This window comes from Myotis nattereri (assembly GCF_964212035.1).
Source record: "Myotis nattereri genome assembly, chromosome: 9".
Lineage (NCBI taxonomy): Eukaryota > Metazoa > Chordata > Mammalia > Chiroptera > Vespertilionidae > Myotis > Myotis nattereri.
In genome coordinates, this window is record NC_138084.1 from 61,198,001 (window position 1) to 61,251,918 (window position 53,918).

At 46.6% G+C, this 53,918-nt stretch overlaps 1 protein-coding gene across 1 annotated transcript; it reads left to right on the top strand.

Moving 5' to 3' along the window:
* The first annotated feature begins 17,469 nt into the window (after positions 1-17,469).
* Positions 17,470-53,604, top strand: ENDOD1 (endonuclease domain containing 1). The gene is made up of 2 exons (XM_081100142.1): positions 17,470-17,883; positions 49,429-53,604. The coding sequence occupies exons 1-2, from the start codon at positions 17,584-17,586 to the stop codon at positions 50,629-50,631; spliced, it is 1,503 nt and encodes a 500-aa protein (XP_080956268.1). The 5' UTR covers positions 17,470-17,583; the 3' UTR covers positions 50,632-53,604.
* The last annotated feature ends 314 nt before the right edge of the window (positions 53,605-53,918 follow it).

Below are 53,918 nucleotides of genomic sequence, written 5' to 3' on the forward strand. Positions count from 1 at the left end.
CATATACTCAGAGTTCAGTTAGCGGTCATGACCATTTTATCTTCATTGCCTCTTCAGAGGCCACCTGGGAATATGAGTTCTGCGTGACCCCTGCAAAAGTCTGGGTCAGAATAAAGAGGGCTCAGCCGGGGTTGCTCAGTGGTTGAGAATCGACCGATGAACCAGGAGGTCACAGTTCGACTCTCCCATCAGAGCACATGTCCAGGTTGCAGGCTTGGTCCCTAGTGGGGGGTGTGCAGGAGGCAGCCAACGGATCAATGATTCTCTCTCATCATTGATGTTTCTATCTCTCCCTTCCTCTCTGAAATCAATAAAAACATATTTTAAAAAGGAATGAGGAGGATTTCTTTAGCTGAGCACCTTAGGAGCATAAACAGAGAGGTGCAAAGTCCAGAGGGGACCTGTGATTACCGTCGGGGAAGGGAGCTGGAACGTTGTCAGGTGCACGTGTGCGTGTGTGTGTCGCCTCCTTCTGTTCTCCTGCAGCGCTAAGCAGTGAGGCCTTTGTTCTCTTCTTGGAGCAACAAGGGAGTGGGGAGAGGGGGAGTTTTTACCTTGGAGATAGAAGGATAAGAAGGGTGAGCCCATGAAGAGGGAGGAAGATGGGCACTAGAGAGGAGGAAGGAGACGCGGGTGGCCTGCTGGGCGACTTAGCTACCACGAGGGTTTGGTGCTATTCCTCACCCAGTGCTGACAGGGGGACTTCTCCTTTCTCTCAACAGTACAACCAGGACTGTGGAGTGAGATTCTGGCTCTGGAAGTGCCCATGGCTGTGTGGCAGGGGCTCTGCCTGCCTCCTACTAGGGCTTCTGCTGTAAGATGGGCCTCAGGACAGTGGGCTGCTAATATCTCTGGGGATCTGAGACTTGCTGTTGGCCCAGGAAGACAATCGGTCCTGTGGGTGGAGAAACCTCTGTCATCAGAGGAATTGCGATAAAGAGTTTGAAAGGTTGACGTCACTGCAGTGCCAGGCACGGTGAAGGGAGTTCGCGCCCTCAGCCGGGTCCTCAGATTGGCTGCCCTAAAACAGAAGCAGTGGATGAAGCCCTAGTCCTGGGCGGGCTGAAGCTTTCTACTTGGAGTTGTCCCCCCCGCTTCTGTCACTGCATTGCTGCACCTTCTTGTCACGTCAGTCCTCCCATCAGTGAACCCAGTGCCACAGCCTGCTCCAGAGTGGTGGACAGTGGTGGACAGTGGTGGCAACTGAGCCAGATGTCCCGGGCTGAGCTGCTCCCTGCGTGGTCACCGGCTGTCAGGCAATCATCCCTGACCTGGCTCCAAAGAATCCTTCCTCACCATCTACGAGAGGGTGGCTCCAGGAAAGCCTGACCCTGCCTGTCCATTACAAATGGCCTTTTGTCCTTGGCATGGGCAAGTCCAGAAAGGCTATTCCTCTGGAAAGTGATAATAATTCTCTGTTTGTTATTCCTTCCCTATGGCCTCCCCTGCAGCCTCTTACTTTTCTTTTAATGGTGAAATGAATAAATGATGCTGCTGTTGATGCAGCTTTATGTTTTCCCTCCACCCACAAATTCAGTCTGTTGACATTACCACTCTGTACGCATCTGTGCGAAGTTGATTCTGAATTGTGATTGTGTTTAAAGCAAACCTTTCCCTGCCCAGCTGGCATGGCTCAGTGGTTGAGTGTGGACCTATGAACCAGGAGGTCACGGCTCGATTCCAGGTCGGGCCCCATGCCGGGGTTGCAGGTTCGATTCCCAATAGGGGTTATGAAGAGGCAGCAGATCAATGATTCTCTCTCATCATTGATGTTTCTCTCTTTCTCTTCCTCTCCCTTCCTCTCTGAAATCAATAAAAATATAGTTTAAAAAAATACAACAAAAACCTTTCCCTAGTCACTGTTTTACCTTTCTGGCAGCTAGTTTGATGGCAGAACGGCACTTGAACCTGTGCTTTGCCACTGTCTAGTCATGTGACCTTCAGCAAAAGATCATGGATATTCTCAGAGCCAAAATTACAGAGCAAGCGTTTTGTGGGATGTAAATGTGGTGGGATGCAGGAGGTGCTGGATTAATTTGGATGTGCACTCATTCACTCTCCCTAGCACAAGATTAAGGACATACTTTGATCTTTTCTCTTTCCATGATGCGAAGGCATACTGTTGCTCCTACCACCACCTCATAGGCTTACCCATTACTTTTGAAATTTTAATTAATAGACTTTATTTTTGAGAGCACCTCACAGCAAAATTAAGCTGAAAGTACAGACAATTCCCACATACCACTGCTTCCTTCACTAGAATCCACACCAATTTTGTACATTTGTTACAACTGATGAGCCTACATTGACACACGATTGTCCTCCAAAGTCTACATTATCCTCCATATCCTAAAAATCCTCTGTCTATTATTTCCCTCCCAAACCCCAGGCAACGACTCATCTTTTCACTGGCCCCATAATGATGTTTTTTCCAGGATGTCATATAATTGGGATCATGCAGTATGTTGTCTTTTCAGATGGACTTATTCCACTTAGTAGTAAAATGCATTTAAGTTTCTTCCACGTCTTGTAGCTCTGTAGCTCATTTCTTTATCTTGCTGAATAACATTCTATTGTATGGATGTACCACAGCTTATCCATTCACCTACGGAAGGACATTTGGTTGTTTCCAAGTTTCGGCAATTATGAATAAAACTATTACAAATACTCATGTGCAGGTTTTTGTGTGGAAGTAACTTTTCAACGAATTTGCACTTGCTGTATCATATGGTAGGACTATATTTAGTTTTGTAAGAAAATGCCAAACTGTCTTCTACCCATTATTTTTACTGGTACAAAACTGTTATTTTTTCTCATGATCTACCACATAGTATTTGTACAAAAGGTCACACATGCTCATTTGCAGATTCCACTCCTTGTCGTGTTTGGCTGGGTTGCAATGTTACGAAGGCAAGGTCAAGATTTCATAAACAGGAGCCAGAAGACCCAACCTTTATTCAGACTCCTACACTGACTTGTTGAGTCATCTTTCAATAAATCAGCTCTTTCCTTTCATCTTCACTTCCCCATTTAGTCAAAGGGAGTCCTTAGCCGCTCTGCACCTGTGCTGGAGTTTGCCCGCCAGTTCAGACCAGCGCTAACATAATTTGTGCTAATTTTAGCTATTATCATCATTACTTATAAGCCAAAACTCATAAGAGCGACATTAGAAGTTGTACTTGAATGCAATTTGGAGAGTTGGTGTTTGGGTCGTGGGACTCCTGTAAGATTTATAAACAGTTTTAGTTATGGATTTGTCTGACCACACCGAGTCATTCATAAAGATTAACCAATACATCAACCTCGTTCCTGTGTGTGTAAGGAGTCCTTTTCAGATATTTAAAAATAACCTTGTGATATTTATTTCCCTGGATTGTGGTTATATGTGAGTTCAAAGTTGTTTCTCTGCCCCGCCCCCGCCCCCAATGTCGGTGTTACCTTTCATCCCTTTAAATAGGAAACCACAAACAGTTGCTAGGAATTGGCTGCAGAGATAAGTGGAAAGAAAACCCGATCTGAGCGGATCAGAGCCCTGGGGAGGAACCGTCCCGCTCCAGCTGCCTTGCCCGCCCCCGCTCTGCGCACCCGCCTCTCAAACTGAAATTCCTCACATGCTCCTGTTGCCCCTCCTCGCCACTGACTCTGGGTAACTGCGGTCCAACAGTGAGACCCCCTGTTATTATTCTAGTATTATTTTGGTGGATCTTTCGGAGAGAAGCCATTTCAGGGAGAAACTAAGAGGGACAGAGCTGAGCACTGTGGGGGAGGCAGTCATGGTTGGGAGTGCCACCTTACCCCCCACCCCCCAAAAAGTAACATTTGTGTTGCTGGGTTTCTGCGTTTTCTTTTTTGGCTAAGCCTCACCCGAGGATATTTTTCCATTGATTTTTAGAGAGAGTGGAAGGGAAAAGGAGAGACAGAGAGAAACATCGATGTAAAAGAGACACATCGACTGGTTGCCTCATACACCCCAACCAGGGCCAGGGAACCTGCAACCAAGGTAAGTTTCTTTGACCGGAATCAAACCCGGGACCCTTCAGTCCGTGGGCCAATGCTCTATCCACTGAACCAAACTGGCTAGGGCAGTTTCTGCATTTTCTTATCTCACCTCTAGAATGCTGGCTTCCGGTGCCCTTGTGCTCTAGTTGTTCATCCTTCTCGCCTTTCCCCAAAAGGCCTGCATCCAGGCCTGTAGACCTCAGAGAGCATCCTTTCTTGTCCTATCCCTCAGAGCCTTTTCTCAAAAGGTTCACATGGTGCCTATGCATCCCAGGCCCATTCATTCATTCATTCATTCATTCATTCATTCAGCACATGTTTGCTAAGCACCTACTGTGGACCAGGCACTATTCTTCTAATTGGGGATACAACAGTGAAAAAGACAAAGTTTCAACTTCCCTGGAGCATTATACAGAGCGTCACATAATAACATGTCAAGTAGTCATAAGGGCTATCTGATAGGGTGGATCTTTGGGGGATGTGGTCTTTGATTGAGAAGGCCTCTTGGGATGTGGTCTTTGCGTGTGCCATGTGAACATGGGTGGGGTGGGCATCATTATAGGCAGAGGGACAACATGTGCAAATGCCCTGAGGTGGGCACATCCTTAATGTGCTCACAGATTAGCAAAGTAGGTGAAGAGCAGGAAGGAGGGACTGGGAGCTGGGGCAGGGATCTTGTTGGCGGATGGGCACAAACCATATGACCTCAGTGCATGCACACTCCTCCAGAAAACCCCTGAGTGATGGGAGCAGTCGGTGCTGTAGGTGAGCTGGGATGGAGGAATCCAGGGACCACAGAGCCTCGGAGAGCATTAATAATTCACAGCCATGCCTGAGAATGGCTCTGTCCTTCCTAGCAGATGCCAGTCGTGAGAGCAGGGGCTCTCTCTGTTTGGGTTCCCTGTGGCATCAGCGAACAAGGCATGTGCCTGACTCAGTAGGCACTTCGGACTTGTGTTGGATTAGATAGGACTCTGGCTGACACAGCTGGGCCCTGGCTCTCACTAAGTGGACAACAGCAGCAGAATAAACTATGTTTCGCATATTTCAATACAAGACATCCAGTCAACAGATATTATGAATTCCCTTACGCAGTGGTCGGCAAACTGCGGCTCGGCAAACTGCAGCCTGCGAGCCACATGCGGCTCTTCGGTTCCTTGAGTGTGGCTCTTCCATACCAACTTCTGCGCATGGGCCACGAAGTTTCGATTGCACTGTACGTGTGCGCCCGCACGTCGTATTTTGTGGAAGAGCCACACTCAAGGGGCCAAAGAGCCTCATGTGGCTCGTGAGCTGCGGTTTGCCGACCACAGCCGTAGTGTGCCAGGCACTGTACTAGATGCTAAGGATACAACGTAAAATGGAGTTCACAGTCTGCTTGGAGAGACAGACAAGCAATTAGGCCATTTCACCAGGCCACAGCTTCTCAGCGACCATGGCAATAGCCAGGCCCTCCCCATGCTGATGGTTTTAAGCCGGAAAGAGATGTGTCTTGTAAGTTCAGGGCCGAAGCCCCATGGGGCTCAGAGGAGTTTCAGTCTGTTCCCGGACCCATGGCAGTCCTCTGGTCGCTTTCTCTCAATCTTGCCTGACAAATGGACACATGCCCCATTTCATCTTGGAAAACATGCAGAGGCTCAGACTCCCGCCCAGACCTGTGACTCAGAATCTGCATATTAACGAGCTCCCAGGTGGGTCAGGGGCAAGGCTAAGGTTGGGAAGCTCTGTTATAGAACAGTGGCTCTCAGGTTCTCAACTCACTGGAATCACATTGAAACATGTGGATGCCTGAACGCCCACCACCCTTTGCCTCCAAATTCCCATTTTAATTGCCTGGAGGACATAATGCTAACAGCTCCCTGGGGGAGGCCCTGTGCAGTCCAGTTGAGAACCGCCCATCTAGCAACTGGTCCAGGGGAGTGAGGCTGCAGGGGCGGATGGGAGTTTAGTTTCCTCAGCAACAGCCAATGAAAGCTCTGTTTTTTTTCTTTCTCCTCAGGCCCAGTTCGCAGGGACATGGAGAAGACACATTCTTCTCTCCGCCCCCGCCACCCCGTCTCCATTCCAGCCAATGGGACGTGTGACAAGGCTCTGAAGCTTCTTGGCAGCTGCTGTTTCTCTTTGTTTGGGGTCACAGTGTCCAGGCTGCGCTGGGCTGGCACTGTTCCGCCCACTCACTCCTGTGCAGATGGGGCTGAGCTTTTCTGCGGTGGGAGTTTGTAGTTTCTTGAAATGGGGTCTTTCTCCTTCCTTCATCCCCTGCCCACTTCTCTCAGCACCCGGAGGCTGCTTGGTTGGAGGAAATCCAGCCAGATCTCATCTCTCCTGTGTGCCCTTGACCCCCGGGGGAAATTCACATTCCCACCCGGCTCAGGCGAGTCATCTAAGTGAGCATTGCTGTCAGGAAGATGTCTCATGCCCCATCCTGAGGTCAAGGACTCTCTGCAGGGCTGCCTACTATTTTGTGGGAATGAGAGAAAGGGAGTTGGCAGTTCCTGGATTTTCAAGAGAAGTTGCAAACTTGAAATTTTATGAAACAAACAAACAAACATCAGATTTTAAAAGGTTGGCAGCTAGTTTCAGAAATTTGAAAGCCCTGTTGGGTGCCTGGCCGGTGTTCTCAGTGGTTAGAGCATTGGCCTGCATACGGAAGTGTGGTGGGTTCAATTCCTGCTCAAGAGCACTTACCTCAGGCCTGGGCACATGTGGGAGGCAACCAGTAGATGTGTCTCTCTCACATCCATGTTTCTCTCTCTCTTTCTTCCCCATCCCTCTCTTCCCCTCTCTCTGAGAAGCAAAGGAAAAAATAATTCTCAGGTGAGAATTAGCAACAACAACAACAGAAATAAAAACCATTTTTAAAAAAGCCCTGTTGGCTAAAGAAAATATTTCCAGAGGCCAGAGTTGGCTCATTAACCTCAGGGACATGCCCCCTATTGTAAACTTCATCTGGGTTGCAAAGGTTTCATGAGCCCATGGCAGCTAACCTAAATGATCTTGCTGTACATCTGGAACTTGTCAAGAAGGCAAGACATCTTTTTAAAAAATATATATTTTATTGATTTTTTTATAGAGAGGAAGGGAGAGGGATAGAGAGCCAGAAACATCGATGAGAGAGAAACAGCGATCAGCTGCCTCCTGCACACCCCCTTTTGGGGATGTGCCAGCATCCAAGGTACATGCCCTTGACTGGAATCGAACCTGGGACCCTTCAGTCCACAGGCCGACACTCTATCCACTGAGCCATACCGGTTAGGGCAGGTGAGACATCTTGAGTCCTCCCTAAGTCATGTGGCCAAAGGTTTGTAATTCAAGTAGCTTGCTGTTAGGTAGACCCTCTGCCAAAGGCACGCCTGACCTATGCCTTGGCCTAAGCATGGCTGTTTCTGACTCTCGCCGTTCACTGCATGCCCTTCTATGGTGACAGCAGACCTCTGCCTGACCTGGGCCAGATATCGTCGGAGTCGTGCAGAGTTTGTCGTATCTCCCCAGGACAGCAGATCAGAAGGAAAGAAGGAAGGATTACACTCCCAGTCTTCTCCCTCTCTACCCTCCCCCCCGCACCCCCCAAATAACAGACAGCCCAGCATTGACAGAACTCCTTGTTCCCTGCTGCCACATCTGTCCCAGTGACCGAGTGTTTCTCCCTCAATGCCCTCTTTATACAAGATGATGTGACTTGTGTTTGTTGCTAATATTAGACTTGCAACAGATGCCCTGACTGTTGGGTCCTGGGTGCATGAGGAGCAGATGAAAAAAGCAAAGGCAAAGCTTGCAAATGCCCAGTGACTTTAATAAAAGAACTTGCTGCAAGGGGCAGGGGACTCCCACTGTTAGGCAAGGTGACAGCAACAGGCCCGTGAGAGACGCAGGAACTGAGTCCACAGTCTAGGTAACCTTGGCAATGTAGGGAGAGCTCTAGGGGGAAGCCGGTAGGGGACTAAAACATCAAGATATGGCATCTTCCCATGGAGACAAACAGTAATACCAAGGTCTGTGGTGAAAATGACAAGTCATTAAGACACCACTGGTGGCCAAAGTAGGACTCAGAAGAACCTGATAGCAAGTCTAGAGAGACAGTAGATCATTCAATGAATGTGGCTAATGTCATGGCTCTTTCTGGTCCTTTCCATTCTTCTCAGTAAAGCCCTTTTTTAGACAAATTAGAGGAGGGTGGTTACATACCACAAACCTCTTGGGTTTTAGTGTGAACCCCTGAGACTTGGCCCCTCTCTTGTTTTCGGAATGCTTTCAGCTCACTTCTGCAAGGTATTTTAAGAGTTTCTAAACATCTATGTGTGTTCCCCCTCAAATTTTTATTTAGTTTCCTGAATCCTGTGGAAGTTCACATGTCTGACTCTGTTGCCTCCTACACGTGCCATGTTCTAACAGACGTTGTCAAAATGAGCATTTTCTGCCCACAGTGATTCAAGGCTAGCTGAGACTTGGTCAAAGCCAATGAATCAAGGGCCTTCTGGTCTCAGGAGGTTGTGCTGAAAAGGTTCTGTGATCTGAAGGCTCTATCTTGATTTGGATAGAACTGTCATTATCCCCATTTTGCAGATGAGGGATTTAAGACTCAGAGAGCTGAAGCAACTCATAAGTGGCAAAGCTCAGGTCAAACCAAAGTTTCCTGATACTCAAACCTCGGCTTTTTCCATTTATCTGCACTTTTGGAGCTTTTATACAATTCCCAGATGCTGTTACAAGCTCACCGAGACAGATACACACAAACCAAGACAGAACTGTTTGCCTTAAAATTTTTCTAGTGATAAAAATAAACAGAAATGGCTTTAAATTCATAAGTAATTACAATGACATGAATACTTAGGGAGATGAACTTCTGAATAAATGTTTACAGTTCTCTGTTGAAAATAGAGTTAACCTGGTAGCTTGGCCTGTGAGTTCCAGGACCGCTGAGGTCATATTTTATTTGCTCTGTGTCCCCAGCAATTAGCCCTGAGCTTGGCCCAGAAGGGGCACTCACCATTTGTTGAATGAATGAATGAATGAATAAGTTTCTCCTCTATCCACATCAGTATTTGGAAGAAAGAGACCATCTACTTAAATACAACAATAAAATCAGGTTTCCAAACTTGACCTGGATTTAATATTTTTTGCTTGAAAAAAGTATTTTGGCAGGAAGAGATTAGCCAAAGAACTTATATTCATACTAGAGGCCCAGTGCACAAAATTTGTGCATGGGTAGGGTTCCTAGGCCTGGCTGGCAATCAAGCCAATCAGGGCCTTCCGGCTGCTGGCTGGGGCCTTCCTTCATTCTGTGCTGCCCCCTGGTGATCAGTGCACATCATAGCGAGCGGTCAAACTCCCGGTTGGTTGAACTCCTGAGGGGACAATTTGCATATTAGCCTTTTATTATATAGGATATGCATTGCCCATAAACACAGACAATAAAGTGGTGAAGGCCTTGGGGGAGGAAGGAGAATGGGGGAGGTGGAGGGCAAGAGGGGAAAAAAAGGTGGGGGGACATCTGTAATACACTCAACAATAAAAATTTTAAAAGTATTTTGTTTTTTTCTTTTGTAAGATAGTTTCTCTATATAAAAATATAAATATATGAAAATAGAATAAAACAATTTTACTTATCTTATTATGCAAAGATAGTTATTGAACTCTTAGTCTTTTATTATTCTTTGCATACATTCACACAGTGTGATCATACCATGCATATAATTTTTTATTCTACTTTTCCAATTTTCTTTCTATTGCAAACATGTTAATAGCACTTCAGTTTTTACCTCCTGGGAAGTTTGGTGTTTTTTTTTTTTTAACTTTGTTAATACAAAGGCAACATATATTCTAGATAAATAAAAATATACAGATTAAAAAATAAAAAATTACTCAAAATAAAGAAAATTAAAAATATGGACGTTAAATAAAACAGAGTGTTCTGCCTTCTCACATTGATGTTTTAAAAATGAACATGCAATTAGCAAGGCAAATACCCTGGGAAGCTCTTTTTGATCCCCTTTCTAAATACACAACGTCCACTCCTGTCTGTGTGTCTGTTACCTGAATAAACTCCTTTTGGGGCCCAGAGTGGAGCTGAAGTACGGTTGGTGGGAAGATGCTTGGGAGTCGCTCATAGAACCAGTTTCCAAGGTTCACCAAAGCATTACTGAAAATATGAGGAAATTTTAATAAATATATTTATTGAAACTTCTCTTAGGGAGAGTGCTGTATATGATTAGAAAATAATACTTAGATTATGTATTTGGGGAAGGGTGTAAAATCTCTTGAGTAGCCAACAATTTATGGAAGATCACACAGCCAGTAAGAGGAGCTGGCATTGGAACCCAGACAGTCTAACTTTAAAGCTCAAGCTCATAACCACTACGCTCTTCTCTTTATTAATATGGAAAAAAAAGCTTCAGAAAAATATTTTTTAATTTTTATTTATCAACTAGAGGCCCAGTGCATGAAATTCATGCATGGGGGAGGGGGGTTCCTTCAGCCTGGCCTGCACCTTCTCCAATCTGGGACCCCTCGGAGGATGTCCAAATGTCTGACTGCCAGTTTAAACCGGCAGTCGGACATCCCTTTCGCAATCTGGGACGGCTGTCTCCTAACCGCTTGCCTGCCTACCGGCTTGATTGCCACCTAACCACTCCCCTGCTGGCCTGATGGCCCCCAACTGCCCTCCCCTGACGGCCTCATGGCCCCTAACTGCCTCTGTCTCAGCCCCCACCACCATGGCTTTGTCCGGATGGAAGTTGGATGGTCAGAAGATGTCCAATCTCCCAGTCTAATTAGCATATTACCCTTTTATTAGTATAGATTTATTTTTTATTGACGTATATCAGAAAAATTACTTTAAATATGCCTCTCGCCGAAACCGGTTTGGCTCAGTGGATAGAGCGTCGGCCTGCGGACTGAAAGGACCCGGGTTCGATTCCGGTCAAGGGCATGTACCATGGTTGCGGGCACATCCCCAATGGGAGATGTGCAAGAGGCAGCTGGTTGATGTTTCTCTCTCATCGATGTTTCTAACTCTCTATCTCTCTCTCTTCCTCTCTGTGAAAAATCAATAAAATATATTTAAAAAAAAATAAAAATAAAATAAATATTCCTCTACATGAAGGGAAGTTATTCCTGCCTGAAGTAATCCTCTAACATCTGGACAAATATGCAAAGACAGTTGAACAACCTGAAGTGCTCCGTAGTTCTATGGGCCAGGTGTCTGTTTTAGTGCAGGCTAACCAGGAGAGTGTGTATGTGTACACATGTGTGCTTCTAGGGGAACTGAAGTTGTCTAATACTACTGTAAAGTAGTATTAGAGTATAGGTTTTGCCCTAGTCAGTGGTTCTCAACCTTCTGGCCCTTTAAATACAGTTCCTCATGTTGTGACCCAACCATAAAATTATTTTTGTTGTTACTTCATAACGGTAATGTTGCTACTGTTATGAATCGTCATGTAAATATCTGATATGTAGGATGGTCTTAGACGACCGCTGTGAAAGGGTCGTTCGACCGCCAAAGGCGTCGCGACCCACAGGTTGAGAACCGCTGCCCTAGATGGTTTTTTTCAGTGGTTAGAGCATTGACCTGCAGCCTGAAGGGTCTCAGATTCGATTCCAGTCAAGGGCACATACCTCAGTTGCAGGCTCAATTCATGTGAAGAAGGCAACCAGTTGATGTGTCTCTCTCACCTCGATGTTTCTCTGTCTCTCCCCTTCCTTCCATTCTCTCTAAAAAAACCAATGGAAAAAATATCTTCAGGTAAGGATTAACAAAACAAAACAAACAAAAAAGTAGCTTTTCTAGAAAGAAGATAGCTCTGCCCACAATTTCAGTTGAGCATGACTCAGCCTCCGGTGGGCTTGGCAGTCAGCATCCCTTTTGACTCAGAGGCCTTCAGACTCTCACTAGAGGATATGAGCCAGGCCTGCTTTCTTAGGTTTAGTCATTATTAGAAAAATAAACCAGGCATTCTAACCCAAATAGGAGCTACTTCTCAGCCTCCCCTCCCCCTCCTAATAATGCAAATGGGGTTAATTTCCTTATTATTGGTCAATTTCATATAAGTGCTAGACAATCTATGAGAGGAGAGCCAAAGAAGTACCTTCAAGTGCTTAGAAATTATTATTCTAGTTTGTGAGCCATTGTTTCAAGTATCTTATCACCAAGTGTGACTTTCTACTATTCCCATTGTCTTTCCAGAGCTACTTCGCCCCAGATTAGCCTCGTTGACCCTTCTCTGCCCTCATAACACATGTATTGTAATTGCTTGTCTGTCTTCCCTCCCTCCTTTAAGTTCTGTGGTGCAAAGGTCTGTGCCAGGTTTGCACTGAAAAAGAGCTGGGTACAACATGAAGCCAAAGCTACGGAACTCACTGGCTGCATGAAAGCTCCCAGCGCTGCCCTTCCCTGGCCTAAATGAGCAGTTTGCAGAGGTTACCCACAGGCATCACAAGCGCAGTGGCAGGGTTTCACTTTGCTCCCCTGGAATAACCAGCATCCAGCACAATGTAGCTCAAGGTAGATGTTAAAAAAAAAAAAAAATCTTGAAAACCTGGACAGTGTGGCTCAATGGTTGAACATTGACCTATGAACCAGGAAGTCACCGTCGGATGCCTGATCAGGGTATATGCCCAGGTTTCAGGCTTCGTCTCCAGTAGGGGGCATGCAGGAAGCAGCCAAAGATTCTCTCTCTTCCTCTCTGAAATCAATAACAATATACTTAAAAAAACATTTTGAAAGTAAATGAATTAAAGCATGAGACTCCAAATGAAGTTACATAGAGAAGGGTTTTCTTCTTTTATTCATTCATTTACTCACTTACTATATTGAATACACTATGTTTATGTCTAAGGGAGAAGGTAGCAATTAGATACAGGGGAAATAATGGCGTAACACAATTAGAAGAGACATTTAACCTCACAGAGGGCAGGAGGGGGCAAAGGGTGAGGGCACACTTGTCAGGAAGGTGGGTGACCTGAGGAGCTAATGTTTATCTGGATTGTGTAAAAAGGAAAAACAAAAACCTAACAGTAAATGAAAGAGGTGACGGGATGAAAGTGTGTGGTGAGAATTCCAGGCCACAGAAGTAGTTTAAGGTGCAAAGGCTCACAGAGAGCCTGTACATTCAAGAAACTACAAGAGCCCGGCCAGTGTGGCTCAGTGGTTGAGCGTTGACCTGTGAACCAGGAGGTTACAGTTCAATTCCTGGTCGGGAAACATACCCGGGGTTGCAGGCTTGATGCCCAGTAGGGGGCATGCAGGAGGCAGCCAATCAATGATTGTCTCTCATCATTGATGTTTCTCTCTCCCTCTCCCTTCCTCTCTGAACTCAATCAAACTATTTACAAAAAGAATATAAAAGAAACTACAAGAGCACAGAGGGCGAGGTGGGAGTGGCAGGGAATGAGGCCCGAGAGGGAGGGGCCAGATTTCAGTGGAGAGTAGCTTCATCCTAAAATGAATGGAGAGTAATGGAAGGGATGTAAAAGTAGGATGACATCATTGGATTTATTTTAGGAAGTCACTCCAGCTGGAAAATGGATTGGAGGCGATGAAAGGATATAGCCTCGGTGTGAGAGATGAGGATGGCTTGGTCTCAGGTGCTGGTGGGGGGACGCACTCGTCATCAGCGCACTGAGGCAGTGAGGGGGTGGGGTTGGAGAAGTATCTACTTGTTTTCAAACAGCTTGAAATAGAAACAACCAAACCCCAGAAGTACAAGTAGGATGCCATTTTATTCCACATCGGCCATTACTTTTCCTCTTCAGGCCTTTGCTGAAGGCTATTGACAGACACTGACTGGCATGGGTGTGAGCGCAGAGGCCCAAGAGGCTCTGGTTTGAAACCTTCTCCCCTGTGAGAACAGTGAATGGAAAGGGACTAGAGGCAAGAGATGGCAGTGAACTATCAATGGGCTGTATGTTATGCATAAAGATGCAGCTAAAGACAGTCTTCCCCTGGAATGAGCAGTCAGCAAAAACTAAAATTAGATCAAGGCTCTCCCACCCTGTAGTGTGTTCTAGATCCTTGGGGTGAGGACATTTGTAGTTTGCAAAAGCATGTTCAGTATTATAATCATTTTATATTTGGAAGGCAAGCAAACAAAAAGAACCTGTATTATTTTGTGCTATAAATGAAAGGAGATTATGCAGACAAAACCATCTGGGCTGTGGGATGTGCACATGCTCTGTGTGTATATGTGTCAGGGGCCTGGAGGAAAACTGGAATCTGTGTGGGGCTGGGGATGTGTGGCAGAGACGTTATGCTTATCCAAGGGGAGAAGGACCCAGAAAGTGTGAGAAACAGTGAATTAAAGTCATATAAATACTTTGGTTATAAAGACCAAGAATTTATTTCATTATGTTTTCTGCATTTGTTAAAATGTAACATAAGCATCACATTTGACATCTATTCCTGCAGACTCTGTGGTAGACCCGGCATCTAGAGTCTAAGAAGACATCACCCTGTCCCCAGGAGTACAGGGTCTAGTAGAGAAGACAGACACAGGAATTACTAATACCTCAACATTACAGGCATCATAATAGAAGCACTTACAAAGAACGCAGGGTGAAGGAGGATTGGTTTATAGCTGCTTATACAGTTCCTTATAGTTGTCAACATGAATTGACATTGGGGAACATGTATATCCCCATATAATAATATAAAAAATCCTATAAAATCTAGAATCCTCACAGCTTCCCAGGAGAGGCACCATACCCAAGAGAGGATATGACTGAGGTCTACAAGGTTGAGATATAACTTGGCTGAGATACAAGTACTAGATGATCAAGGTCAGCAACCCCAGATCAAAAGGGACTCTAAGTTTAGCCTTTTTTGTGACATCATATTAAATGTACTTATCGTTGTTTTTTCTGTTGTTTTGTTTTTGTTAATCCACTCCCAAGAATATTTTTTCCATAGATTTTTAGAGAGAGTGGAAGGGAGGGGGAAAGACAGAGAGAGAGAAACATCAATGTGAGAGAGACACATTGATTGGTTGCCCCCCTCTCCCCCCTCCCCATCCGCCCCCCGCGCCCGCCACATGCCCTGACCAGGGCTGTGGATCGAGCTTGCAACCAAGGTACGTGCTTTTGATCAGACTCGAACCTGCGACTCTTCAGTCTGAAGGCTGATGCTCTATACCAGTGGTTCTCAACCTTCTAGCCCTTTAAATACAGTTCCTCATGTTGTGACCCAACCATAAAATTATTTTCGTTGCTACTTCATAACTGTAATGTTGCTACTGTTATGAATCGTAATGTAAATATCTGATATACAGGATGGTCTTAGACGACCGCTGTGAAAGGGTCGTTCGACTGCCAAAGGCGTCGCGACCCACAGGTTGAGAACCGCTGCTCTATACACTGAGCCAAACCAGCTAGGGCTGGTTTTTTTCTTAATAAAAAAATAAGATACAAGTTTAGGTTTCATTTTAGTCAACATTTTCAGGAATTGAAGCCTGCATAAATTTGTTCTTAAGCTCCAAAATATGTTCTTCTGACAATCCGTCTTCTACTTCATAGGTTCACCTTATAGATTTGCTATGACTCAGAGGAAAGGCCAGGCTTGGGAATCAGACAAACCTGGTTCAGATCTGGTTCAGGACTCGCTGGCTATGCCATCTTAGACAAGCATCAACATACTCTAGTCCTCAGTCTCCCATGTGGCACACTGGGGAAATAAGATAAAATACAAGGGCACCTGGCCCTGAGTAGGTGCTCTGGCTCTACCTCTACCACCACCACCATCTGAACTACCATCGTCACCTGAATTATTGGAAATGTTTTTCTTCGTTCATTCTGGACCACTCTGATCTGTTCATTTCTGCAGAGAGAGCAAATGTGATTGCAACACCACATCCTATATAATCCTATATAATAAAACGCTAACATGCAAATCAACCAAAAGGTGGAATGACCGGTCTCTACGACCAGCACTGACCACCAGGTGGAAGACTCTCAACACAGGAGCTGCCCCCTGGTGGGGTCAGTGTGCTCCTATAGGGGGAGTGCTGCTCAGCCAGAATCTGGGCTCCCTGCTGGCAAGAGCAGTGGTGATGGCGGGAGCCTTTCCCACCTCCATGGCAGCGCTAAGGACCCCTTGGGGGATGTCTGACTGCCTGCTTAGGCCCGCTCCCCAGGGGGTCTAAGCCAGCAGTCAGACATCCCCTGAGGGGTCCTGGATTGCCAGAGGGCACAGGCCGGGCTGAGGGGACCCCCCCCCCCCCCAGTGCACAAATGTTGTGCACCAGGCCTCTAGTTGAGAGATGAAAATCCTCAATATGATTTATAATTTTTTTTCCAAACTGTAGCTCACGAGCCATTAGTGAGTCATAGAAACAATTTTGTGAATCACCAATGGCATTTTTAAAAAGCAGAATAAAATAGAACAGAATAGAAATACCAGCTTGCAATGCCATGAGCATAAGTATTATTACATGAAAGTTGTTTTCTCATTATGGGTCCTGTCAAAAATGTTTGAAGGCCTCTAGCCAATGATGCCCTGAATGATATGACCCTGCCTCCTTCTTTAGCCTCATTTCTCCTACTCTCCCAGTTCTCTGCTCTAGGCCCACACCGGCCTTCCTTAAATTCCACCAACACATGCTGTTTCACTCTTAGTCCAGTTAATGTCATCTACTAGGTCTCAGCTCAGACTTCACTTCTTCAGGCAAACCCCTGATTTTATACCCTGAGTCCCTGTGAGGGTCAGGTTCTCACATAGATCCATGGTCGGTGTTTAATTACTCCGTTAATAGAATGATTCTGTGATGAATGAAAAGCTTCGCTGCTAGGCTGTCCTCCTCACGCCTGTCCTTGCCTATCACCTGACCCAGGCGCTGCGTGGGATGAATGAAGCAATGAATCCACCAACCTAACAACCCATGCTCTTGCCTGGCCTCCTTGTTTTCTTGGTATTGGTTTAGTTTCTAAGCTTTGCACCAGGTAAACTCCAAAGGCTGTGCTGTCTGCCATTTTAGGAACTTCTTAGAGCTCCAGGCTTCTGATCTGCCAAGGATACAGGGACGTGGTGTTCCTGTGCAGGCGGCTGAGCATTCGCTGGGCGGGGCAGGCTAATTTTCACCGGATTTTAGAGGGTCTCTGCCCACCTGCCCCAAGGAGATACAGTTCTTTGAGCATCTCACACCGCCCCTTCACCTCCCTAGGGGTCCCTGCGGCCGTTCGCGCCGGACTCCGCTCAGCGCCCAGCCCAGGGGACGGTCCCTTCCCAGCGCCTCCGGTTAGGGCGACTGCTCAGCTCTCTCCGGAGCGCGCGTTCCAGCAGACTGCGGAGGCGAGCCGGAGCGGCGGCAGGTGCCGGCGTCTCCGAGCCCGGGTGCAGCCCAGGGGCGCTGTCCGCAACCCCCAGCCCCGGCCGCAGGCCTCTGCAGCCACCATCACCGGGAGGGAGGGTGCGCGGGAGGCGCGGCCTCAGGACGCGGACCCGCCCCCGCCGCCGGGGCCGCCCAGCCCGGCCCCCGCAGTGCGATCGCCCAGCCGCGCCGCGCCCGGTTCCGACTTCCCCTCCAGCCCGGCTCGCGCCTCGCTCCCCGCCGGCCACCCGTACAGCCCGCGCCGCGCGCCGCGCTCGCAGAGGCCGCCATGGGCCCCGCGCGCTGGCTGGCGCTGGGCAGCCTCCTCGCCCTGGGCGCGCCGCTGGAAGGCCGGCTGGTGGGCGAGGGGGACGCCGGCTTCGGCGAATGCGACCAGTTCTTCTACGCCGGGACCCCGCCCGAAGGGCTGGCGGCCGAGGGCCACGTGAAGATCTGCCAGCGCTCCGCGGGCACCGAGCGCTTCGCCACCCTGTACAGCACCGGGGACCGCATCCCCGTGTACTCGGCGTTCCGCGCCCCGCGCCCCGCGCCCGCCGGCGCAGAGCCGCGCTGGCTGGTGGAGCCGCAGGTAAGGGAGGTGGATCCCCAGCCCCGCGCTGGGCGGGGGCGGGGGGGGGGCGGCCCTGGGGCGCCTTGCCGCCACCGTGAGGGTTGGGACCGGGAAAAGCAGCCCCCACGCCCTCAGTGCCCGGGTCAGGAAGCCCGGGTTTCGGATCCACCCACTGCGCCCCTGTAGTCACAGCCTATCTCGCCCCTGTCATCGCCACCGCAGGAGCTCGGCGACATTCGAGCCCTCGCTGGAGCCGCAGGGGCCGGAGGTGGCTCTCTCTGTTTCGCGTAGACGCCTGCAGTGCTTCATTCATTTCCTGAGCAGCGAGGGGCGTGAGAGCCAGGCCGCCGACACCCTTCAGATGAGCGGGCAGCCTAGGCTGGGAGCTCACAGGCCTTGGTGCAGGGCATGGTCACAGTTTGGAGGCAGGGGGTGGGCCTTTTCATGCCCATTTTGCAAAAGAGGAGATCCAGGCTCAGGAGGAAGAAGAGGCCTGGGGAAGGGAAGACCGCCTGACTGGGAAGCTGGGCAGGTCTCTTGGCTAGAAGATCACTGCCCTTTCTACTAGGGAAAGCTGACTTCTGCAGAGGCCGCCTGAGCCTGAAAGCCCTTCCCTTATGCACAGACATCCAGTAAATTCTATCTGAAGTTGTGTTGAGCTAGGACAATAAAAGTATAGGCTTTTAGGAATGCAATGGGATAGTTACAAATAACATGGAAACATTGACTACCTCCAATTAATGCAAAGGACAAACCAGTTTTTCCTGACCCTTTATATCTGTATTACTTGGAAACCATGCCAACTCCCAGGGTGTTCTGTCACGTTTGGGGAGGGTAACCAAACACTCCAAGAGGCCCCCAGAGGCCCTGCTGAACCCGAGAGCACATGCTGCCCCACCTCAGCTCAGCCAGCCTCTCTCTCTTTTCTCAATATATTTTTATTGATTTCAGAGAGGAAGGGAGAGGGAGGGAGAGCTAGAAACATCAATGATGAGAGAGAATCATTGATCAGCTGCCTCCTGCACGACCCCCGCACCCAGGTGTGCTCTGACTAGGAATTGAACTGACCTCCTGGTTCATAGGTAGACGTTCAACCACTGAGCCACACCGCCTGGCTAGCCAGCCTCCCTTTTGGCCAGTTCTCCACCTCTCACCAGCCTCCCACCTACCTCTGCCCCAGCTGCCAAGGCCACCCTAGCTGACTAAGGAATTGAGCCACTCAGCCCGCCCATTCACGATGGCCTCAGCTGTGCAGGGAGGGCCACATGGGTGGACCGGAGACCTGATTTCAGGTGCTTCATTCAGAAGCCTGGATTGTAATCTCTGTAATCGCATTCAGATATTTCTAACTCTGAGGTTTTCCCAGGTCTCAAGCAATCTGCACCTGTCTCCTTACCTTCTCCACCTCCCTCCCACCTTCCTCCCCTGCTGATGTCAGAACCTCTGAGATCAGGCATGTGCAAACGCCTTTGTAAGTTGGGCACACTTTAGACATACAGTATCTAAAGTTATCTTGCCCCCCACTGCCCCCCCCCCCAACCCCCTGTGCTCGCTCCGTATCCTCCAGCTCATTGTGCATTGTGATTGTGGGCCTGTGAAGAAAAGAGAAGATCTGGTCTTTACTCCTCGAGGATCTCATGGATGCCTTGGGAAGACAGAACATACATGCGGGGGTGGCATAGGAATGCATGCTAAACACATTTCAGCTTAATTCAGAACACATTTAGTGATCCCCTATTGTGGGCCAGGCACTTAGGGTACCAGGAGAATAGAGTGAAGCTCTTGAACTCAAAGGCTTCTTGGTCTCCAGGTGAAGCATGCTGGGTGGATTAGTCCTTCCATGGACTAGCTGTAAACTTGGCGATAATTATAGGGTGGTTCTGAGAACTTAATGAGTTACTATATACAATGTTCTCTGAGAGGTGCTGGCACCTGAGTGCTAGGTTATTATGACATAAGCAAACCCCATAATGTAATAAAGCTAAACAAAATCCTATTATGTTTAATCTGCCTTGGAGGTGATGGGGAAAGCCTGGGGGTCAGGATGACATTCGTGCTGTGCTTCCCAGGATGAAGCAGAATTCAGAAGGGAGGTCGCAGCAGGAAGGCATTCCAGAGCAGATTCAAGGATTAGTGATGAGCGTGGGGAGTGGTTGGAGCAGCTGTAAAGTGAGTGGATTACAGTCTACTCATGTGTCCAGGGGAATCATGGGAGGGAGGGGTCAGGTGTGAAGGAGTAATCAAGGAGGGCTTAGGGAGGCAGCAGTTATTGACGGAGTCACAAAGGAGCAGGGGTGGCAGAGAGGAAGTGGACAGAGCCTCACCCAAGCCTGGGCCTTTGGGGGTAGGGCTGGGTGATGAGGAATGGGACTAAGGAGGTAAAAGAGATTGGGGAAGGAGGGGAAATAGTTCAAATGGCGGCTCTGGAGGTGAGCCATACAGCGTGTTGGAGAAGTACAGGAGCCAGAGTTCTTAGCTGGGGAGGTCTGAATGGTCACAGGGCTGATGCCTCCCCCTGCGAGATGGGCTGTGGCCCCCCTCCCTCCTTTCCCACTACAACGACAGGTCCACAGGAAGTCAGGAGGGAGGGGGAGGAGGTGCGAGATGAGATGCGGGCAGCTCTGGAGCACACTGCAGCAAACCTGACCGCCCTCCCTGTGGCCAGCTCCCCAGGCCTGCCTCACTGCCCAGGTCCCCACTGCAGAAGGATGCCCCCCGCTCCGTGTGGACTTCTGGCTGCCTCATAGCTATCTGAATACTGAGTCACCTGTGCCCACATCACCTTTGAATGAGGTCAGCATTGCAGAGAGGCTGAGCAGACAGGGGAGGAAGAGGCAGAGACCCAGGGAGCTGCAGGCTGGCCATTGGTAATGAGTCAGGCAGGGCTGCCCTGGCCCTGGGGCTCCTGAAGCCCATTCAGTAGCTCTTACCGCTGTCCTGCAGTTTCCCTTTGAAAAAACAACTCCTAAGTCAAAAACTGAGTCACTCTTGTGCTTTAAACCTTTAAAGAATCGGCTGCCCCGCACCTAAGGACAGAGTTCACAAGGCCCCCATGCCCTGTCTCCAGCCCCAGGCTTGTTTCTCACTCCTCCCCCTTCTCACTGGCTAGGTTCTAGCATTGTCCAGCTGCCTCGAGTGCCTCTCAGAAACCGTATTGTTTACTGCATTGGCTTCTTTGCTCATGGTCATTCCTTTTGCCCCAAATGCCCTTTCCACACTGCCCCCATCTTGCTTCTGACTTCTCCCTCCCCTACTCCATCCTTTAAAACCGCCAAGGTGTCACCTCTTCCAAAAAGAATTGCCCACCTGACTTAGGTCCGCCTCTCAATGCTCCTATGACTTCTCTATTGTTGTGCTTACCACATCATTTTATTTTATTTTTTATATTTTTTTATTGATCTCAGAGAGGAAGGGAGAGGGAGAGGGAGATAGAAACATCAATGATGACAGAGAATCATTGATCAGCTGCCTCCTGCACGCCCCATACTGGGGATCAAGCCGCAACCTGGGCATGTGCCCTTGACTGGAATTGAACCCGGAACCCTTGAGTCTGCAGGCTGATGCTCTATCCACTGAGCCAAACCAGCCAGGGCGACATCGTTTTAGAATTACCTGCTTACGTGTCTGTCTCCCCCGTGTAAGCCCCTGAGGACTGCATTTTACTCATGCTTGTATTCCGAGTGCCTAGAATGTACAAAGCACTCAGTAACTATTGAATAACAATTTGATATTAGGGTCAATCAGGCAGCGAGTGAGAGGTTCAGCTGGAGCTTTTTGGGGGGAGCTTACTGCTTCAGAAGCTTGTCCTGTCACTGTCCAGCAGCCACTGTTACAAACACATTCCATGTGTGAAGCTGGAACCTTCCTCCGTTTATCCATCATTCCTAGCGCTACCCCAAATGATCTGGGTCTCTGCTCTGGATGACACCTCTTTAGTGTCAGACAGAGGAGCCCGTGTCTGCCCATGTTGGAGGAATTTAAATGGGATCTCTGAGGAACAGAATGAGAACTTTAAAATGAAGCAGAGAGCCCTAGCCAGTTTGGCTCAGTGGATAGAGCGTTGGCCTGCGGACTGAAGGGTCCCAGGTTTGATTCCGGTCGAGGGCACATGCCCAGGTTGCAGGCTTGATCCTCAGTGGGGGACATGCAGAAGGTGGCCGATCAATGATTCATCGTTGATGTTTCTGACTCTCTGCCTTCCTCTCTGAAATCAATTATATATATATATATATATTTATTTATTTAAAATGAAGCAGAGAAAACAGCTGCCTTAGGTTTTATGGTCACCTTTAAATTGAGAATGGGGAGAAGGAGAGAGGGAGAGAGAGAGAGAAGATGAGGAGAAAATGCGTTCCTGTTAGCTTGATGCCAGTGGTGTGGAGGTGTCCAGTCAAGATTCGAAGACTCCAGAGACCTGAGACCTGGGTCTGGTTTAGTACAGGGAGCCTCAAACCATTTAGTTCTCAACTCCTTTCCGTTTAGTGAGAGACTTTGTGGATGAGGTGCCAGTGATGCCTTTCTAAAGTACATTGTCAGTTCATGCCAACATATAAGACTATCGTTTTATAAACACGAATACCAGAAGTATCTGGCTTTATATCCCACTTACAATTACTTCAACTTACAAAAATACTGTGAGGTAGATAACATTTTCTTCATAGTAGAGGTGAGGCCCAGTGAGGTCATTTCAAATCGTAGTAAATTTATGTGAATCGTTGTCACAGCTTAGTTCTTGACCTTAAGTTCTTGACCTTTAATTTCCAGCAGTGGCTTCTTGCTTACACACCCTGAAACTGTTAGACACACTGTCTAATTTATTCCAACATCAGGCCTCTTCTGATTGTGTCAGAGAACAAACAGATAGAAGACATCATACACTTAATTTTCTGTGTAGGGAATGCAGCAAATAGGATGATTCTGATTCTTCCTATTTAAGAGACTCGGGTTGAGGTCCCTGCTCTGCCCGTTACAGGCCACGTGACCTTAAATTCTTCCAGCCCTATTTTTCTGACCTGCTCATTGAAGGTAATAACAAGTGTTAATTCCATAAAGTGGTTGTGACAAATAAACAAGATAATACATAAGCATGTAGCATAGTACCTGGAAAATGATATGGTCTTAGTAAATATTCACACGCATACTTTCTTAAGGTCTTACTTTAAAAGGTGTTAGACATACACAAATGCGCGCATATACACGCACACACAAATGAATGTTGGAATAGTGGCTCCAGCAATTCTATAAATCTTTCCTACAATGTAAAATAGTCATCTGTGGATCTTCTCAAATGCAAGGCGTGTGTCCCAGATTTGTATAACAGGTGCTCAGAAAGTGCAAGGTGGAGATTGACGGAATGGAAGATTGAGTGGATGGATTTAGGTAACTGAAAAAACAAAAACAAAACAGGTGCCAGAAATACCTCCACCCTCCCTGTCCTGATCAACCAAGAGGTGTGTTGTTACAAAACAAGCAGTGAGCAATTACATTCCAATCTATTATGATGAGCCTGGGTCAGGCTGAGCACCTGACAGAGGAATCCCTGTCAGCCGCTCACAATTTCTTCTTTACCTGAGTGCAAATAGCAAAAACTAACAAACGCACACACACAAAAACACCCCAAAAACAAAACAGGAGGCACTTGGGCTATTCTTCATTGCATTTTTCTCCCTTTCTGACTTTTTATTTATCTCTGATTTCAGTGTTTCCATTTGATTTGCGATTATTTTCAGGAGCAAGTTAAGGTACTTGCCCTATATTGGCAGATCATTGTAGGACATTTTGTCCTGAAACAGTCCAAGGGTGGCAGATCTGTACACCATTCTTTCAGTTCAGGCTTAAATTTGAACAGTCCAGGAAAGGAACTATTGTTTATTGATCCCTACGAGGTGCAAAGGTCTTCACAAATTAACTCATTCATACAACTCCACGTTTTATAGTTACTGTGCTCCATGTTTTATAGTTTCGGAAACTGAGCTTCAGAGCGGTTACATAACTTACCAAGGTCAGACACTGCTGGATGGCAAAGCCTGGACTGAGGCTCATGGCTGCCCAGCCGCAAAGTTCTTAGCCCTCTTTCTCCTCTGTCCTTCTGCTTTCCAATCACAAGGCCAGTGTTTTCTCCAGCTTCCAAATTGACTGACTAGATTTGTTAGTTTATTTTTTATTTGGCTGAATTAATCCAGTTCTTTGGATGATTTGTGGCTTTCCTTCTAACATACCATTCTGAAAATCCCACCTTCGGATTGCCGCTAGCTCGTTATTAGCTGATGGTGATTGAATGGTGCTTTCCTTGAGACATAAGGATTTTGTTCTTTGGGTTTCAGATTTCTCTTTCTCTTACACTGTCGGCTTGACAAGTGAAAATTGGAAAAAATAAGTCCTCCCACTTGCCAGTAGCTGTCACTTCCTGTGGTCTGGTCTTGCTCCTAGAATTACTGTTAGCTCGAGAATGTTTTCTCCTTCAAGTTGCACATCATGTCTCCTTGCTTGGTCACATGCCCTTTTGTTCCATAGAACCTGACATCTATGGCAGCGATAATTGGTTGCCTGCTGATATATCTATGCGGCCACTGAAAGGAAGGGGGAATAAAGAAGAAACCACCTCATAGGGTGAACCAAATAGGGAAGCATCACTTAGTATTCCAGTCATGCATTTACTTCCGTGCCTGACGGAAGAGTGGTTCAATCAAGAGTCTAGCCGAGGGCATTTTATATTTTTAATCAAAACTGAAAATAAGGGCACATTTTGTTTTGCTGAGTAAACAGATAGCTGAATAGTGTTCGGAAATGTAAATTAAATGACATGTTCCCATTGGCTTGCACCTTAACTGTGAGGATTATGGTCTTGAGTTTTGACTGACCTTCAGTTGGCAGGACTACCTAATGCCCTGGAGCCTCCATTGGTTAATTCATCAACAAATGTCTATTCCAGGACCTGCTATGTGCCAGGCACTGTTCTGGGCCCTGGGAATAGATCATCAGTGACTCGGACAAAAATCCCTACTTTCATGGAGCTTAATATCTAATAGAGGACATAAGCGATAGGATAAATAAAAGGCATAGCTTAGTAAATAGTAGGAAGTACGAAGGAGAAAAATAAAGCACGGTAGAAGGATATGAGTTACCCAGGAAAAGGTGACTCTGTGTACAGACCCAAAGCAAGTGATAAAACCAGACATGCAGGTATCTGGGGGAAGGTTGTTCCCCCAGAGGGGAACAGCAAGTGCAAAGGCCCTGGGGCCTGAGTGTTCCTCCGTATTTGAAGAGGCCAGTGCAGCTAGAGAAGGATAAATGAGGTGAATGGCAGGGGATGAGGTCAGACAGGTGGGGTGGGAAATGGTAGATCTCGCCTCTGCGTTATATGTAGGAAATTTGGCTTTTACCTCGTGTGAATCAGGAAGCCACTGTACCAGCTTTGAGCAGAGAGTTTTGATGTGACCTGACTAACATTTGACTATCATCATTTTGGTTGCCACATTGAGAGCAGACTGTATGGGTTTCAGGACAGAAGCAGAGACCAGATAGGAGATTTCAATAATCTGGCAAGAGGCAGTGGTGGCTTGGACCAGGGTAATGGCAGTCTAGTTCTGGATTTATTTTTGAAGAAAGAACCAAGAGTCTTTGGGGTGAGAGAAAGGAAGGAGTCACAGATGACTCAAGGACTTTGGCCGGACGACTGGAAGAATGGCATGGCCATGAATAAGATGAGGATCCTAAAGGGAAGGCCGGGGTGAGAGGAGCTAAAGTGTGAGATGCTTTCAGGCGTTCAATGGAGCTTCTAGGGCTCGCTGGGTACTTACCACATACTGGGCCCTGTCCTAGGCATTTCCCCCCACATGTAATCTCAGTCTTCACAACAACTGTAGGAAATAGGTGCTATTATTATTATTCTCCTCAGGCAGAGGAGGAAACGGAGGCACAAAGAGGTTCAGTTATTTCATTTTTTATGGAGCTAGGGAGCGGCGGAACTGGGGTTTGAACTCAAGTTGCCTGACACTAGAGAACATAAGCAACTGCCTCTGTTTGTTGTAATGTACCCCGCGAATCACAGAAGGACGCCTCAAGAAGTCGAATGAAAGAGTCACATTTATTGCAATCCGGGACTATGAGGGGTCATTCCCAAATCTCATAGTAACAAGATGGTCGCAGCTCCAGGGTTATATAGGCAAAAAATCACAAAGGTATTGATTACATCTCAAGGTTTGGAATGAGGAACCTGGTTTGCAAAAAAGCAGTTTACAGAAGCAGAAGCAGCATGTGAATTATAGTTTTGGGTCTCGGGGTCACTGAATTGACAGAAACACATTATCTAGAGCCCTCGGGTCTGGAATGAGGAACCTGGGTTAAACTTAGGCATGTTATCTAAATTACGGTTTTGGGTCTCTGGCACACTGAGTCAGCAAGGATACGTTAACTGGAGCCTCTGACCTTGGGATAACTGTGCTGTCCTTCCCAGGTAAAGGAAAGTGTGCTTTCTAAGACTAGTATAACCACAACCCGTGGGATATTCACATTACAATCAATAAGGCATTTAATCGAATGGGATGACTTATATAATTCAGAAAGTCAAAATAACCTGTCCATTGTTAAACAAAGCAAATAGGTACCATACTTCATGTTACCAAACCCATTACTGTAATAGGAGAACTCCTCTTTAGCTCTCCTGAATGAAGTTCCTCTTTCGAAAGGTCACACATCCATTTTCTAGGATTTTATAGAGCATCATAGCTCCATGCCCACGAGTGCCAGGTGCTCACAGCCGCAGGTGTACCTTCGTGCTGCATTGGCTGAGGGTGCTGTTGCCGCCCTCTGCAGTGTTGCTCTATTCTCGCCTGTGGTGAGCATGTCCTATGGTGGTTGTGCTCTCAGACATTCTCCTTAAGGCACCAGCTTGGGGTGGAGGGGAATGGATCATCTAAAAACTCTGTCAAACAAGTATTGTCCCCTGGGTCACAGTGAGTGTGGTGGGATTAAGGAGGTGCTTGCACCTGTGGGGGCGTAGGCCTATTGCTGCTGGAGGTGGGTTGGGTACAGTACCTGAGCCCCAGGTGAGCCCAGCTCCTGACCAGATGCCAGTTGCCCGAGGGGAAGGAGCGGGCAAACCACACCCTACACAGACCCTCCTCTGGAGCAGAGATGGAGACCCACTCACCCAGCCTTCAGCCCAGTCCGTTCAGGAGCCCCTCCCATGCACCCAGCCCGTGTCCCCAGGGAAGTTAAGTCAGCTGACAGCACATTCTGAAACTTAGCCCAGTAAAGAAGGAAGCCCCACTTTGGGCCAGAAGAGGGCCTTTGCTCCCACTCAGACCTCCCGGCCTCCTGAAAGTGCGGACATTCCCTTTCCCTTTATGACTGGTAGCAACCCGAAGTCCCTCCCCTGTGCGAGTCCTTATGTTGGAGGCGGTGGGAGTAGCACCAGGTGTCTGACCAGTGGGGTCAGACCAAACCCAGGTTCAGAACCTTGGAGCTTGGGTTCTGGCTGGGAAAGAATTCAGAGCAAGACCCAACTGTAAGAGAACATGTATTGGGTAAATTACAGTTAGATAAAGCAATTCCTGGAAGAAATGGGCTTAGCAAACAAATTCCAGAGGTAAAGGAAGGGCCCTTGGAGCTTGGGAGTGAGGAAGCTAATGGTAACTCGCCAGGGGGAGGGGAGGAAAGGCAGTAGCTTGCTCCCAGGAGGTCCTCTGCCCTAAGGGTTTTAGGGGTATAGATTTTAGGGGAGGTCCCAGGGAAGATCTCAATAGAATATTCAGTAGTTTTCCAAGTGTGTGCTTTCAGGGTTGTGATCTCCACTGTTTGATTGATGGGGGTCAGTATTCAATGCAGCTGGTCCTGATGTCACCTGTGGCAGGTTTTGTTGCTTATCTGGGCCTGGAACTGAAATACAACTGGGGCCTAGATGTTATCTCTTTGGAGGAAAGGCCAGGGAGGGGGTCCAAACCGAATGATCAGCTGATCAGCAATATGCTAGGGGAGGGAAAGTTACCCTGGGGAGAGTTCCCACCCTGCAATTGATTGTCCATTGTTAAGCACCTGGAAATTTCCACCCTGATGACCTTCTGTACCTGGCCCATCGTTCTTGCTCTGTTTCTGTCTGTCTAACTGCCTACAACACTGACATCTGTCATAGTCCCAGGTCACCTGGCTTCCACCCAGCATGGTAAATGAGCCTTTGCTACGTGTTTGGGAGATGGCAATGTTGGTTTCAGGAAATCTCCTGGCCATTATCTTAGTGTTTATAACTTCTTAGTGCAGAAGTTGACCCACACACATCACTTTGTTGAACCAACTGACCACGATGCATGATTGAACAGGGACCTTGTGAGGAAATGGCCACTATTTATGTTTCTGAAAGATTGGGCATCCACCATGGTCTCAGTGTTACAGAATACTGGAGAAAAACCAAGCAACATTTAGAGAAATGGAGTTACACTTTATTATTATTATGCACGGGCCCAGAGAAAAATGTCTTTCAAATTCTGTGCAAAAAGCATGGAGGAAGCTTTCCCTTTTTATACTTTTTTCAGTCCTTTGTCTCCCAAATATGGGGTTTTCCGGTTCCCTTTGCAAGTTCTTAAAGAGCCCTATGTGCTGGGGCTTTGAGACCTCAACCAAAGGCCTGGCCTGGCACCAGCACTGATAACTTTGTCTGGGGAAGGCCTCTCTAAAGTGGGAGTAAACAGGTCTTGCAGGACCAGACAATTAAAGGAGCAGTGACTAGATTCAGATTGCTAGCCCCCCAAAATGTCTCTTTTCCCCCATCATCAGGACACACGGAGACGTGGGGGAAGGAAAGCAGAGTTTATGAGTCATGAAAGGCCTTTCCTCATTCTTGGCTGTCTCTACCACATCTGAACCCTGGTACCTATGATAACATCGGACAATTCCTTCACGTCTGAGTGGTCCGTTTGGCATGATTGATGACCTTGCTTCTGCACCTCAGCTGGACGGACTTCACCCCTGCAACCCCTACCATCTGCATTCTGAGGTCCCAGCTCCCATCATCTTCATCCAGCCCTCTCTGCAAAAGAGCTTCCTGCCTGGTTAGCCTCTGGGTCTCCCCTAGCCTTTCTCCACTGGGAGCCAGAGAAATCCTCTCCAAGCACTAATCCCATCAATGTCTCCCAACAGTCTCACTGGAAACGCTTGGAGACTCCCCACTTTCCTTCAGATAAAGATAAGCCCTTATCGTGGTCTCCGGAGTCCTTCCTGCTCTGCCTCCCTTCCCCCTCCTTGCCTTATCTGGTGTCACAGACCTTGTCAGGCTTTTACCTCTAGCCACTTTGGCTTATTTCTGAGTTTGTTTAAAAAAAAATTTTCTTTTTTGGTTTAAATTTCCATCATAAGGACTTTGTACCTGCTATTTTTGTTTTTGTTTTATTGTCTTCCATGGTATTCCCAACCAGGTCAACCACTGGGAACACTCTCTGGCAGCACCAAACATACCTTTTTGTTGCTAGCATGTTGCAATTATACATTTATTTGTGTGACTAATTGACTTCCACCCAACTAGACTCCAAGGACCATGAGGGCAGGGCCCAGGGCTCTTGTTGCTCCCTATTGAACCCTCGTTGTCTAACTCAGGGGCCAATAAACTTTTTCTCTAAAGGGCCAAATAGTACATATTTTAGGCTTTGCAGGCCACATGGTCTCTGTTGTAACTATTCAGCTGGGCTGTTTGAGCACAGAAACAGCCACAGACAACACATAAACGAATAAGTGTGGCTGTGCTCCGAGGGACCCCTGTGAAAACAGGTGGTGGGTTGGATTTGGCTCACCGGCTGTGGTTTTGCCAGCCCCTGGTCTCACATGATGCCATCGCGTAGTAAGTGGTTAATGTTTAGTGTTGAGCACTGAGCAAATATGGATTGAACAGTGACTGGGGAATTTGAAGGCTGTATCATCCTATTCCTATTATGGCATGGCAGCCCTAGATCTAGACCTATAATTTTCAACTAACCTTTTTGATGTGGTTGCGGTTGTCATTATTTATAACATTTAGGTTTTTTTGGATTATACAAGTAATGTACGCTTATGATAAAAAATATTTTGAGTATTTTGGAAGTATATAAAGAAAAAGATCTAACTTCTTACAGATCGTTTATGAGTGTGTGTGTATGTGTGTGCTAACATTCCAGGAATTTCCATCATTCAGAGACACATATATGTTTGCATACCCTTTATTCTAGTCAACAAGTTTCAGCACACGCCTTTGGACTCTGTGCAGCCACATATAACAAGCTCAGAAACAACCAACACACCCATGGAGTCGGAGAGTTTATTTCATTTAGAAATAGAAGACCTAGGGATCTCGAATGCAAAGTCCAGTTCATCACATTTTCTTTCAAGTTTGTATCACATATTGCTCATGGGTGGCTTGAGATCATCCCGCCTCCTTTCCCCTTCCTGTGCTCCTGAGCAGAGGTCTTCTTTTCCTCTTACAGGAGACAGAGGCCAGGCAGTCACTGTCTGCCCAAAGTCACAAGGCCAGTAAGAGGCAGGGCCAACAGGTGCCTCGTTTCTAATCTGGTGTTCGATTTCCAATTCCAAGCCCTGCTGTTGTGTAGTCCATGTTTAGAGGAACTTGAAGAGGAGCCACATTCCAAACACCCAGGAGAAAAGTTAAGAAATGGAAATGATTTTGTCTGAGGGCAGACTTACTAGCCTCTGTTATGCCCAGATTTCAAGATCCCCAAAAGCCCACCAGGGAGCCAGCCGAGTCCGATGCAAAAGCAAAGAGTCTTTATTCGAACTAGTTCAGCTCTCCAACCACACTCACCAACACAATGGCAAGCCAAGTGGCAGAGAGAGAGAACTCTGTGTGGAGAGGGGTTTTATAGGGGGGTTGGAGTAAGGGGAGGAGAAAGGACTGTTGGCCCTGCCGATTGGCCAGGCGCAAGTCGGTGTCTCGTTACACAGGATGTGGTCATATCTATGGCGACTTCCCTTGATTGTCATTGGTTAGTTTAAAGAAGTCCTGGGTGTGGCTAGCAGAGGCTTGGGCTTCTGGGAAGAAGCCTTGCCAAGCACATGGCCAAGGTAAGATGGAGGGCGTAGCCCTTACCCTGGGGCAAGATGGAGGGTGTAGCCCTTACCCTGGGGCAAGATGGAGGGTGTAGCCCTTACCCTGGGGCAAGATGGAGGGTGTAGCCCTTACCCTGGGGCAAGATGGAGGGGGTAGCCCTTACCCTGGGGCAAGATGGAGGGTGTAGCCCTTACCCTGGGGCAAGATGGAGGGCGTAGTCCTCGCCCTTTCAGCCTCAAACGAAATTTGCTGCACAACATGGAGCAGATGCTGTCTCTTTTTTGCTTAAGAAGATATAAACTTTAACACTTATGAAGGGTTTAGGTTGGAAGCAAAGAAACCATTTCCTATAGAGAGAGTTATTATGCTATGGAAAAGGGTCTGAGGGCTAAGGCCCCTTCTCAAGTGATCTTTTTTTTTTAAATCTTTATTGTTGAAAGTATTACTTGTGTCCTCCCTTTCCCCCGCACTGACCCCCTCCAGCCCGCTCCTATAGTAATCTTTATAGCGAAGGGTAAATTTTGGAAAAAGGCGGTCTGTATAGGTGTAATCTTGTGTGGAGACAGGCTAGGAGCCCTTCCCAGTTTTCAGGTAGAGGTGAGTCCATAATCGAGATGACAGTGGTGTCTCGCAGGCTGCAGTTCCGTGCCCAGGTAGCTCACTGACTAGGTTTGTTACTGCTGTTGCTTTTGCTGCTGTTAATATTGGGTACCATTCTGTTCCTCCAGTCCGGACACAGGCCAGTGCCCGCGTGTTTCCTCTCATTCATTTACATAATAAATGTGGTCATAACAAATCAGAGACAAGAGTTTATCATAAATGTGTTCTCTTTTCTATTAATAAATTGGGTTTAAGAGGTAGACATAGAATTACAGGGATCTTCAGTGACAAGAACAAGCTGCCCCTGTTTATTATCTGTTCATTCATTTATTCATTCCTGATCAGCAGGTCTAGACAGTTAGCATAGCAAAGGATGAGTAGTCAGACGTCTAGGTGCTGATTGATACTCTTATCAATATTGTCATTATCATCAGCAGCAAAACCATTTATTGAGTTCTCAGGACTAAGCCAAGAAATAGAATCTAAGACGTGGTCCTGGAGCAAGGCCCCGCCCCTGACGGTGGGTGTCCTGTTTCTTACTTGGGAAGGCAGATCATGACCAGGAGTGGTTTACTTACCTCTCTCTCCTTAGACTATTAGCTCTGAAGGGGCAAAGACAGAAACAGAGAGGTTAAGAAATGGGTTTTGTAGAGAGGCAACATGGGGTTGCGTCCCAGCTCTGTCACTTAACCAGCTGTGTGACCTTGGAAATATTACTGAATCCCGTGGTGCTTAGTTCCCCATCTGTGGTGTGGAGCTAATAGATTGTCCCTATTCTGCAGAGGAGTTAGGACGATACAGTATGGCAGAGTGTTCAAGAGGCACTCTGCATTGTGTCTGAGCACACAATACAAATTCATTAAGTATGTTGAGTAAACAAGTAACCTTTGCTATACCTGCCTTGGAGGTCACCAGAATGAAGGTTACCAGGCTTCTAGGTCTGACCCTATATTATTTCTGAAATGGGTCCTTGGTCCATCTGGGAAAGAGAGAGGTCAGACTCCCTCAGTGGCCAAATAGGAGAAGAAAAAGGCCTCACCAAGCGACAGATGTAGTACATCCGGTGCTTTGCCAATGTTGTGCCCACCTTTAGCAAAAAGAAGGGTCCCAGAGCCAGCTCTGAAGACTTTTGTGATCCTGGCTTTTCTCTAACAAAACCCCTTAGCCTTGTCAGAACAACAAAAGTCCCCGTTCCTGCTCCATTGCCACCTTCCCTGTGATTGGTCTCAGCTTTTTCTCTACGTTCAGTTGCTCCTGAACTATTCTCTATGTTACTTTTTTCCCCTGATACATTCTCTGAATGTGGTAGAAGTTCTTTCTCTCTGTCCCATGGGGCATCCCTCTGATCTTTACCCAGACTTCTTGGACCACGTCAGCCTTGTATCTTCATTTGTTCCGAGATTTAATCCAGGTGTCTAGAAGGTTCCATGCCTACAAGGTCCCTGCCCCAATTCCCACAGCGGGCTTAGTGAGTTCTCATAAGAACAGGACTGTTGTTTCAGGCTTGTTGGTGCATGAATCATAAGCTTACCCAACCTTATTCGGGTGAAGGGCAGGGCAGTGTAGGAACAGGCACAGGAACAGATACAGAAAGGCCTCAGAGGAGCCAGAGCTGGGAATCGTCTACAAACCAAATGGTCCCACTTAGTCTCTAGGGTCCTTCTCCCACCCTCTGTCTTTTTTATTTTTATTTTTTAATTTAACGTATTTTTATTGATTTCAGAGAGGAAGGGAAGGAAGAGAGAGAGAGAAACATCAATGATGAGAGGGAATCATTGGTTGGCTGCCTCCTGCACTCCCCCTACTGGGGACTGAGCCTGCAACCCAGGCATGTGCCCTTGACTGGAATCGAACCCCGGACCCTTGAGTCCGCAGGCCAACGCTCTATCCGCTGAGCCAAACCGGTGAGAGCATCACCTTCTGTCTTCTGCCTGCTTTCTCATGTACCATCCTGGCCGTCAACCCTAAACTGCATCGAGCAACTCTCACACCCTGACTTGTCAGTCGCTGAGTTTCTTAGATAGAAAACCTGAGAGAGTCATCTGGTTGGTTGCTGGCTGGATTGGCTGTCCCTTGGTTGTGACTGGCAAGGCAAGGAGTGCTTAGGGAGGGTCATGCAGTAACAAGTGCTGCTCTTTCAGAAGTAGTGTCAGAACTGCTCAGTTAAGTCAGAAGTAAAAGTTGACTGGCACATTGATTGACAGGGGCTGGTATACCTGGCGGTTGGCTGGGAGAGCCCAGAGTGGGCAGCCAGATTAGACTACTTGAGGGACCCTTTCTGTGTACCGTCCATGCACGTAATCCTTGCTACCCATGCCCTGAGGCAGCTGTGACTGACCTCTCAGGATTGGGTGAGTTGGGTTCTTGGGAAAGATCTCACTGTAGCTGTATCCTGGCAGGAAATAGATGGAACTCTCAAAGAGTTGGATCAACAGAATTGAATGAAAAAATGATTTCTAGAGAATTAAGGGAGTCAGCAAGATATGGTGAAGCACCTAGGGCCTAGCCATCACACGAAGCTGTCGCTATCCCTGGTCTGTGCGGTGAGGGGAAGCCTGGTGGGAGCCATGACGCCAGAGAAACTCAGCCAGAGCCAGAACTGCAGCAACCAGATGGGGAGAGAGCAAGGGAATAAGTACTCTGACCTCTTCTTCCCACCCTCTTGTTGGCTATTCCAGTTAGAAGCCAGAGGGCAAGAGAGCTCAGACCATGTGGTCCCTCAAAGTCACCCTCCTGGGATACAGAGGAGGGAGGGCAGAGAAGAGTGGAGAATGGATCTGGGAGGCCAAAGGAGACTGCCCAGCACAAGAGCTGTGAGGTTGAGGCCCAGCCTTGGCATCCAAGTAGAATGCAAGCAGCAGAGAGGAATGGTGAAGGCATCCCCAGCCGCTGATGACGTGGGTGGCAGTACAGCGAGAAGCAGGGAAGCATTTACATTATAGCCATGTAACTGACATGGTTGGGACAGGCATTGGCCTGTTTTGTTGAAGATGAAGGAATATTTGAGAGAAGAGGTGGGGAGAGTGTGGGGGGGACCCCATTTACATGCCAGTTGATCATTAACCAGGATGTTATTGAAGATGTTAGAGTAGTGAGATACTCTCAAAAGAGTATAAATAGCCAAAAATAGACTTTTCATACCACATGAGAATAAGGCAGGAAATCCATGTTTACACTTTTATGATCAGAATACTAGCTGCTCTGATAGATGGAGGACCCAGTTGGCTCTATATTTTGTTCTCTCCATTATCATTATCACAGCACTTGCAATTTGGGGATAATACCTCTCACAAAATATGGATCGTTTGACTAAACTAAGCCCAGCTGGGGTACTATCAAAGATGATTTGCACATTTGTTTTTCAGTGTGGGGTTCCTGGACCCCCTGCATCAGTATCACTTGGGGGGTGGAGTTGAAAATGCATTTCTGAACCCCACTCCAAACCTAGTGAATAGACCTTGTTTAAGGACACATAACTGATTCCTTCTAGTGGCTGTCTAGGCAGGGGCCGAACTCCAGCAGAACGATAAATAAAAATCTGATAAAGATCTAGCCCAGCCGGTTCTTAATTTAGAATCATCTGGAGAACTTTAAAAACATCCTGATTCCCAGCCCTGCTCCTACCCCAGAGGTTCTGACTTAACTGGTCCGAGGTAAGGCCCGGAGGTATTTTTGTTTTTAAGCTTCCAGGTGATTCTGATGGGCAGCCAGGTCGAAGAACCTCTACGCTTGTCTGAACTCCGAAGGTGGAAAAAATGAGAAATGGAGACAGCCCCACTGAACCAACCGGCTTTTCTGAGTTCTGCCCCACGCAGTTCAAGGCTGAGAGTAATTGCGCTGGAAAAGAAAGTAGCGTCCAGAGTGGAAAAAGAAAGTGGAGGCCTCAGTGAGTAAGGAGGAAGGAAACCAGAGAAGACCAGGGATGATGTAACCTGAGAAGGTGCCGCAGGTCTGCAAAGGCCTTAAAGGAGCCCGCACCTCTCTGAGGCTCCCAGGAGTTGGAAACTTGGAGCTTTGTGTGAGAAGAGCAGTCTGAGGTGTCTCATGGGAGGGTGTTGGCCTCAAGGCTGCCCACTGCCCTCCTTCCAGCTTCCCTTGTATTGCTAGTGTAGGTTTGGTGCATTTTTTTAATCCCTCCACCCCCTTTTATTTATTTTTTTAATTTTCAAGAAAAAAAAAAACAAGCCCACAACAGTCTGAAATGGAAATGGAATAAATGGGCTTTCATTCTCTCTCCTGTTCCATCATCTTCCAACGTAGGAGGACCCAGCCATTCGTCTTTGCATCTCTGCGGTTCACCCAACTTGCTGAGACCTAAGGCAGCGAGCAGTTCTCAACCTGTGGGTCACGATCCCTTTGGGGGTCGAACGACCCTTTCACAGGGGTCGCCTAAGACCATCGGAAAACACATATATAATTACATATTGTTTACAGTAGCAAAATTACAGTTATGAAGTAGCAACGAAAATAATTTTATGGTTGGGGGTCACCACAACATGAAGAACTGTATTAAAGGGTCGAGGTATTAGGAAGATTGAGAACCACTGACCTAAGGCGTGAACATCCCAAGGAGAGCTGCAGTGCCCGTTCTCCCAAAGGCAGGAGGTGCGAGTGGCCTGGGGGCCCAGAGGGAAGCTGATTCACGGGGCGAGGGGGTGGGAGGGGGGGGGGCGGTGGCGGGCAGGGTCCGCCTGAGTGCTGAAGGGCTGGTTGGGAAAGGGAAGAAGCCTGCACTTCTCTTTAGAAAAAGAAAAAATCCTTCTAATTCTTCTATAGCCATTTCTATCCTCAAGAGGATAAGGAATATTTTGGATGCCAAGCAGGGAGGATTTATTTTTTTCTTAAATGGGTGGGTCAGAACTCTGTTTATCCCTTCTCTGAGAGCTCCAAGGTCTCCTGGTTTATTCCTCACAATGTCCTTCCCCCGCTCTGTGGCCCCAGCGGCCTCCCGCTGCTTTTCGGAAAGGCGGCTCTTCCCTGGTGCTGGGTGTTTTCTGTGGTGAGTGGATTCTCTTAGGACTCACCCAAGGCCTCGGATCTAGCTCATTCTAATGCGTGCCTCTGTGCAGAGGGCCTGTTTGCACCATCCAGCTCCAGCCCTGCTAGGATTGTCTGATGATCTGATTATCAGCTACTCTCCCCGTGTCTTGTAAGGTGGTGGGCAGTGGAAGATAGCATCTCTGTAATGTTCCTGTGTGGATCGTAGTTCAGAAAACTGTGAACAGGAACAAAATTGGAACATCCACTGTTCGGCTCATCTGATTATTTAACTCTTGTTGAAAATAAAACAGACCCCAAGGCACATAGCTTCTCTCTCCCGCAGGGTTACAGGAGTTCACTAGGTTGTCTCCTGATGTCAGGATCTGGTCTGAATCATCCTGCATATGCTTGTCTAGCCTCAGCCTAAGATTCTCCAGGGAAGGAAACGCCGCCCTTCCTGAATCATTGCAGTTTCATAAGCATTTTGATGGTTTTTCTTGATGACCACCTTTTCCTGGGGCAGGTCCTGGAGCAGGTCTAGAGGACAGCCCAGCTCATTCCCTGTGGAGCCTTTCTGTCTTTGCACATCTGCACACCAGAGGAAATGAGATGTGCATCAGGAGATTGTTGTGGAGGTCAAATGGGATCATTCAACAAGTACTTCCTGGTTGAGGGCCATCATACAGGTACAGGGAGCAGAGATAATAGGTACTGGCCCCGATCTGATCCTTCATTCAGGGGGACAGACAGGTGGACAAATGTAGTTTCTCTGCCTGGCAGACTTCTCCCCACGTTGGTGGTCAGCCTGCCTTTGGTGTCCACACTCAGCCGCCCCTCAGCAGCAGGGTCACACCTGGCCCCTCCACCTGCCAGCTGCTGACCTGCCACTCCTCTCCAGCCTCCCCCTCCCCACGTCCCCTGAGCCTGTCTCGCGTCTCACCTGCACTTGCACCCGCTCAGTCTCTTTGCACTAGCAGTGCCATTAGCTGTCACCTGCAACCCCTTCCCTTGCCCACCTGGACGCTGAGGCCAGGCACTTCAGCTCTTTGCGGTGACAAGTTTGTCCTCTGCACCTGTCCCGGGACTACCAGTCATTGTTGTGGGTAAATTAAATACCAAACTGCAACCCTGGTCTCAGCAGAGCTGGCCGGCCCCATTAATCCTGCTGGGTCTTTGTGGGGCCTTTCTTTCTTTCTTGTGAATTCCCTGGCACAGTGACCTCCGGAGGCTGGCACACCATCCCTGTTCTTCGTACGCTCTGCCCACCATGTCCCCACTTACAGCAGAGAAGCTGACCACCGCTGCCCTGAGGACTCAAAGCTGCCCTGAGTCCCCCAGGCACCCTCTCTGGCCTTCTCCGAATCTCCTCCCCTTTGTCACTGCTGCGGTCACAGCTTAGCAATCAGCAAACGCCTACCAAGAACCTACCACATGTGATTTAGGCAGACGGAAGTACAAGAGGTGATCTGGCCAATAGTTGAGCCTCGGTCTATGAACCAGGAGGTCACGGTTTGATTCCCAGTCAGGGCACATGCCCAGGTTGCAGCTCCATCCCTAGTGTGGGGCGTGCAGGAGGCAGCCAATCAATGATTATCTCTCATCATTGATGTTTCTATCTCTCTCTCCCTCTCCCTTCCTCTCTCTCTAAAATCAATAAAAGCATGAGAGAGAGAGAGAGAGAGAGAGAGAGCCCTGACCGGTTTGGCTCAATGGATAGAGCTTTGGCCTGTGGACTGAAAGGTCTCAGGTTCGATTCCAGTCAAGGGCATGTACCTTGGTTGCGGGCACATCCCCAGTAGGAGGTGTGCAGGAGGCAGCTGATCGATGTTTCTCTCTCATCGATGTTTCTAGCTCTCTATCCCTCTCCTTCCTCTCTGTAAAAAATCAATACAATATATATTTAAAAAAAGAGAGAGAGAAAGATGATCCCAATGCCTGAGGTACACACAGTCTGTAAAATGGAAGGAGCAAATGCACAGGAACCTGATCTCCGACACACAGGTTCCCCTGGTAACTCTTCTTGACTTTTAAACCCCGTCGGGTCCACTGTTACTGCTCTTTGGTAACTAATGGTAAGCTTCTCCCTATTCCTGTCTTCCCCACCCAGCCCTCTGTAAAACCTCCTCTGCTCCTGTGTGTTCTGGAACATTCTGTGACCCTCCACCCCTGCTCAGGGCTGCCCCACTCCCTGGCTCCACGTGCAACCCCTGACTGGCCTTGGAGGTCTTAGCGGGGACCCCTGCTGAGTTCCCACTCTCCTGGGCCTGTGGGGTTGGTCACATGGAAACACTTGTGCAGGCTTGATGCTGGGAAGGGAGGTAAGGGGACTCCTCCACGCCTGTCATGTCTCTGATCTGTTTCACAGAAAGCTTGTGCCGTCAGTGTGACTGTCCCTGGAGGAGTTGAGGGGAGATAGGGAGGCGGACAGAAGTGGAGCAGAGGAGAGAGTGCGGGGTGGGCAGGGGATGGCTGACAGGGGCTGCAGCCCTATGCTTGTGTCGTACAATCACTGTCACCTCCAACAAGCAGCTCCTCCTACCTCCTCAGTGACAGTTCACTGGGCCACTGTGGTCCCTGAGGTTTGCATGGATTTCACAGCTCAGACACCCGCAGGGACCAGGCTCTGCTCAGTGGCTCACTGCTGCTCTAGACTGTCACCTTCTCATCGTCCCCTTGGGCCGCTCCCTGGTACAGAGACCCAAGTGGCCCCGTCCTCCCAGTGCCCCCTCTGCCTGGGGCTGTGCGTGCATTGGGGGCTAGAAGACAGTCTTCGCTGATCCCTGTAATTCCTGCTTCTCAGCTAAGGTCCTGTTGGTCTCCCGCCTTTACCTATAACAAGAGGCCAGTTTCTGCAGCCTCCTCTCGCCCACACACAGTCATTTCCACGCCTGTCTTCCTTCCAGAGCCCTCTGTGGAAATGGCCCTTTGTTGTCTCACCGAGGATTCTTTAATCATGGAAGGCCTTGGTCTTTGTCTCCCTCTTCCCTTGCCTCTCTGAGGCAGGTGCCACACTGGTGATTCTCCCTTAGCCGAAGCTTTCTCCCTTTTTTAAAATATATATATGTATATATATTGATTTCAGAGAGGAAGGGAGAGGGAGACATAGAAACATCAATGATGAAAGAGACTCATCGATTGACTGCCTTCTGATACCCTCACCCCCCGGGATCGACCCCAAAATCTGGGAATGTGCCCTGATGAAAGAGACTCATCGATTGACTGCCTTCACTCAGCCACTGAGCCAGGCGGGCTGGGCTCTTCTCCTCTTTTTGGACGTGACCCCAGACTGTTGATTCTCCCACAGCTCCGCCTGGCCTTCCAGCCTCTCTCCTCCCCCTCCTGTCCTCCAGAGTGGCCGCCCGTGCCTCTCTCATCCAGGGCAGGGGCTGCTGATGGCTCACGTGAGGAGCTTTGGAGTCTAAGAAGCTGAGCATAAGCCGCGGCTCTGACACTCATTTATTGGATGACCTTGTGCATGTCACTTGTCTGAGTTTTCATTTTCCCGTGTGTAAGCTGATAACAATGCCTACCGGGTAGGGTTTGGTGGGGAGTCAGTGGGAGGCAGCAATGCTGTTGGAGTCATTTGCAAACCTGCTCTGTCATTTTGCTGTATCTGAGTACATGTCTATTGCTGTTGGTTTGAAATTGGCCTTTCTATTGTTTTTAAATCAACTTCCTGGAAAACCAATGTAGTCTTGTCCTAAATAATAATATCCACGAAATCATGTATATGAAATGCTGGTCATATTTTCCTGGGGCCCATTCAACATAAATTGACAGCAATGAAAATGAAAACACTCCTTTATATACTTCTGATTATTCTGGGAACCACAGGGTGCCCTGCACTGCAGTGCATCTCTTATGTGAGTCTCCCGCCACAGTGCCTGACCACAGAAAGCATGAGAGCACGTTGACTCTTTGTTGTTCATATGCCTCCCTGGCTACCTGCTCGTCTGTAGTTCCAACCTCGCTTCTGCTCCCAAGCTCCCGTTCTGAATCTCCGGCCGCTATACGATACTTCTGCCTGTGCGTTGAGTCTCATTGAAAGGTCGGCCTGTTTACTTTTCCTACCCTGCCCCTCGTTTCCTGGTGACCTCAGCTCTGGCCCTTGACATCATCTTCTAGTTTCCACCGGCCTTTCCACATCAGCGCTCACATCTTGAGCTTCTTCCTTCCGGAATCTTGCACGTGTCCTTCCTTTTCCATTCCCTCGCCTGCCTTTGTGGTCCAGGCTTTCCTGCCCAGAGCAGCCAGGTGAACCCTCCTGGAATGACACATCCCTAGTGATACGCTGGTCCTTAGAAACGGCCAGGGAGTTGCCACTGTGCACAGCAGAGCGGAGTGTGTGATAGCTGCTGAAGTCGGACTGCGCGGGCTTGTGACCTCACCGGCCCTCGCTGACAGTGTGACACAGGGCACCCTGCTCAGTGTCTGAGCCTTAGCTTTTCCTTCTGTAAAGGACAGTAATAGAGATCCTGTAAGGATGAAAGAAGATACTTTATGTAAAGCACTTATCCTGGCGCCTGGAACAGCCCTCACAAAGTGGTAGTTACAATTAGTCTACGATTAGTAATCTGTATATCAGGTCATTTAGAAACTGGTCCCCTACTATCCTTTCCAGTAAACCTTGCTCTTTCCTTACACAGTCCTGTTTTCACAGGCTGCTTGTCTCTGCCTCAGGCCTTTGCCGAGAAGTATTGTTAAGCCTTACTGACCTTCCATTTCTCTAAATTTATCGAAGCCTTGCACATCCTCCTAATCCCATCTCAGCTTCACCTCCAAGAAGTCTTCCTTGGCTGGACTCATGCTGCCCTTCCTCCCTCTGAAATTTGATTGTTCTTTTTTCTTTACACCATTTATTTGGCATTTAACATAAACTGCATTACGCTGTTGTTTTTCCTCGATTTCCAGTGTAACTCTGTCTGTATCTATGTCTTGTTTTCCTAAATAGATGGCGAGTTTCTTGATGTGAAGGCCTATTTTGAGGCCTAGAAAGCATGCAAAACAGTAGCTGGAGGCTGGACCTCCTCAGTTCATGCCCTGATGCTACTACTCCCGAACCGTGTGACCTTAGCAAGTTACTTAATCTTGATGTGACTCAGTTTCTTCATCTGTCAACAGGTTGAATAATAGTACCTAGTTTTGTGAGTTTGAAATACTTAGCACAGCCACTGACTGATTTAATGCATGTAAAGTTCTCAGGCCCTAGCCAGTTTGGCTCAGTGGATAGAGCACTGCCTGCAGACTGAAGAGTTTGTTTCTGGTCAAGGGCACGTACCTGGGTAGCAGGCTCGATCCCTGGCCCTGGTCAGGTGTGTGTGTGAGGCAATTAACCCATGTGTCTCTCTCACATCGATGTTTGTCTCTCCCCCTCCTTTCCACTCTCTAAAATATCCTCTGGTGAGGACTAACAACAACAACAACAACAAAAATAAAGTTCTCAGAATGCCTGGCATAAAGTGCTCAATAAATGTTGTTGTTAATTAATATTATTTACTAGAGGCCCAGTGCACAAAATTCATGCAAGGGGTTTGGCCCTCACAGCCCCGGCTTCATCCAGACGGTCATCCAGAAGGTCGTCCGGATGGTCGTTCTGCTGTTCGGTCTAATTAGCATATTCGCTCTTTATTATATAGGATTATTATTACCAATCCTGATGCTTCCTCCCACAGCACTAGTCACAAAAATTTATGCTTATAAATATTATATATTATAATAAAGTAATAAATATTGTTGAATGGGTGAATATTTCCCCTCCAGTACTCTTTTTAAATTTTCTACCAGTCTATTTTTTTTTTTACATGCATCCTAGCAGGAAATTTGAAAGTCTTCTTTTATTTAATTCCAAAGCAAAAGAGAAATCCCATGGGTTTAAATAGCTTTTAATGTCTGGTGGAAGGAAACAGACCAAGTCGTTGGGAGAAACTATTTTTTCTTGGTACTAAATTTGGAAGGAATTTATTATAAGATTATTTATGGGGCAGGATGCTGGTGGAGGGGGGAGCTCATTCTTCTAAAACCTACTTAACATGTTGTGATTAGGAAGAAAAAGTTTCCATGAAACACAGGAACGATATCAAATTACCCTGGCAGCCCAGGGGGACTAGGTCAGCAGGGAGGAGGATTACACAGTGAGATCTTTGTACCTACCCCTACTTCAGAGATTCTGCTGGGAAACCGAAGAATAAGATTAGTGGTGCACACAAAAGGGCAAGTGTAGCCCAGAAACCGTAGTCTGAAATTACCTCTTACATCATAGGTGCATTTTTTGTCTTTAGGAAGTGGTGTTGTCAGTAATTTACTGTAATTGCAATAACCAGATCATTAAACTATGTCTGCAGACAGCATGGAAAATACATATGCCCTTTACATGACACTGTAGCAAATAATATTTTAGATTTTAAAAATCACATACATGTACCACTTTTCATACAGTTTCCCATACGTGCATTAAGTATTTTGTTACACACACACTTTATCATTCCTTCAGAAAGTGAGAGCCTACCAAGACGCTCTTGGTTGTGGAATAAATAAGCATGGTCGGAAGCTGTTATAGTGATTTTTTTTTTAGATTTTCAGATGATTCTTTAACAAATGGTAATAAAACATTAGTCATCTTGGGATCTGAAGAAAGTCTCGTCATAGGTTAAAAACTGGTTTTAAGACAAGAAGTAGGAATCATAAGGGGCATTTCTCTTAGTGGAAGTCAGTTAGGCCCTGGAAATTAGTATGTTTACAAATGATATGGTGAAGTGACTTTGTAATGTAATATCTAATTTTTAAAAGATCTTCACCTGAGAATGTGCTTTTTTATTTTAATTTTAAAAAATTGATTTCAGAGAGGGAGAGGGAGAGAGAGATAGAAACATCAATGATGGGAGAGAATCATCGATTGGCTACCTCCTGCATGCCCCACACTGGGGATGGAGCTCACAACCTGGGCATGTATCCTGACCAGGAATCGAACTGTGAATTTAAGATACGTATGTCCAAATTATTGACAGATAAAAAAGAATTTTACAAGAGAAAATAATCAAGGAAAATTTGAAATAGAACTAAATAGAAATGTTAGAAAAGAAAAACAGTCATTAAGATGCAAAAAGAAAGACACCTCAACAAACAAGTAGACTAGATATAGCTAAAGAGAGATCTAGTGAATTGGAAAATATATCAGAGGAACTCACCTAGAATACAACATGGAGAGTTAATGAGATATAAAATATGAGAAAGGATGTAAAACGCAAAGGTTTGAGGTGTAGCTAATTAGATCCTCAAAGGAGAGAATAAAGGGTTTTTGAAAGGTCAATATGTCATCTGATAAGACACCCTTTGTTATTTTTGTCAGAGATTAATTCTGGATTAGATAAACCTTGGGACATTTATCTATTTTTTTATTTCTTGTTTTAACTTTGTTTAGTATTATTCACACTCATTTATCTACATTAGTGTGTTAAACTAAAGTTATGACTAGATAAGCCAAACCTAGAATGCCTGACACTTCCATGGACCTCTTCTCCAGCACCCAGCCACAGCTGATTGGGCAGGGGTGAGCATTTAACTCAAGGATGGCATTCTCTAGGCTTGTCTTGTCATGGCCTGATATGAAAAGTTGAGCTGGATAACTCAGATTCTGTCTCTTGAGCATTTGAAGTAGGAACTTACTAAGTAACAGAAGTAGCTAAGATTAAAGGTAAATGGTAGAATCAGTGGCCAGGGAGGCCATGATAATCCATGTGCAAACTGAAGTGATGATTGAACAGAGACCATAAGTTCACAGGGGCCACAGTGTAGAAAAGAGCTATGCAGAAAGAAGTAGATGAAGAAGCCAGGAGAGAGAGATAGAAAAAGTCTGACAGGTCAAGTGTGGCTGAATGATGACAACCATTAACACCGAATTAGTCTCAGCTACAGACTCTTGCTGCCAAAATTCCCTAGAGCTGCCTGGAACCCATTTCTGGTTCCAGCATTGCCAAGCTATTCCGCAGGTCTGGTTCTTTGGGAGCCTGTTGGTTCAGCTTCTCTTGGTTTCTATGTAATTTTATCCTTCCAATGAACCATCCATATAGGAGGCAACACCAACAAGTCTTTGTTCATTGAAAATAGAAAGTCTTAAGGAACATAGTCCATATTCAGTTAAGCCTTTCAGTTTATCCAGATGACAGTGCCAGTAGCCCAAGCATGTCAAACTTAAAGGCTAACATGGGCCAAATAAACAAGGTTTAAGCTTATGTGGGCCACAAAAAAAGAAAAGCTTCAATTTTCATAGAAATGTAGGTTTATTTCAATAGAGACATGCTGAATACAAAAGGCTGAAATAAATGAGTAATCATTAACATAAAATAATAAAACATTTTAATAAAAATTAATATTTTTTCTTGAACGTTAACTTACCAGACACTGAATAACTGCACAAATTAATAAGCGTAATGCAAATAAACCTATTTTTCTTGTTCTCCAAAAGTGAAATATTTCGCTTGCGCACACCCAACAAGTCAGTCCAAGACTAATGACGTGGCAATCAGCTGCTAAAACATTCGCTGCTAGTATTAGTGGAGAGAAATGGTGCGCCTGCACATAAGGCAAATACCATAAGGGAAATGAATGCAACATGGTTATAGTAATCAGTCATTAGTGAACGTTGTAGTTTGTTATTAATAATTATGTGTAACAGGATATTGTAAAAATTAAGTTACAAAATTTTTATTAAAATGTTTCTTGCATACCGTTACATTGGCTGGGCCACAAAAATATTCGTTGTGGGCCGCGGGTTTGACATGCTTGCTATACAGATCCCTTTCCTAACTGTTGAAATCCTTTCTGTGCAGTGGGAGCAGAGGAGGTTATGGTGAGGGGACTGATTTTACAGTTTTTCTCCAGAAACTTTTGCTGTGTTTGCTGTTCTCTGCTACCCCTACTGGTGTAGAGGGGGGACAAAAAGGAGTAGCCAAGTGAGGAGCTGATAGGAACTCTGTGGGCCAGACCGCTGACCAGTTTCTAAGGGTAATAGGAATCTGGAAACTGCTCTGGCCAGCTGCCCTCTGCCTGTGCTGCCACACTAGACTCGGAAGCTAATGGCTCAGCTGCCATGTGACCTGGGCAAAGGCAACAGGGTGGCATGAAAGCCAGCCTGGAGGTGTGCCCTTTTCCCTTCCTCGCCATTCTCTCTTCAGTCCGGGGCTGCAGCACCGGGGGCTCAGATATCAGCTTCTTTCCCTGCAACTTTGAGGAGCTTCAGTTATTCCATGGCACAGAGAGAAAAGTAGATTGCAGACAGTGCAGCATTTTTTCCTACTCGGTGACAGAAAACTGGTATAACAGTCCATGAAGGTGGGGAAAGTATGGCTTAGTAATAAAGGCTATATGCTTTAGGTATAAAAAGACTGATCTCAGTTCAAATCCTGTTCCTGCTAAATATTGGGTGACTGAAAACTTACATCATCTTTCTGTGTTTTAGTTTCCCCGTCCATAAAATAAGGTAAAATTACCTTCCAGTCAGGCCAGTGTGGCTCACTGTTTGAGCATCAACCTATGAACTAGGAGGTCAAGGTTCCATTCCCGCTCAGGACACATGCCGGGATTGTGGCCTCAATCCTCAGAAGGCAGTGTGCAGGAGGCAGCTGATCAATGATTCTCTCTCATCATTGATGTTTCTCTCTCTCCCTCTCCTTTCCTCTCTGAAATCAATAAAAGTATATTTTTAAAAATGCCTTCCATATAGCGCTATGTTGAAAACAATTATTTAGTAGTTTAAACCATATTAGTCCCTGACCCTCACACCCCATCACCATATAGGTATAGTATACAGGCCTTCTACCTTGATTTCAAACATTATATTGTATCTTGTCATCAAGCCATAGAACCGAATTTGGAGATCATATAGTGACCATAGAGATGGGGATCTGCAAAAGCAAGGAAAGGGGAGGGAAGATGTGCTCTCTTCTGCACTCGCATCCACAGCATCTAGTTTAGTTACTCCTTTGCCTAAGGGGGCCCAGGGCAGGGAGGTGCACAGAGCCTATTGTAGCATTAATTAAGCCCTGGCCTTCTCAGCTACCTTGGTGCCTCCTGGCCCATTTCTTTTGTACCTATGAAGTCAGAGTAGAAAAGGCTTAACCTGGTTGCCAGGTGCACAACCATAGCAGAAATTTGAAGCCCCATGAACCCAAGTGGCCTGAGAGGATGCAGAAGCAACCAGCTAAATCTCCTTTGACCTTGGCAACTGGAAGGCCATGTTCTAAAATTTGGGAACAAGTCAAAACCCTCAGTTTTGGTTTCTGCCTAAAAGAGGATATTGTGTTGTCTCCCTCTCCCTCCCTCCCTCCCTCCCTCCCTCCCTCCCTCCTTCCCTCCCTCCCTTCCTCCTTATCTTCCCCCTATCTTTTATCCCTCCCCTTTTCTCTCTCTCTCTCTAGCTCCCTCTCCTTTCTCATCCAAGAGCCTCTCTTCTCTGCGCATGTTCCAGGCCTGCCATCCACCCCTGTAAGCACTGTTTCATCCCCGGATGGCCCTCAGGCTGACAACACACCTGCTTGCTGCCTATGCTCTGTCCCAGGAGCAATTAAAAAACCAGCTCCAGACTTTCCCTTGAGAGGATCAAGAAGTTGTAGGCTACATGCAGACAGAATGCCTAGTAACCATGGAAACACATGCGTCTGGAAATCCCTGACCTTACACCCAAGACTCCACAATCTTGGCTCTGCCATATCTTGATTTCATGATTTAGGAATGAGGCTGATATGTCCATGTGGTATATCTTTCAGCCATAGGAGAACAGCAGCAGAAGCTTTACAAATCACTGAGCTATTTTTCTCTGTCCTCTGAGGATCTGGTCGGAGTGGAGAACATTGCTGATTCTAGGACTGGGGGAAGACTGGAACAGCCTTGAAGGCTGAGGCTGTGGAGTAATCCATTAGACATCAGTAAATATTGCTGCCTTCACATCAATTTGCTCATCCATTGCCCTTGCTAACCCTAAACATACTCCCATGAATATGCCCACATTTGCCATTGCAGAACTGAAGAAACACATTATTGGTTTTCCTCCCGACAAGAGGTACAAGACAATTCACGTGGCCTTGATCCCCTTGGGGTAGTGATGGGTTTAGTAGCACTAACTCTAGGAAATCAGTTATTAAGAATTTACTTACTTAAAAAAATAAATATTTTTTTATTGATTTTGGAGAGGAAGGGAAAGGAAGAGAGAAAGAAAGAAACATCAATGATGAGAGAGAATCATCGGCTGTCTTCTGCATGCCCCCATCCAGGATCAAGCCTGAAACTCTGGGCATGTGCTCTGACCGGGAATAGAACTGTGATCTCCAGGTTCATAGGTCATTGCTCAACCACTGAGCCACACTGGGCAAGAATTTACTTATTTTAATTCGTTTCTTGTTTGCTTCCTCTTGAAAGTAACACTATAAAGAATTTGTGGATTGATGTCAGTAGGAGAGGTATAGGGAGAAAAACAAGAAAGTAGAGGAGGAAAAATCACTAGCATCCCCAGGAATCAAACAACCATTATGGACATTTTCTTGTGTTTCCTCCCAGTATTTCTTGCCTATTTTTAAACTTAAAAATTTGTATTTACTAAATTTTATATTCTCTTTTTCTTTCAACATTATAGCATATATTTCCCCATCATTACAAATTCATCATAATTACAGATGCTTTTGAATGGCTTTGAGATATTTCTCTGATATAACAATGTTTATTTAACTTTCTTTGTTTTTTGAAAATGTGTGTTGGTTCTACTTCCTATTATGCCTGTCTGCCATGATGACTATCTCAGGGCATAGAGAAGGATTAGTACCTTGAGATTCTAATGTGTGTCAGTCCTTGGTTGGGTCCAGTGGGGAATATACAGGGTCCCTGATATCAAGGAATTGACAATCCAGTTTGAGAGGTAAAAACAGAGTCATGGGTCAGTCCTGAGCTCTTTCCTTTTGCCCTTGCAGATTGGTAAAGTGAAAGTATATATTATACACTGAATTTAAAAAGAAAAACAAAACCAAGGTTACACACACACACACACACAGTGCGGGGCAAAAGTAGGATTATTGGTACATATCTAGATTGACCTAGACTGAAAAGTAATTGTTAATAACAGTAAATGTCATGGGGAGATTAAGTTCAAACAGCAGTTGGTCAAATTATAATTTTAGTTTAGCCTAAATATCTAATAACTGATGATAAGCGATATATTTTCCCTCATTTGATTTAGATGCTGTGATTGAAGTTGATTTTTTTCATATATCCCAAAGTATGTAAACATTCATTAAGGATGTGTTCATTACATTGCAGACAACATTGGTGGCTGATTATCTGAATCACAGTTCTGATTTTTATGGGCCGATTAAGATCTACTTTCCCCTTGCTTTTATTTTCACAATCAAGTTGAATCTCATGGAAAAATATTCCAGAAAAGAGCTATGAAATTCATCAAACCACAGCAGATTAAAAAAGCATGACATGATGGTGTGTGTGTGTGTGTGTGTGTGTAAGAGAAAGAGAGATAGGGTATTACTGCAGAACAGGAGTGGAGGATACACAGAGTAATATAGGAAACCGTGTTTGAAAGATGATCAGCATTGGGGGATGTTAGAATGAATGAAGTGTACATGCACCAGAAGCCAAGCCCTTCCAAACCCAAGTGAAGGAAGTGTAATAGGGACTCCTGTTAGACTTGCAGGGGTGGGGAAACGTCCATCCTTGGGCTGTATAAGGCCTATGAAATCATTTGGTCTGGCCCTGCCAAGGCATTAGGGGTGAGTTAATTAAATGTTTGGCCAAATATGGCAGGCTAATATTTAAGTTGATCATTTTGTCTGGCCCAAGAATGATGTTACAAATATCCAAATGGCCCTTGGCAGAAAAAAGGTTCCCCACCCCTGTGTTAGAGTCTTGGCAGAATGATTCAAGACCACGGATGCATCTGAACACTCCCTCTCCTCTTTCAGATCGATGATCCCAACAGCAACCTTGAGGAGGTGACTAATGAGGCTGACGCCATCCCCACGGTGGACAGTCTGGGAAGCAAGCAAGCCTTGACTACAGATTACCTGGATTCTGATTATCAGAGAGGACAGCTGTACCCCTTCTCCCTCAGCAGTGACTTGCACATGGCCACATTCACTCTCACAAATGCGGCTCCGATGACCCAGACCTTCCAGGAACGGTGGTACATGAATCTGAACAGCCTCATGGACCGGGCCCTGACCCCACAGTGTGGAGGTGGGAACGACCTATACATCATCACAGGCGCCGTGCCCTCAGATGTCAAAGTCAAAGACAAGGTGACCATCCCTAAGTTTGTTTGGCTGGCAGCCTGCTGCGCTGTCCCCGGAGGAGGCTGGGCCATGGGCTTTGTCAAGCACACCACGGACGGTGATGTCATAGAGGATGTGATGGTGAAAGAACTGGAGAAACTGCTGCCGTCTAACCCTCAGTTGTTCCAGAACAACTGTGGTGAAACAGAACAGGACACGGAGAAAATGAAAAAAATCCTGGAAGTGGTTAACCAAGTCCAGGATGAAGAGCGGATGGTGCAATCTAAAGAAACCACTAGTGCCCTCCCCTCCACCAGGAGCAAGAGGTCTGCTCTGGAGCCTCCAGAGGCCCCCGAGGAAAGGAGTAGTTTCCTGGGGAACCTCGTGGGCTTCATCGCTACCCCGTTCCTCAAGCTTTCCCAATTAATTTGCCACCTGGTGGTAGGCATCCTGAAGAACACTGTGTATGTCCTGTGGTATGTCGCCAAGCAGGTGATTAATGGCGTAGAAAGTTGCCTTTACCACCTGGGTTCAGCCGCTGTCTCGTACTTCTTGGCCATTGGGGAAGAGTTGGCAAGCATTCCCTGGAAGGTACTCAAAGTCATAGTCAAAATCATCAGGGCCATTCTCCGGATCCTTTGTTGTCTGCTGAAGGTGGTTTGCCGCATTCTGGGCATCCCTGTCCGCGTCCTTGTGGATGTGGCCACTTTCCCTGTGTACACCATGGGCGCCATTCCCATTGTGTGCAAGGACATTGCAGTGGGCCTCGGTGGCGCCATCTCTCTGCTCTTTGACACTGCTTTTGGCACCATGGGTGGCCTATTTCAGGTTGTCTTTAGCGTTTTCAAGCGAATTGGCTACAAGGTTACTTTTGAAAATTCTGGGGAGTTATAGAACTCAAAAAACGAATAGTGGCCAGTCACAGTAAATTTGATTTTTTTTTTTTTAATAGAGAAGGCTGGAATATTTTGTACAATGGGTCTTTGTTCATTCTCAACTATCATTAATTTTGGCCTTTCATGGAGATGTCTGTATGCTTTTGCAAAGGAAGATGGTGCACTTTAGACTTGACCCTAGAGAAATGTTCAGGGTAGGACTACGTGTAGGTCATCTGGTATGAAATGAGCAAACTTTTAAACCATAACCTTTATTTACTCTGATACAGATGACCAGCTGAGACATTCTGGTGTTCATTAAAATTCTAGGGGAAAATTAGAAAGAGGACAACTTTAAACCCAAGGGTTTCTGAGAGGATGAGAAAGAAGTCTTGTTCCTCTGAGACTCAAGGCAAAACTGGTATAAATATTCTTGGCCAATGTGTCTTTCGCTTCTATTTCTCCTCAACTCAGCCGACCTTGGTGAGGTGCGGGCATGCTTCCCTGGTGAAATAGCTTTCTTAGGGTATAGAGTCTGCTATATCCCTTAGCTTTCTGTGGCTTCCAAGGACCTTTAAGATTTTTTTTTTCTCCAGAGTTAAATTTTGCTGAATTTTTCTTTTATGTAACGATAAACATTTTATGCCAAAAGGGGCATAACAAACTTTGAATGCAAGGGCAAAGATGATTTGCCCCTTGAACAGTGTAGGACAGTCTTCTTGGGTATAAAGAAGAGGGCACCAGGGTCAGAGCCCAGCTCTGAGTAAGTGCTGTAGGTCCCAGGACATCCCTAGCCAAGCTTGGACTAATTTGAAATATATTCAATATCTGGCTGACAAGATTGAGCTCAAAGACCTACATGTTAAGCTACTATGGAAATTCAAATTCTGCAACATACTAGATCAGTCTTTCTTATACATCAAGCAAATACCCAACACAGTAAAACACATTGACTTCTGTCCTTAAATGATTGTTTTGGTATAAATGTATAGAAAAGAGCTACCGAACAAAAACTATTCTAGCCGTCTGGAAAGTTTACATATGTATAAACTTGATTAAGAATTCTCTCTTAGACAATTATTTTTATAGTGTGTTTGAGGCTAGAAAACATCACGCTTCCATTAATGCAAATGGATCTGAGAGCTAATCCCCAGTGTTTTGATCAAACACTTGTCATTTTAAATATTGCACTGAAAATGGTAAGAAGAGGAAGCAGAATCTCCCAAACTTTGCTCTGCCTTTCACAGCTGAGAATGAATGGTCCGGATTTTTCTAAGTGTTCTAAAGAGTTGCTGTGAGGTAAATAAAAAAAAAAAGTCAAGTGTAAAATACTGGTCTGGGGGGCACAGGCCGCCATTCATCTGAAAGTCAGATGCAGAAACCTGGGGTCCAGAAAGACAACAAGGAGGAAAGGATGGGTCAACTATTTGTACCGGGTTGGTGGATGAGAAACGTGAGTGTAGTGAGTTACATTTTGCAGGAAAATCATTGAATTCGACCCAAAGTAGAAGAGCAGCTAGCCAGCTGGCATCCTGATCAATTTGTGATGCAAGGTTGGGGAGTATGACCCCGGACTGGTCCACGATAGGGAGCTATGAACTCAATTTAAGACTCTTAAGCAGTGTTTCACCAACACTTCTGTTTGTGAGCATTAACACCCGTGATTGTGCTGCTCTTCATCTCAGCAGTGTGAAGGTACAGGGAAGGATGAGGCTACTAATGGGTCAAGAATCCTGCTGGATGAAAGAAAGAGAATCTTAGACGTGACCAGAGAGATAGTCTGGCCAAACCTTCATTTGACGAGGAGCCTGAGGCACAGGGAGGTAACAAACAGGCTTGCCTTCAGTTTCACGGCTACCTGATGGCGTATCAGGAACCACGATCTTTTGCACATGTCCCATCACAGCTGGGATGTCAGATATGTGGTGTGTGTGGTACTATTCATCTGCCTCCCTGGACTATGGCAGAGTTTTCTCCATCATCCATCAAACAGACTAATCAGTTGGACATGCCTATGTGGTGACACTATTGGCCATCCATGCACAACATCATGCTTACCGCCTCCCACAGGCTCTGTGTTCCTTCATAGTACATATTTGCAAACTGAAAGGCCCAAGAGGGCATCCATGGCAGCTTGAGCCCCTTGGCACCATGCAAGGAACAGGGCATCCACACTGTTTCTTGAGGGCCATTTGGAAGTGTCTTCTGTTTCATGGCTTGTTTAATGTCTTATTTATTTATTCTTGCATGGCTTTTTTTTTTAAATTTGTGAAGGGATAATAAAGCAAAAATATTCTTACGTTTGGGTGGCTGAGACTCTGCCCTGGAACACTAGCGATGAGTGTGCCTCTGGCTCACGGGCACAGGGACCCAGCACGTGGCTGGACTGCTGGTCTGCTCCCAACCAGCTACTTTGGGTTTTGAGGTGGGAGTTTGGGTTGATAAACCCCATCTCTGGCTTGGAGATTTTTCCGTGGCTCTGTTACGTTCTCAGGCCCTTGGGGAAGTCAGCCACCTGTTCATTCTGAGGGAGCTGATTTTCTGGCGTGTGGACTAGCCACACTTGTGGACACTCCTTTTCCATTGTGCCTTTTGAATGTTGGTTTCTCACTCGGCATTAACACTTCCACTTAGATTCAGACCAGGGAGTTTGGAGGAGGAATCAGAGTGAAGCGCTGGTCATTCATTCAGTCATTCATTCACCTATCCAATATGTATTTGAACATCAAGGTTGCAGAGATAAACACTACATGGATCACATCTTTGAGGAGTTAAAAGATCTAGTAGGGAGACCACCTGGTACAACTGCATGGTAAGTGCTACAGCAAAGGTACTAGCAGCCGGGCCCTGGGGCGCGGGAGGAAAGACCACGGAACCATGGAAATCCGTGCCGCCTTTAGAGAGGCTGTGACAAAAGCCAATTTGACATTTTCAAGCTATGTACAATGCTGCGCACCTTGCAATGCTCAATAAAGTAATTGTTGACAACTCATTGGCCATTGTGTGAAATGTCTGAAGGGGGAGAATTCTAATGGTTGAAATGAGGTTTGGGGATTATCTGCGATTTTTATTTTTTTCCATTTCTTGATCCACTCAAACAGTTTCCACTTACATTGGCTTTGTGCCCTCCCCACCCTAATTTTGAATTCTACGTGGGGAAACAGAGAGAAGGTTAGATCAGTGAAATAGGCTTAGAACTGCATCTCAGTGTTGTTTTTCTGAAAGCTATTTGGGATATGAAGTGTTTGTGATTCGTCCTTCATAAATAAGCACCGAAGGCATATAGCTTCACTGATCTGAATCACA

Bases quoted from the DNA above. Each gene is read 5' to 3' on its own strand.
- ENDOD1 (XM_081100142.1), top strand. From the start codon at position 17,584: ATGGGCCCCGCGCGCTGGCTGGCGCTGGGCAGCCTCCTCGCCCTGGGC. The intron at 17,884-49,428 runs GTAAGGGAGGTG...CTCCTCTTTCAG, and splicing joins GCTGGCTGGTGGAGCCGCAG to ATCGATGATCCCAACAGCAA.